This window comes from Benincasa hispida, chromosome 1, assembly GCF_009727055.1.
Source record: "Benincasa hispida cultivar B227 chromosome 1, ASM972705v1, whole genome shotgun sequence".
In the NCBI taxonomy this organism is placed as follows: Eukaryota; Viridiplantae; Streptophyta; class Magnoliopsida; order Cucurbitales; family Cucurbitaceae; genus Benincasa; species Benincasa hispida.
Window position 1 is genome coordinate 46,975,504 of NC_052349.1, and position 72,089 is coordinate 47,047,592.

Genomic DNA, 72,089 nt, shown 5'->3' on the forward strand with positions numbered 1-72,089 from the left:
TCGGCACGCTGAGCGATTGTTTAGACGTGGGGTGTGTGATCATTTAGGCGATAAGGCACTATCGTATAGACTCTCAGCTAAGCGATCGATACGTTTTCACACCTTTTGCAATTTTTTCGAACCCTTTGCAAAATGAAAGCCAATTTTCATTTTATTCTTCAGTTACAATAACTGAATAAAATTTTCCCACTAACGCACGATTGAGGAAAAGTTTTCGGCCAATTATCACATAATTAACTAATTAATTAATAAATAAATATAATCATATTATATTCTTACCCTATAGTTTGATATCATATATCTACTATAATAATTTCTCCTCCACTTGATATAAATCATATTTATATCTAATTTCCTCCAAAATAATGTATCTCATACATTTAGTCAATTATATCATATATAATTAACCAGCCCAATTATATCATATATAATTGAACTCCCTCTTGTCACTTTAAACATTTCAAACTGACCCAAAAACTGATTCTCCACTTTATCTAAGCTACCTAGGGGACCTTATGAACCTGTGGTTCGAAGCTCTAATGGTACGTGAATAGTTGACTAAACTCTTTAGCCACGAGATCCATCATCCGTTAACTGCCAGGCATTCCACTAAAGACCAACAGCTGAACTCTTCTTACCCCAGATATATTTTTGTGTCCATCGGATATAACCAATCATCAGTACGATGACCCTTCACAAATGTTCGTAAGTACAGTTGGGCCAATTTACCATTTTGCCCCTGTAGTTACATCTCACTCTTTAAGTACCACTGATTCATCTAATGAATAATACAACATAGTCCAACTATGTGTGAGCACCTCTCGGGTCAAGAGAAGGTGTGTGGCGCCACATCGTTCAAGCCCTGGAATCAGCCCTTAAGGGAGCCATCTATTTACTTGCCCCTACTTCGGGGAAGGAGTGAATTTCATCTTGTGTAGCTGAGTTCCCAGCTCCCATCAAACGAATCCCCAAAATGGTAGGTTTGAGTCGGCGACCTGGCCACTCGCACCCATACAAATCAAAGGACCACCCTCAATGGCAGGAGTTCCCAACTCACTCAGGATTTAGGTCATGTTACCTATGGTCATCTTTGTGAAGTGAAGTCTCTATCATGAATAGTGTTATATATTGAGACATAAACACTTTGTGGTTAGGTCTTATACAAACTCTTTATATAGGACGCCCCCGCTCGCATGTCCCCTACACAAATGATCAGGATCAAACCATCTGTGACAAATCATAACACTTGTGACCATTCCACAAAGTGGGCCGCATCCATAGCATTACCAGAATAAGGTTTCCCTCCTATATCCATATACTACAGACCATTTTGGTTATCACTTAAGACATGATCCACTTGTATGTCACCACATACATGCTTAAGTTACATACTGATAACCAGGGATTTATGTTTATTGGTTTGTGGTAAAGCAAGTAAAACAAACAACTGAGCAAAAACAAGATGTGAAGTAAAATATCATATATTATACAACACAAGCGTTCGTACAAACTATTTACAAACTACAGGACATGAGACTTTAAGGCATCAATCCCAAAACCATATGCATCTTTTGTTGGCAGTTTGATGTATGCGATGCTCTGTACTAGGTCAGACATCTACTACGCTGTGGGAATAGTCAGTAGGTATCAACCTAACCTAGGCCAGGGTCACTGGACCGCAGTTAAGAACATCCGCAAGTATATTCGGAGAACGAGGGACTACATGCTCATGTATGGAACTAGGGATTTGATCCTTACTGGATACATGTATTCTAACTTTCAGACTGATAAGGATTCTCGAAAGTCCACCCTAGGGTCAGTGTTTATTCTTAACAGAAGAGCTGTAGTGTGGCGAAGCACTAAGTAAGGGTGCATCGCCAACTCTACGATGGAGGCTGAGAACGTAGTGGCTTGTAAAGCTGCTAAGGAGGTCGTTTGGCTTCGGAAGTTCCTGATAAAGCTGGAAGTTGTTCCAGACATGTCTAGGCCCATCACCCTCTATTGTGACAATAGTGGTGCTTGGCAAACTCCAAGGAGCCTAGGAGTCACAGGCGTGGCAAACACATAAAGCGAAAGTATCATCTGATCCGCGAAATAGTGCATCAAGGGGATATGATCATCACAAAGATCACTTCAGAGCACAACATTGCTGACCCGTTTACGAAGGTTCTCACTGCTACAGTGTTTGAGGGTCACCTTCAGAGTATGGGTCTACGGGACCGCCCGTGGCTGGACTAGGCAAGTAGGAGATATTTTTATATTGGGCCTTAATGTTTTAGTTTATTGTTTTATACTAGTTGTATGTACACCTCACTCGCTTTAGAACAAGTGGGAGATTGTTGGGAATGATGCCCTAAACTCTCGTATCCTGTAGTTTGTGAACACAGTTTTTAAACAAATGCTTGTGATGTATACTATATGGTATTTTCTTCACTTATTGTCTATGAACATTAGATGTTTTATTTGCTTTACCAAAAACCAATAAACTAAAATCCCTAATTGTCGTTTGTAACTTAAGCATATATGTGGAGAACTACAAGTGGATCATGTCTTAAGTGATAACCAACATGGTCTGTAGTATATGGATATAGGAGGGAAACCTTATCCTAGTAACGCTATGGATGCGGCCCACTTTGTAGAATAGATATAAGTGTTTTGACTGACCACCAAGTGTTAACGTCTAATCCTGATCATTCATGTGGGGACATGCGAGCAAGGGCATCCTATACAAAGAGTTTGTATAAGACCGGACCACCAAGTGTTAACGTCTCATTATATAACGTTGTTCATGTCAGAGACTTCACTTCACTAGGATGACCATAGGTAACATGACCTCAATCCTCAGTGAGTTGGGAATTCATGCCTTTGGGGATTCATCTGATTTGGGAGTTGGTAACTCAGCTACACAAGATGGAATTCATTCCTTCCCCGAAGCTGGGGTAAGTAGATAAATTGTCCCTTAAAGGCTGATCCCAGGGCTTGAACAATGTGGCGCCACATACCTTCTTATGGTTCAAGAGGTGTCCACACATAGTAGAACTATGTTGTATTGTTCATTAGAGGGATCAGTGGTACTTAAGGAGTTAAATGTAACTACAGAGGCAAAACGGTAAATTGGCCCAATTGTACTTACGAGCATCTGTGAAGTGTTATCATACTGTTGATTGGTTATATTCAATAGACACAAAAATATATTTGTGGTAAGAAGAGTTCAGTTTTCGGTCTTTAGTGGAATGCTTGACAGTTAACGGATGGTGGATCTCGTGGCTAAAGAGTTTAGACAGCTATTCGCATATTGTTGGAGCTTCGAGCCATAGGTCAAGTTAAGAATAAGTTTTTGGGTCAGTTTGAAATGTTCAAATTGATAAGAGAGAGTTCGATTATATATGATATGATTGAACTGGTTAGTTATATTTGATATGATTGACTTTATTTATGAGATACATTAATTGGAGGAAAATGGATATAAATAAGATTTATATCTAGTGGAGGAGAAAACACTATGGTTTATATGTGATATTAAACTATAGGTTAATGAATATAATTTGATTATATATTTTTTTAATTAGACAATTATGGGATAATTATGCCGGTGTTTTCTCCATAACCGTGTGATAATGGGAGGTTAGATTAAGTTTTCGTAAAAAAAGAATAAAATGAAAATCATTTTCATTTTGCAAAGAGATCACATAATTCGCTCACGAGTTATATACAGCCTATTTCATAGCAAATCGAGAGACTACATGATAGCTCAACATTGCTACACGATCGTATACACGCGTAGCTCTTTCTAAATGATTGTATATGATTTTCTAAATGATCGTCTAGTGCCCGAGCATTTACTAAACGACCATCTATACGATCGCAACCTATTTCCTAAACGATTGTGTACCTTCTTCTAAACGATTAAGTATTGTCTATATGATAAACCTTGCCTTCTCCCACTTGCTTGGTCGTCATATACGATCTTTGTTTCCTCCTTCCCTCTACCAGATCCAACAGAGCCCACACCTCTTAGATTCTCACACTGAGAATACCGAGGGTTCTAAGTGGTAGTGTCATCCTCATTGTTGCTATGTTCGTGTGGAGGTCGTTGTGGGTAGACGACCGGTGATTTAGTGAACGATTGCTTGGAAATTCCAATAAGAGCGAGAGGAGCAGTTCCTTGGAGAGAACGAGTTTTTGCTGAAGAGGAGTTCTTCAACTGGTACGTATTTCTTGTTCTCTTATTGTTCATTGTTCAAAGCATGCCGGTAATTTGTAGTATAATGCATATATGTTGTGTTAGATTGTAAATGTGGTAATTTTGTCAGAATAAGTTTGGAACGATCCGCTTCCACTCATACTACTCTTGTATAAGAGTTCCTTCATCGGTGAGTCAGGACAAAAGCCACCATAGGGTGATCAAGTACCCTTCACTGAAATGAGACTATCTCAACCAATAGACAGAACAACTCCTTGTTACTGTAACTATGAGTCGCCATTGTTTGGTCTAGAAATTGTTAAAATCGCTTAACATTTCTTGTAAGTGTAAACCCTTATTTTAGATTATAGAGTTCTGACCCAATGAGTCAACCATAGGAAAAAATTGATTAGGGAAAAAACTAAAGTAATCTTATCCATTTCTGGAGTTTGGGGTAAAGAATCATGCAAATGCCATCCGTAGGAGGGTACAAGCAAAGATGCCTCAAGGTCAAGCATGAAACTTTACTACAAACTAATGAGAGAAGCCGTGGGATATGTTGACACATGCCCCGCTCCCACTCACTATAAACATTATCTCCACTCACCTTTCTATTGACCTATACAAACACCATCCGTAGGGGGACACAAGCAAAGGTGTCTCGAGGCCGAGTACAGATCTCATGGTGTGAACTTTTAGGGAGAAACATGAAAAGGTAAAATGAAGTATCATATATCCCATTTTCCTCCCACTGAGTGTTATACCTAGGGTTATTTAACTTAGGAAATCTGACTACTGATTTTTAACTAAGTGCAGCAATTTGTCCCACTTCCCTCCCCGGGTCTAAAAGTTTTTCAGCCAAGACTGGTCAGGGCTCTCCCAAGCTCCAGCTTTGCTTACGTTCTTCACCGACACTTGCCGAGGTGGATCGGTTCGGGAGCAAGTAAAATGAACTACATGTTTTGTTTAATTTGCCCAAAAGTAACACTTACTTTGGTTGGTTAAACAACTTTGATTAATGTTTATTAAACACTTTAATAAACTTCAATTATCTATTGCATACTTGTAACAAATTTATCTAACTCACCTTTTCAGGTATGTTCCTAGGTAGGGGTGTTACATTTTCGTCAACTTAAATACCCCAACCTAGACAGAACTAACCTTAAACAAAATGTCCCTTATAGATACATTTGTTACAAATTTAATCTTTTAATTAAGAATCAATTTAATCCTATTAAACTGATTAAAAGATTAAACTTAATTTCTAATCTTATTAGAAAAGTAATCTTAGGTCTATGTGAATCATATTTTAAAACTATTTTAAAAAAAGATTTTAACCTAAGGTTTACATGCAATTCTGAATTATTGATTTTAATTTCTAATTTCATTTAATTATAACTTTTATAAAATAAATGAAATAAATTAAAATCATACAATTGCATTCATTGACATACTTAGGAAACTATAACAATTATAAATTACCTAAAGTAGTGTCATGCTTTATGCAATTTTAATTTCATTATTAACCATATATAACACTTATATAACAAGGTAATGAAATAATTAATAACATCCATCCATACATACATTCAACTATATATTGTAACACTTATAATGTAAATGATGCATGACTATGTTATTAATGCATGCAAACATATACTATAATACTTATATTTTATGATGCATGAGCATGCTATAAAAAATAAATCATGCAACTATATATATTATAACATTTATACTATAAATAATGATACATGAATAATGTATAATCTATGGTGGGATTTTCACTATATGACATATATTATGACATATATAAAATTAAAAAAAAAATCATACATCAAATGCATAATGTAAAACAATTATTGGATCGGGATTGGACTTCTAAACAATTAATTAAATTAATATAACACTTATAGTAATTTTATTAATAAAAAAATAACTATATATTACATAAATATTGATCGATCGGTTCAAAACAAGCGAACGAGGCCTTGAACTGCACGAACCGAACCACCCAGCGCCCGAACCGGACAGGAACCAGTCGAGCCACNTTCGAGGTGTAAGGTTTGGAGACGCCACCAATCATTATGAGTGTGATTGATCACCTATTTTAAAATAGAAAAATGTGGTCTACTTAACCAAAGTTTGGTTTGGGGTCATTGATCATAGGAAAGGTATTAACACCCTACAACACCTGTCTCTTATACACATCTAGATGTGTATAAGAGACAGGCTAAGACCTAGCGTTGCAACGCTACAGATAGAATGCTCCGTTTGCCTAATCGTAGCATTGCAATGCTAGGGCACAACGTTACAACGTTACTGTACATAATGCACTGTACAGTTGCGATCTTCTTCAAAACTTCTTTGATTTTGGCCTTGTCTCCAGATTTTGATCATAACAGCCATGAACGATACAAAATAGACCAAATATAGACTCTTACAACAAAAATTATGCCCAAAACACGGGTCCTTACAAATCAAATTTGCAAAATAAGAGGCTGTAAAGACAAGAGATATTATCCAATAATGTAAACAATCAATCCATACATTCATAAACAAATAGAATGATCAAATCCCACCAAGAAACTGTAAAAAAACTTTTTGAAAATTTGAAAAAAAAAAGGGCAAAAAACCCCATTCTGGTAATAATTGAAGGAATCGTTTACAGTTCGGTGCGAAAGTGGGGTCGATCTCAAATCCTAATTTTTACAGAATCATATAAAAACATTATGCATTTAAATTAAAATTTTACAGCATGCTATTTATGAAAAAGAGAAAAAAGATGGGAGAAGAATTACTAACCTTTGAAGATTTGATCTTCACGTATATATTCCTCCTCCAAAATTGCAACGAACTCAAAACTCTAATTGGTCACCACCACGAAGGCTTCCCCTGTATTCTCTAGGATGAGAATCCAAGAAGTTGTGAGTTTTTGGTATTTTGGAAGTGAGAGAAAATTAAGAGGAAGAGAAGGAGAGAAAAACTTGAGAATTTTTCTCTTTTTTTTTTTTTTTTTGTAGAGATTGTTCTCTGTAAAATTCAAATGGGAAGAAAATGATGGTAATAACCTATCTGCACCACTTCCCACAAAAACATATAACTAAGCGAAAAAGGGGAGGGAGTTGCAAAAACATGTAATTTTCAAAAATAAAATAAAATTTATTTTAATAAAATAATACATATATATATAAAATAATTATTTTATCATATAATATATATTAAATTATATGTTATATCAAATATAACATATAACCTATAGTTTAATATTGTATCAAATACAATATAACTTATAGTTTTTATTCTCTCATTAATGCACGGTATTTAATATAAATCTCATTTATACTAGATTTAGTTATGTGAAACCAATTCATATAATTAATATTTGGATTATATTCAAATATTTATTTTTTTTCTAAAATAAACTTTATATTATAATGTATCATATACATTATAGTAGTTATATCATATATAATTAAATTAAATTAATTATATCAATATAATTAATTTCCTCAATTAATTTGAACAATTCAAATTAATCTAAAATTGATTCTTATTTAATCCCTGTTGAGCTACAGAGGGGACCTCATGGATCTGTAATTTGAAGCTCCAATGTTACTTGAGTAATTAATTAAACTCTTTTAATTATATTATTCAACATCCATCAACTGTCAGACACTCCACTAAAGACTGACAGCTGCACTCTTCGCACTACAAATATATTTCTGTGTCCATTGGATATAACTAGTCAATAGTGCAATGACCCTTCACAAATTGCTTGTAAGTACAACTAGGCCAAATTACCGTTTTGCCTCTGTAGTTACATCTAACTTCTTAAGTACCACTAATCCCTCTAATGAATAATAAGTCATAGACTAACTATGACTAAACCCCTCTTGGGCACTGAGAGGATGTGGCGCCACATTGTTCAAGCCCCGAAATCAGTTCTTAAGGAAGCAATTTATCTACTTTTCCTGACGTTGGGAAATGAGTGGATTTTGTCTTGTGTAGCTGTGTTCCCAACTCTTTAATAAGACGAATCCTCAAAATGGTAGGCTTGTTGAGTTGGCGATCTGCCACTCTCACACATACAAATCAAAGAACCACCTTTATAGGCATGAGTTCACAACTCACTCAGGATTCAGGTCATGTCACCTATAGTCATCCTGGTGAAATCTAAGTCTCTATTACGAACGGTGTTATATAATGAGAGTAGTCAATGGTCCTGTCTTATACAAACTCCTTTGTATAGAATACCCCCGCTCACATGTCTCCACATGAATCATCAAGATTAGATTATTTGTAGTACTTTACAACAATTGTAATATCTACAAAGTGGGCCATACTCGTAGTGTCGCCATGATAAGGTATCCAGCCTTATTCATCTACTACAGACCTTTTAGATTATCACTTAAACATGATCCACTTGTATGTCTCTACATACATGTTTAAGCTACAGAAGATAACCTTGGATGTTAGTTTATTGATTTGTGGTTTTAATGCTACTAAATGTCAAATAAAACATCTCATATTTTATTAAATAAATAAAACGTTTGTACAATACAATTACAAACTATATGACCATACGAGATTTAAGGCATCAAACCCAATAAAGGTACCCAGCCTTATCCCTATACTATAGACCTTTCTGGTTGTATCTTGAACATTGATCCCTGTATGTCTCTGCATACAGTTCAAGATTCATAAGGCAGCCTTTGATGTTAGTTTATTGGATTTAAGGTTATTAAGACAAAAATAGACAAATAACACAAACAATAACATTTATTGAATTAACATCTGTAACTCTTTATTGAATCAACATCTAAAAGAGGAAAACTCTTTTAGAAACACAAGAAGTCAAACACATGGTTTGACGTCACTTATTGTCTGCTCAATTCAAAGAAATCAACTCTATTAATAACAAAAAGAACAAGAAATCTACATGGCTCGCCTCCTTATTATCTCCAAATTTTGAATTCTCAAGATTTGCTCTTGTATTTGACTAATCTTTTCTAGCTCCATAATTTTGAATCTTCATAATTTTCTCCGGAATCTAATCAATGATATGTCAAATATATATATATATATTTCCACGATTTCACCTTTTACCTAATAAGAATAGGGACATGTGGTTATTGAACTATTTTCTTTAAAAAGAAAAGGCAAGGGAAACGTATATGTTTTTTTTTTTTTTTTTTGACAAATGGAAACATGTCAGTGATGTAAAATGATGAATGCAATAATCTTGAATTTTCCTAGTGCATGTATGATGGTATGATTAATATTTTTTGTTATGCAAAATGAGATGTTATATATAAGAAATTGATCTTCTCAAATTTTGTCTTAAATCAATCGTGGATAGACATGTAGATGTAATTCATGACTGAGAGATTTTGTTTGTGGATTTATAACTCTATATGAAATGAACATGGATCTAAATGCATGATCTTAAAAAAAAAAAAAAAAAAAAAAAAACTCCCATAATGAATGAACGAGAAAATTTGATGCCTACATGAGGATACTAATGGCAACATCTTATCTTAAAGTATTCTTAACATTAAATGTGCATGATAGGGAAAATGCTGCGAACAATTTGAGAAATTTTTATAAATTAAAAATTAATATGAAGATAAATCTCAATCTTAGTTAGAAAGACCAATGTTCTCAAATTAGTTAAAAAACAAAAGAATTAATTTGAGTGAAGATACTTCATATGTTTATACATGCACAATACTGCCCCTTAAAGGTTGACACTACAATACCGTCAAATTGTTACGTGTGTTCTAATCTAAATTAGAAGCCCAATATTAAAATGAAAGGAAGCAATCAAAATGCAAACACAATAAGAGATCTTTTTTTAAATATATAGGAAATTCTTCTTTTTCTAAAGATTCTTTGCTCGAGGAAAAAAAAGGTCCAAATTCAAAACTCTTTATGGAAATAAATTTTGAATTTTCTTTTTTTTTTTTTTTTTTTTAGCATTTTTAGACTTTTTCTTTTTAAGAAACATTTTACAAGACTCATTAAAAAAAAACTCTTTTTTTTGTTTGTTTTGTTTTCTTTCTTTTTAATTGATTATTGAATTTCTTTTTCTAAATATCCTCCAAATTTCTTTTTATTTTTTTTAAATCATACAAAATCCTTCTTTAGAATGATTTTTTTTTCTTTTGTTTTTTTCTTAGCGATAGAAAATGTTTTTTTTTCTAAAGATTTCTATCTTGAGAAAAAAAAAAAAAAAAATCGATTTTAAAAACCTTGATAAACAAAATATTTTTCTTCAGATTTTTGGCTTTTTTAGACATGTTTTAAGATTAGAAAAGATACTCTTTTGGAAAAAAGAAATTAATTTTGAAATATTTTTAAAACGTTCAAAGAAGAATTTTGGATTTTTTTAAGATTCTCCTTTTTTAAAAAAAAAAAAAAATTTTTTTAAGGGAAAGAAGTTTTTTTTTTTTTTTTTTTACCGTAAAAAAAATTCTTTTCTAAAGATCCTCTTTTAAGAAAAATATAATTAAGACCTCCTCTGATTTTTTTTCTATTTTTTTCCAAAAACCTAAAACAAAAATCATTCTTTTCTATAGACTTTATTTTTTAATAAAAAAAATTTACGTGATAACTTGTTTTTATTGTTTTTGCAATGCTTTTTTTGAGAAAATATTTTTGTTTTTTATTTTAAAAAGGTCATTGAATTTTCTTTTTCTAAAAAAGTTAAAATTCAAAATCCTTGTGAAAACTTTAGTTTTTTTTTTTTAAAGATTTTTTTAGACTTTTTCTGAGGGAAAAACCTTTTTTTTCAAAACAAAAATCCTTTTAGTTTTAGTTTTAGTTTTTGTCTTGTTTTATTTTTTGGAAACTATTGAAAACTTTTTTGAATTTTATTGGTCTTTCAAAAGTTTTTTTTTTTTTTTATTCCAAAGAGACCTCATTTTTCAGAGAAAAACTTTTAAGAATAGAAAATTCTTTTCGTAGAGGCGCTTATCGGGGACAAAAAGCTAGTTTTAAAACCTTTAATGGTTTTTTTTTTTTTCTTAAAAAAAATTCTCCCAAAAGATCTCCCCATTGTTTCTTAAGAAAACTATTTTCCTTTTTGAAAACCATGAAAGTTTTCTAATTTCTTAAAGACGTAAAGAAAATCCAAATTGAAAATTTTTTATGAAAATTTTCATTTTTTATTTTTTAAAATTATTTTTCTTAAAAAGACAATTGAAAAATATTTTTTTTTCCTAAAAGATCTTGAAGAAAAAAAATGCAATTAATAACCTCATAAATTTTGCTATTTTTTTTTAAAAAAAAAACTTTCTGAGTGACTTCTATCCTCTTTAATCATTGGTATAAACACACCACATTTTTAAAATGTAACTTTTGATAAGCGCTGGTTTGCTCCAAGATGCATGACAATATAAGTTTAAGTTTCTAACATTCCTAGTGGAAAACGGTCCCCAAGCCTTGCAACTGCTTTCACAGTATTGTTGACCTGGGTGGAGATTTTCATATGCCTGCATGGAAATCAGGTTCCATGAAGTTCACACTACTCAGCCCCTGAATCTAATCCTAAATGGTATAGTCCAGGTAAGAGACTCGTGAATGTGTGTGGAATGCATAACAATGCTAGAGTAAAATTAAATGTATTTTCACTACTTAGATAATTATAAAGACAAAGTATAAACATGGAACGATAACTAAGATAACATCATGAAAAATTTTACCAACAAAACAAGATCAAAAAATAAATCCATGCATGCATGACTGTGAGGTTTAAATTCTAATATATCCTAAAGGAAATATAGTCCCTTAAGCCTTCCAACTACTTTCAAGCAAGTTGACTTGGGTGGAGATTATCATGCGTCTGCACGGGAACCAAGTTCCATAAAGATACACTACTCAGCCTCTGAATCTAATCCTAAATAGTATAGCTCGGGTAGGAGGCTCGTGAAAGTGTGGATGATGCATGAAAATACATAGAATGAAAACAATAAATAAAATATTCACAAAATTATTTATAATTAAAAAATATAAATAATTAAATGACAAACAAAATAGATCAACAAAAATGTATGGATAATAAAAATAAAACATAACAGCTTTGACCCTCTATAATCCCCAGTGGAGTCGTTAAGTTGTCACAATGTCATCGTGACGCGACGCGGTTGACATTTGGGTCTCTTTCGAGGTGTAAGGTTTGGAGACGCCACCAATCATTATGAGTGTGATTGATCACCTATTTTAAAATAGAAAAATGTGGTCTACTTAACCAAAGTTAGGTTTAGAAGTTGTTGAGCGTAGGGAAGGTATTATCACCCTACAACACCCGTTTAAAAACATCTTATTTTTGTTATCCAATTTATAAAAAAAACGATCCTTATTAAATTTTTATTTTATTAAAAATGTTTATTCGAAAAAATGTTAATGAAGTTAAATAAAAACAATTAATAAATACTTCCTAGGTAGATGTTCCTTTACGGTCAACTTAAGTAGCTTAGCCTAGATAATTTTATATAAAAATTTATTGACAAACTTTGTATTATTTTATAATACAATTTACAAGATGAACATTTAACTAACATCTAAATATCAAAATAAATTTAGACAATGTCTCACTAAATCACACTCTAACTTTAAGAATAGAGTCGAGTTAACACTTTGTGAGTAGACAAATGTCTATTAATTTATTATCATATACCTTAAGAATTTGAGACATTTGACAATCTCAACTTGGTCATGGGGTTAACACGATAAATATAAAAAGAAAATGTCTCACATGTGGATCAAGTCACGTTTAGAAATAAAATATGAATAAATCCTTATAAGTGGGAGCCCTTCAAAGAAAGATTGAAACTCATTTTGTAAATCAAGATAAAAACTAAATTGAAATTTGTATTTAGAAAATTCAAACTTCAATGTAATTAAAATTCATTTGAAAATTTTGAATTAAAACCAAGTTAAAATCATTTACGAAAAATTCAAATTGAGAATAAACTTGTTTTTAGAAATTTTGAATCGAAATGATTGAAAATTCATTTAAATACAGTTAAATGTTATTTAGAGAATTCAAATTAAGACAAATTTGAAATATTTTAGAAATTAAACTAGAATAAAATTAAAATTCGATTAACAAACTTGAATTACAATAGATTTAAAATTCGTTTATGAAGACTGCGAACGAAATTTAAATGAAAATGTTTTTTTTTTAAAGAAATTTCAAGTTGAACAAATTCGAAAACAAAATAAGAGTTTGACACCATATTGATATTAGAATTCTTTTTTAGAGTTCCAAATTGGAAATTGAAATGAAATTTGAAAAACTTATATTAGAACTAAGAGGGTGTTTGACAGCCCAAAGAGAGTTGGGTTAAGTTAGTATTTTTTTTACCAACTCAATGTTTGACAACAACTTTAAATATTGATGGGGTTGAGTTGATTATTTCACCAACTCACCCCAACTCACCCTATTTTTTTTTTTTTTCCTTAAACTACCTTTTAAAAAATATTTTTAGTTTTTAACTTTATTTTTAAAGGGCAATCGAAAGAAAAGATATTTTTTCTATTTTGTTTTTATTTTTTTTAATTTCATTAAAAAGATGAAGAAAAAAAAAGCTTTAAAATTGACTCGGATCAAATATAATATCAACATTGATCTCTTTTCAGTTAATAGTGTTACAAAGAAAGATTAACTATTTTGCAGTCAGATTTTATATAAACTATTTGTATAGGATATATCACTCACATGTCTACACATAAACGACTTGAATCAAATCGTTTGTAACGTTTACAACATTTGTAGTACTTACAAAGTGAGCCACGTGCATGGTGTTATCAGAATAAGATACCAAAAAATATAAATTTAGCTAATTTTAAATATATATGTAAAATATATAGCTTTATTTTTACACTTCTAATGTTATACACCTCAGGGTTGGGTTGGCAACGGGACTGAGGTGGGGAGGGTCCCCCGTTCCCGACCCCTGGGGGAAATTCCCCCTCCCCCATCCCTGCCTTCGGCAGAGATTCCCGTCGGAGAAACGAGGTCCCCACGGGCTCCATTCCCCATGGGGAATCCCCTGCTAATTCTCTGCGGGAATCCTTTATTAGATCACTACGGGGATTTTCCATTTTTTTCTTTTAATTTTTTAAATTTGTACTTGACTTTTGGGCTTAAATTTAGAATTTATATATTCAATATTTGGCTCACAAAATTATAAGTCTATAGTAATAGATTTTATTTTATATATTATAAATATATATTTATAAAATATTAAAAATATAAATATATAAAATCAAGGTCAACATTAATCGGGGTTGGGGCGGGGACGCCCTGGACGGGACCCTGAAAAAAAATTTCACTTTGACCCATCTCCAATCAAACAAAAGATTCTCCACCCTGATTGGGGTGGGGCTCCGGGACCCAACCCTGGGAAATTTTACCAACCCTGAGTCAATATTGGAACGATCATGGAAAATTTTGTAATTTTTCTTATTTCTCTTGGAGCATGTCCTTCGCAAAAAACACCATACCCCTCACATAATTAAAAGAAATTACAATTCTTCCCCTGATATTTCCAGAATTAAGAAGTGGCCCTCACTGTCTTCGGAGTTTTTCAAGTTTCCACTTCAAATCGGTTGCGTTCAATTCCGCTCGACGCTCGTGGAGGTTCCATTTCATCGATGATGGGAAGGCGATCCGTATGGGTTGCACTTCTCGTCTTTTATCTTCTTCTTTCTTTGCGACCCCACACAGTTTCTTCCGTTCTTCCTCTTCAAGCATTGAATCAGGTGCTTATTTTTCGCTTATGAATTCAACTCCCTCTGTTAGATTCAAATTTTGCGAGATGGGTCTCCATTAATCCATCTTCAAGAAGCGTATTTTCATTGTTTGATTTCGTAAAAGAGCGATCGATTATTCTTTAAATACTCTAGAGTTTGATTTGGCTTCCTCACCACTTTGTCTATTTAACTAGATAATTTATTGTAGAGTGTTCCCAATGTTTTTTCATGAGGTCTCATGAAAATTTGTTGATGGGGTTCTGTAAATTCATCTGGGAATCGAACTATTTGAAGTTTTCTTAACCAATCGTTATATTTTCGATCTCTTTTTATGTTCTGTTCCACTGGAATTGTCTGTTAAAACTAAAAAAAAAGTGAGGCGAAATCAACTAATCACTTCTCTGCATAGTTCTGAGTTCATGTTTGTTTCATTTTCTTACTTTTTATGGTTGATTGCAATTTATTACTGGAGGAGCATCATTCTATGCATGACCTTCTTCTTTGTTGTCATTTTCCCTAGGGTTTCAAAGATTCTGCCAGTGAAAGGTAATTTTTTTGTTTCTTTACATAGGCAGCAACTGATTATCTCCACCCCCTCCCTCTTTCTAGTTTTTAGTACTGGTCTTAATGTGTTTAGACAGACCTAAAGTTCAGAACCTTACAGTCAACACAATAGCTTATTCCAAGTAGATGCTATCTCTTGTGTATTTTCCTTTCTGTTATGATGATAATAAATTTAAATTTTTGGGCTTTGGAGTTGATGTTCAGTACTCCGAAGCAGGATTGGAACAATGCTCATGAGGTTCATTGCTCGAGAGAAAGGAGTAGGGCGGCGTGGAAAATAATTGAGGAGGTATCCATTCAACACTCTGATGGAGTTTCTTTATAATTAATTAATTGTTGATTGCTTGACATGCTTGACATGCTTGACATGCTTGGTATGTATGATGTGATACTTTATTGAACTAAATTGGAATGTTTCTATCTCGATGCAGTATCTAATGCCCTTTGTGGAAAAAAAGAAATACAAGATTTCTTCTAAGTGTAGGCTTCACCCTGATAATGACATGTTCAGAGATCAAGAACAGCACAAGAGTCATCTAGATTTTAATGACTGGAAGTGTGGATATTGTAGAAAAAGATTCTACGAAGAAAAGTATCTCGACCAGCACTTTGACAATAGACACTATAATTTGCTAAATGTGGTAAGTTGCCGTTCATGATTCAATTTCCAACAGTAGTGACAATAGTTAGTTTGTTATATAAGATCATTATAGAACGTTCCTATTAAATTGTGGGCTTCCATTAGTTCAGTTATCTAGTCAATTATCTTGGAGAAGTGGATATAACACGAGACTCAAGCTACAATATGATTAGGCTTCTTGCGAACATAAACATATCTTAGTGGTTAAGTCATTTGCTCCTTCCCCTGAGGAAGGTTTAAATCCCCACCTCCACATTAGTTTAGGCTTCTTTTTAGATATCAGATGGCTTGCATGATCCTTTCTTCCTTGTACTTCAGGAGCATCTCTCTTAGACACTGGAAAAAGCATTGTTTGCCTCAGTTTTAGCTGATATAGCACTTTGATTATCTCGGTCATGTTTAATCCAGAGTCGAAGCAGGTGCTTGGCAGATCTTTGTGGTGCATTGCACTGTGACCATGTGATAGATACAGTATCCCAGAAAAGTAAATGCAATCCTGCTGCTGCTGCAAGAAATAAACATATGTGTGAGGTGACATCAGAAGATTTCCTGCAGATTTCTTCTTTATTTCCTCATAATTCACCACATGATTGTTAATTCATTGCAGGGCCTTGCTGACAGCTGTTTTCCTGTCGATGAGGGAGCTTCGGCTAGCCATCTTCACGGTAGCTTCAGGAATTTTCACTCCCCCCATTTGACAACTTTCACTACTTTTATCATTTATCTAATGAAACACTTATGGTGTTATTCAAATGGTAGAATTCTTCTTGCGCCAATTCTGTGATGCACACACATGTAGCGGAAAGCCAAAACCATTCTCCAGAGGTCGACAGGTAAGTCGTTTCATTGTAAATTTGCATACACATGTAAAGCTCCTTTTGATCTGTTTCTTATGGTACATGATGCAAGTATGTTGAGCAATATTCAAAATATGGGGTTGTTAACTCTGATTTTGACTGACCATTGATACATTTATATCATAATATCATCATGCCTTTATGTTGGCAATGAACGATATCACATAGAACGTATAGTAACTGTAATGCATTTTAAGTTCATCTAGTCGTTTTGTATTCTAACAGTCAGCAGGAAAACAGTTCAAACCATAATGCACGTTCTGGATGAACGTGTAATGCATATTTGTATTTCCTTTTTTCCCTCGTGTACTACTATAAACCTCTGATGAAATTTCATTTTGTCAAATGCATTCTTCACTGTGGTTGCAGGTTAGGAAGAATGTGTTCTACATTGTTATTTCGGTTTTGACTGTCCTTTTTGTGCTGTTTTTCTATGTCTTCATTTACTTGTATAAGAGGTATCTTTCCTTCAACTACCTTCATTCGTATGATCATAAAATCTTCAACTTCGATTTGACGGTCGCAATCATCTCCCAGGGGAATGAGAACTCGACCACAGGTGCTGAAGCGTCTCTCGCAAAGTGGAAGAAAGAAAAAACCTTCATAGATAGAACCTTTTGCCCTTTCAGTAATAACAATATGTTGATTTATTTTCAACTCATTTTTTAGAGGGAGTGAAAGGGCAAATCTTGTTCTTTTAATCAGTTTTCCTTCATCTGTACCTATAGAAGTCTTAATACAGATTCAACTCCTAGAGAGGAATGAGATTTTTTGTATCATAACATTTGTTCGAGAAATATAACCATTTCATGAAGGTTAACTTGTTACTGATGGTCCATCCATTATTTTGCATATCATCATTATTTCGTCTCTAAATAAATAATATTGACAAGCAAGATATTTTAGTGATTTAAAATAACCAAAACTGATACAATGATCTTATAATTGATCGTTGCTTTAACTTAATATCGTGTGTACATACCACTTAATCCACCTCAGCGTAACAAAGTAATTAGCCTTCGACTAATAAATAATCATGTAACATCATCAGTAATGAAAAATGCTAGTGATAGAGACAAGAAGATATCTCATGGGCATAATTAAACCATCTAAATATAAGTCCTAATTTGTAGTTTAACTTGATTCATAAGATAATCTTGCGAGGAGTTACAGCAACATGTCTATTTCCACGCTCAGGTTCAGCCTAAGAGGTCATTTGATGCATATAGCTTATAGGTAAGATTTGAAGCAGAAGACTTGGAAAATTCTTTCTGTTGCCTAGTACAACAATTGAATCTTTTTCATCAGCCAGTGCTGATGAGACGACTTGGTCTTCTTTTATCTTCCAGGTCCCTGCTAAATAGCAACAAATCCCATCTAATCATTACAAGATTCGCTAAGGAGCTTGTCGGTTGACTCAAACACTCATGATTATCTAATATACGATGCTCATGGCCGGAGACAGTTGATTTCTTCATCATTTTCTCTTTGGTGGATCTCGGCTCAGCCCATGCTTCTTTAGTGTTTTAACATAATTTCTCAAGAGTGTAAATTTGTTGCTCCCGAGGTGATAGAAATAATCCCACGAATAAATCCCAGTTCTATGCAAATCATCAAAAAGGATCCTAGCAAATTGCAGCAAATATGTTTAGATTCTTGAAAAGGCATACTATCCATACTTATACTTTGTGTTTGATCTAAGATTTCAATTCTTCCACAAGTCAATACCAAAAGATTGGTAGAATTCAGAAACAAATATGTTAGAGTGATTTCAAAGTACCTTACCCCATAGTTCCCAACTGGTTCGGCAGACATGATACAGACATGACGTCGTCCAGAAATTACCTGGTTTGAAACATGCATTTAGTAGTTGAATCTGATAAAAGAAAAGCAGTCAAAACTCTAGATGATATTGATAAATCAGTAGAAACATTGGGTTGTGAGAATGTGGCTAAACATTGAATCGTACAGATGATATCTCTATAAACCAATTGAGTCTGAATATCTTACACAGTGAAATTGTTTACAGTTAGTCCTAAACTGATGTAAAGTATGAGTGTTTGAACCAATTTACATATAAATCAACTTTATGAGATTAGTTTGACATTACAATATTTAATGCTATAAAAGTTGTATGACATATTGGTCGTAATATGGTATGACTTTAGAATGGTGAAAAGTTGATGTCTCATGGGTTGGCTTAGTATTCGTGACCAATGGAAAATGTAAAGGGCTCAAAGAGAATTAGTCGAAAACATAGTACAGTAGCCATGTATCTAGTTTTCTTAGAAACTAAATATAGTAGAATTAGACCATTGTCCAATAAATTTAGTCAAAGTGCAAGCCACAAATATTAAAAGGGAGTGTTTCATTTTAAAAGCCCTGCTCTTATAAATCATCCCACTACCCAATTTGGCTTATTTGATCATTTGATCAGCCAATGAGGAATTGGTCAAATTTTTAGATAGAGTGATAAATGAAACTATTGAAATAAAGGGTAGAAAAAAGAAGACAAGTTTACGTGAAAAATCCTAGATAAGGGAGAAAAAACCACGATAGAAGATTTTCTTATTTTTTACACATTGACTTACCACAGATACAATATATAAATAGACTTAAGGCAAACCCTAATACAGTAGAGAGATATAAAAAGACTAAAACGCCCTTAGGACAAATACAACATTTTCAACACTCCCCCTCAAGTTGGGGCGTATATGTCAATAAGACCCAACTTGCTAACACACGTATTGAAGTTTTGCCTTAGTAACCCTTTAGTGAGAATATCAACAACTTGTTGACTAAAAGGAATGTAGGGAATGCAAATATTGCTGCTATCCAACCTTTCTTTAATGAAGTGTCTATTGATCTCCACATATTTAGTTCTATCATGTTGCACAGGGTTGTTGGTTATACTTATAGTTGCCTTGTTATCACAATAGAGTTTCATCGGTGCGTCACTGTCTTGCTGAAGATCAGACAAGACCTTCAACCACATTTCTTCACATATTTCCAGACTCATAGCCTTGTATTCTGCTTCAACACTGCTTCTAGCAACCACTCCCTGTTTCTTACTCTGCCAAGTCACGAGATTACCCCACACAAAAGTACAATATCCTGAAGTTGATTTTCTGTCAGTAACAGACCCTGCCCAATCAGAATTAGTGTAAGCTTCAATGCATCTCCTGTCATGTTTCCTGAACATTAGACCCTTTCCTGGAGTAGATTTCAAATACCTTAGGATTCGAGCAACAACTTCCATATGTTTTTCGTAAGGTGCCTGCATAAACTGACTAACCATACTAACAACATAGGATATATCCAGTCCAGTATGAGACAAATAAATCAACTTTCCTAGCAAACGTTGATACCTTTCTTTATTGACAGGAATTCCATCGGCTGAGTCTCCTAGCTTAGCGTTGACTTCAACAGGGGTATCGGTAGGTAACCAATCATATCTGTTTCTCTCAACAAATCAAGGGTATACTTCTGTTGAGCCACAGATATTCCTTCTCTCGATCTTGTCACCTCCATTCCAAGAAAATATCTTAAACTCCTGAGATCTTTAATCTCAAATTCACTTGCCATTCTCTGTTTTAGTTTGCCACCTTCCCTGATGTAGACTTCTTTGTGAATAGGGTATGATCTGAGTGTCCTTGAATGAAACTTTGGGACTTAACAAAGGTGGTGAATTTGTCAAACCAAGCTCGCGGAGACTGTTTCAAACCATATAGGGATTTCCTAAGTTTGCAAAGTTGAGAACCAAATTGAGCTTCAAACCCAGGAGAAGGATTCAAACCTCTTCCTCTGATTCACCATTCAAGAATGCATTCTTCACATCAAGTTGGTGGAGAGGCCAATTTTTGTTAACAACCACGAGAGAAGAACCCGATCGTGTTCAGTTTTGCCACTAGAGAGAGTTTCTGAGTAATCAATCCCATACATCTGAGTAAATCCTTTAGCAACCAATCTCGCTTTGTATATATCAAGTGTTCCATCAGACTTATACTTAACAATGAATACCCATTTGCACCCAACAATTTTATGTCCTTTAGGGAGAGCCACAAGATCCCACATCTTATTCGTCTCAAGAGCTTTCATCTCATCCATAACTGCTGCCTTCCATTCCGAAATTTCCATGGCCATATGCACATTAGTTGGTATTGTTACAGTATCCAGGTTAGTAATGAAGGCTCTAAACCCAGAAGACAAGTTACTGTAAGACAAGAAACTATGCATGGAATACTTGGTACATGACTTGGTCCCTTTCTGCAACGCAATGGGCATATCAAGAGTGACATCATACTCTCTTGCTTTACCTAACTCATTAATATTAGGCCAGTGGTCACACCCGTTTATACGTAGCAAGTCCTCATCCTCCTGAATCTCTCCCGATGACCCATTACTATCAGTAGTCGTGGCATTACCTGGAACAACCTCAATAGTTTCACCGCTTTCAATTACATCACCCTCAACACACTTACCAGTATTATCAAGAACAGAGGTATCTTGAACTTGAGTCGGTGCTGGTTCTGATTCATGGATAGTATCTGGCGAAGCAACAGGAGGCGTTATTTCCTTTCTAAGATTCTTCCTGTAGTATATTATCTAGGGCACTTCTTTAGTAGGAAAAACAGTATTATTTGTATCGAGGATAGGTTCAGGAAGAAAACTCATACGAAGAGAATATGTGGACAAGTTAGTCTCTTCACTAATACTCTTCCCCTGAAGAAGACTAACGGGAAAGAAGGGCTTATCCTCAAGGAACGTTACATCCATAGAGACAAAATACTTCCTTGAGGCTGGGTGTAAATATTTATAGCCCCGCTGGTGAAGAGGATACCCGACAAAGACACATTTTTGAGCTCGAGGAGCAAACTTAGTTTGGTGAGGGCCGTGACTGTGGACAAAAGTGGTACAACCAAACACCTATAGAGGGACTTCAGAAATGAGATGTGTGGATAGGTAAGACTTCTTGAAACATTCAAAAGGTGTCTGAAATTTGAGAACTCGGGAGGGCGTTCGATTAATGAGGTGGGGTTGCAGTTAGAACAACATCTCCCCATAAATACGAGGGGAGAGATGCAGGGAGCACGAGGGACCGGGCAACTTCAATGAGGTGATGATTTTTCCGTTTAGCCACCCCATTCTGTAAAGGAGTATACGCACACGAGATTTGATGGACAATACCTTTCGAAGTCAGGAACTCGCATATGGTATTATTAATAAATTCATGGTCATTGTCACTCCGAAGAATAGCAATCTTGGTATTAAACTGCGTTTCTACAGTAGCATAAAATTGTTGAAAAACATACTACATTTTAGACTTATTAGTGATAAGGAACACTCATGTAAGACATGTGTGATCATCAATGAAAGTTACAAAACCACCGCTTTTCGGACAAGGTAGTGATGTTGGAAGGACCCCAGTCATCACTATGAACCAGATGAAATAAGTGGGAAGGTTTGTAGGGCTGAGAAGGGAAGGAAACCCGGGGCTGTTTTGCACGTATACACATCACAAGTTAAAGAGGAAACATCCACACTATGAAATAAATAGGGAAATAAATGTTTCATATATTGAAAGTTTGGATGATCTAAATAGAAATGTCATAACAAATAATCATTTTCAGAAGTTGAAAAAGAGGACAACGAACTAGTCATAGAAAAACTCCTAGAGGCAACATCATCAGAAAGGAAATAGAGGCCCCTGTTATGTCGGACAGTGCCAATCGTCGTCTCCGAGCTCAAGTCCTAAAACAAAGTAGCATTTGGTGAGAAAACAACCTGACAGTTTAAATCCCTGGTAATTTTATTGATAGATAGCAAGTTATAGGATATTTTTGAAACATGTAACACATTCCGTAAGATCAAACCCTGGAAAGGAGAGAAATGACCTTTCCTGCAACAGGAGCAAAGGATCCATCTGCAATCTGAATCCTCTCATTACCAGCACTTGGAAAATATGAGAGGAATCGATTAGATGAGCCAGTCAAATGATCTGCTGCTCTTGAATCCAATATCCAACGGGTCTTTTCCTTCAATAAGAAGACTAAAGGATTGAGGTGTACTTGACTGGACAATCATACCCGACCCCAACAGTACTTGGTCATTCTGGTGAGGCACTTGAGGCTGTGATGCTCCAACAGTAGATTTTCTCACAAGTGCTCGGCCAGATTTTAACTTATCGTTCGGAGGGCATCGTCTGCCATTTAGGGGTCGACCATGTAGCTTCCAGCATTGATCCTTAATGTGCCACGGTTTTTTGCAGTGCTCACATATTGGAGGAGACCTGCCATTCTATGTATTACTAACGGACCCAGACGATTTTGCACCAAAAGCTGCAGAGTCAAGAGAGTTAGCACTAGGGTTCATGGTGCTTGATCGATCTTCCTCCAACCGGACTTCCAAACACACTTCCATAAGAGAAGGAATCGGTCTCTGTCCCAGTATCCGACTACGAACTATATCAAACTTGGAGTTCAGACCGGCAAGAAAGTCATAAACACGATCAACCTCCTTAAGTTTTGAATGTTGTACCCCACCACATGGACGGTCCCAGACGATCTCTCAACACAGGTCCATCTCTTGCCATATTAGGGACAACTTGTTGAAATATGAAGTAACATCCATAGTCCCTTACTTGCACTTATGAACCTGTTTACGCAAGGTGTATAACCGTGACGCATTTTGCAATTTAGAGTACAACTTCTGGATGACATCCCAAATATCCCGAGCAGTCGCTGCATATAGTAGGGGTTTACCTATTTCTGGTTCCATACTGGATTAACACTAAGCGAAGTAAGAAGTCTTCTCCTTTCCAAACACACTCTTGAGGATCGCCGGGTCAAGGTCTCGATATCTCACCCATTATATATCCAAATTTGTGACGCCTTTCAAGAGCCATCTTCATAGACTGAGATCAAGAGAAATAATTCTGGCCATTCAACTTTTCCCCTATAATAAAACCTGTAGAATTTCCCATAGATCTAGACAGTATATTAGTTGTAGGTAAAGCAGGGAAAGAAGTTATCGGATTCTTTGAATACATCAGTAGGCCAGAACACAAAACTGAATTTACTGGGTCGGACTGAGGATGTACGGTCGTTCCAAGGGCTGCCCCAAGAGTCGCAATCTGTTGTTGAAGACTAATTAACTATTGTTGAACCGCCATTGGAGACAATCTAGTCGAATCCAAAGTCCCTTGACTAGCCGGTGCATATTGAGGAAGATGAGTGGCTATTGTATTCGGTTGCTGTCCACCCGGAAAATACGAGGATTCACCCATATACGACGTGTCAGATGGTTCCTGATTCGAGTGAAAAGACGTAGGCTGGGACGGAGAGGCTGGCGCAGAAGTACCTCGGCTGGACTGATGCGACTGAGATGCCGCAAAAGGAAGAAGCGCCAGTGCAAGCTGGGTCGATGATCGGGCTGGCGCAGGCTGCGGCTGGAGGAACGCCGACGCGATCTGGGTAGGCGGCGCCGATTGGGCTGGTGCGAGGTGCGGCTGGGTCGGTTGAAGGGACGTTGGCGCGATCTGGGTAGGCGCAATCGGCTGGGACAGCACGCTTGGATACAATGCGACCTACACGCTTGGATACGATGCGATTTGATCAGATGACACACTACTGCTTGGATCTTCCTACGACGGCTGCTGGAATATCGACTGAAGGTACCTGTCGACAGTAGCTTAAACGGCGGTGTCTACGGTGTCGGCTGTGCCTTCGTCAATGACGGCTAAGGTTTCGTCACCCTGCTCTGATATCATATTGAAATAAAGAAGGGTAGAAGAAAGAAGGCAAGTTTACATGGAAAATCCTAGATCAAGGAGAAAAAACCACGATAGTAGATTTTCTTATTTTTCACACACTGAACATACAACATATAAATAGACTAAGGCAAACCATAATACAATAGAGAATTATAAAAAGACTAAAACATCCTTAGGGCAAATACAACATTTTCAACCGAAACTAAATGTTGTTTCTATAGTACCTTTTCACCCCCCATTGACCGGACTTTAGCATCAGCAGCTGGACTATATACTCTCAAGAATTCGGCTGACAAGTTGAACACACTTCCATCTGCAAATTTAACCTCTACCTGAAAGTGAAACAAGTGAACTGCATCATAGTAAACAGTGTATGTGAAAAAGAAAAAACCATATTCACAAACTGAATACTAATAGCACATGACAACATTCAGCAAAATCAACTTCAAGTTATGCTTCTAACCAAATTGTGATGAAAGAACGTGGCAGAGCTTATCTACCCAAGTTTAAATAAGTGAAAAGTACCAAAGCTATGAAAATATAATGTATATTAATTTCCAACAAACTTTATGAGAGACAATCTTTTCAAAATTCCAAAGTATACAAGAGAACATATATGGTTCCGTCCTTGCAAGTTTCCACCTCCCATCGTCTTCTACTTCCCCCTTTGATAGTACAAATCAACCCATTTTTTGAAGCAGACCCTTTCATTGATTATATTGTTGGAATCCATGGCAAAATACCACAAATCTTGTCGGAGTTTGAACACATGGGCACGCCCAAAAGGGTGGCCTTACCTTTACCACTCGCCCAAACCCAAATAGCTATTCCTCCACGCAGCCACACACACCAGCTCCATCAAAACTGCACCATATAGCTATGCAACCATGAAAGGCAATTGAACCACCACCTAACACTCTTACCGAGCTATGTGTCCTTCCCCCCATTCCTAGCAAACATCCCCCTCTATGCCACATGCATTAATCTGTTTCCACATCTCTACAGGCTCTGCAAATCCCACTTTGCCCCCATGAACCCAATCTAATTCTTGGGACACTCACACATTTCTAAAGGGGGTCACATTGCCCTTATTCAAGCAACTTTGGCCAACCTACCTATTTATTATTTATCTCTTCTTCCCACACCCACAAAGATTTTGGCATCCATTGGGGGGATATTTCGAAATGTCTTGTGTGGAAGGGAAATAAATAGAAGGGAGATATACACAATCTTGAATGGGAAAAACCAAGCTCTAAAGGAAGGAGGAGTACAAATCTAGAACAGAAAAATATTTCCTTGTTGGCTAAGTGGATTTCATAAGGAAAAATGTGCCCTTTGGAGGAAGTAGATTGCCTTGAAATATGGCACCTGCCATTTTGACCAGTGGGGGAACAACCACATTAAGCACCTCAAAGGGACCATGGAAATACATTGAGAAGGTCAAAGAAACAGTCTACGACCACATCATCTGCAAGGTGATGAAAGGAGATGGCACCCGGATTTAGTCTGATATTTGGTTAGAAAATAGGGCCCTAAAAGACAATTTTGCCTCTAATTTGCTATCAAACAGAAGAAAGAAGCATTATTGGCTAATTTATGGAATAATCTATTGTTTCAGAAAAAAAGTCCATTAGCTTCTTGAAATTTTTGGTCTTGAAATTTACAAAAGGATGGGGTTTTGTCATCAAAATCCCTCTCCAAGTTATTATCCTCAGCTGGTGATCATGGTAAAAAAGACCTGTATTTTTCCATTTGGAAAGGAAAGTTTCTTAAAAAGGCGAATTTTTTCCTATGGGAACTCAACTACTCATGCCTTAATACTCATGACAAGCTGGAATGAAGGTCTCCATGGATTAATATCTCTCGTAGTTGCTACATTCTTTGCAAAAACGATGAGGAAATACAGTGACCTTTTCATATGGTGTAAACAGGCTAGATTTTTTTGGGAACACATCCTAGGGGCTTTTGGTTGGCAGACGGCCTTCTTCCTTAATGAAAATTGGGATCTTCTCTGTCATGTTCGTTGGGCATCCATTCAAGAAAGAAAACACGATCTTTTGTCTTAGCTTTATTCAGACTTGTGGTCTATATGGCTGGAAAGAAACTCTTGCATCGTCACTGCCAAAGAACAAGAACCTCAATCTCCTCTCGTCAATTACTTATGTATCATTAACTTGTGTAAATTGTGTAGGCCCCTTTTGTAATTATAACTTATCAACCCTTATTGCCCATCAGAATAATTTTCCTGTAATCCAGTGGATTGGATTTCATCATTTTGCAATTTCAATTTATCAATGAAGTGATGCTGTTTCCTAATTAAAAAAATTATAATAAGAAGAAGAAGTCTACAAGTAATTATAATGAAGAAAAATTGCACACCAACAGAACTTGTAACATTGGGGCCACCCAATTCGTGGCTCTGATTTCTTCATGAAATGGGGATATCCTAAATTCAAAACCCATTTGCAAAAGGAACAAATCGGGAAATCAATTCTCTAGTACATAAACTTATTAGAATAATGATCTGCCAAAAAGAAGGCCAGTTATCAATTCCATTTCCTTAACATGATGGAGCTTTCCAGTTTCCAGAAAAGTAAGCAGGAGGAATTGATATTAGCACCCAAAATTGCGATGGAGGATTGCAGAAAGACGAAATAAAATGGGTAGTTGTAATCCAAATCACAAACGAAAACCCAGAAACAAAAAGGCAAGAAGGTGTGCAGAATTGAAATGAGTTGGAAAATTGAAGGAAGATTAGTGGGGAGAAGGCTTACATATTTGGGGGCGCGAAGAGCGAAAGTGGTAATTTGAGGAGCATCGATGGTGGTATGGATCGTCCGGAAAACTCTTTGCAAAGCTAACATGGTTTCTCTGAATATGCACTCCTTCTCTTCCTCTAGCGTCACTGTTGCTTACGCCTCCGTTTTCTTTGGCCGCTCAATCCCCAATATAGTGTGTACCTTTCTTTTATTTAATTCTTATTGATTTACCTTTTCTATTCCCATTCTAATTAGTAATTCCTAATCAATGTCATGGAGATTTTGTAGGCTGTCCAATAAAGTACGAGTGATGTTAACATGGAATGACTCAATTCGAAAAAATAATTAAAATTACCATTATGTTTGTATCATAGAGCACTCCACCACTGTTTGAAATGCATAATTGTATTAGAGATGTCTCATCCATCACGAAATACTGACGCGATTTTCATTTTTAATCATAATATGATAACTATTTCGCAATGAAAGTGACATCCTTAACATAGTAGTGATGACATCAACTAAAGATTAGTTTTTATTGATTTTTTAAGATTAGGTCATTTCTTATTAATGTCTCAAAAAATGGATCATCTGTACAAAAACCTCAATGTCACTTCTAACTTTGCTAGGTTCCTATTCTATGATTATGTGAGATTAAACAATATGTGAAAACGATGTTATTATAAAACATGACTATTTTTCATATGAAATATGTATAACATATGATTGTAGTGATTATAAAGTTTCTAGATCATATAATATGATAAGCACTCGCAATGTTCGTTGGATGCAAAGCTAGAGGTCCTTCTAGGATCTTTGCAAAAACTCACAAAGAAAGCTAATTTAGATCAAACTTAGAATCTATGATGGTCACTCTTAGATTCTAAGATAAACCACTCCAGAATTAACTTGATCAAGACTAATCCAATGAATGGATTTAAACATCAAATCTAAAGCAACATTTGAAAGAAAAGAAACACCAAAGGGGTTGAATAAGTATAAACTTTTTAATATTAATAGTTTGAATTTTCAAGAGCATTACAAGTCATTTTAAAAGCCAAATGGTTGTAGATATGACCAAGAACTCAAAAGTCATTCAAACGCAATCAATTGCAAATTGCAGAAAATAAGACCTAGGAAGTTAAAACTTAATTGCATACTAATTAATAAGTCAAAATGCAAAACTAAAAATGTAGAAAATCACCAAATTGTCTTAAATATCTTCTCTAGAAGGTGGCAAGAATCTCACGTTTGTTAAGGTTTGACATCACGCTTTCCCATGCAGTGCATATTTGACGTCATTCCTTCTTCACAAAATTTGCACACTTTTTTTGACCTTTATGCCATCTTCCTGTCATTCTATTTTTGACTCATTGAACTAACATTATATAAAAATTTGGGCTCTAAATTATTTGTCGCTTCTTGTGAATTTGCTAACTTTTAAAGATGTAGTGTAAATGTCACACCCCACCCTGAGCCCGCCTCCTAGCTCGAGACAAGGCATGAAAGACTGCAGATACCACCTTTTTGTGATACCTACTGCCCAACAGAATCTCTATACTCTCAGAAACTTTAAGCCAAAGATGTAAACAACAACTGTTTGATTAAGTTCATTTTATTACAAACAATACAATGTTTATACAACTCTTAGCCTTAACTACAAAGTTTACATCAACAACTCTAAAACTCCGGAAGTGTGATTGTGGCTATGACAGACCTTGACCTTAGCAGCACCCTGGAACTTTTCACCTTTCTCTATCTGGGAAGAAAAACATGAAATAACAGAATGAGCTTCAAGAAGATCAGTGAGTGGTAAGCAACTTTTAGAGTCTATTTCAACTCATAATAATATAAGCATATCACAAATACGAGGTTAATACTCAAACCTCAGTCTCGAATGAGTCTGTTCTTAACTCTATCTACACACACGATAGATAGTTAAACTGACACTACTCATAATGAGTTGTTCAAATTTCACCTACACACACGGTAGATAGTTAAACTGTTACTAGTCATAAATGCTTACTCTCTTGCGTTCCCTTTGTTTTCTATGTGCACATAGATCCCCGCTTATAGGCTCAAAAGCTAGGCCTGCCGGCCTCTGACCATCCCACATGAAGGGTTCCTCCCACATGCTTAGGAACTAGACCTCTCGGTCCCCTAACAGTCCGTGGGTCTGCTCCCGGGCTCAGGAATTAGGTCTATTGACCCCCTGACCATCCCGATTACACATTCTCATTTTCATGTTAATTACTCATTCATAACATAAGCATATACATATACTCTAAAAGATATGCTTAAGACTTAAAGGAAATTACCACTCACCTTGGTAGGTAGAGAACCTCTCTCTTAGAAGTTCCTTGGTTTCTTCGGGCTCCCTTTTGAACCCTAAATTTCAGATTCAAATTTAAGCTCAGATTACTCATAATTCCAGACCTTATTTTGGGATACTTCCTTTTAGAAACATGTTCTAAAATGTCTCAGGAAGCTTAAAACTTAGCTAAGAACTTATCGTGGTTTGGCCGGAATCCTCAATCATCAAGACTAGCCCAAGCTTACCCAAGAGCTTGACCCTTCTGTCTTTTCTTCACTCTCAGCCTGATTCCTTGGAGCTTTTTCTCTAGAAGCCCTACTTTGAAAACTAGAGAATCCTCCTCTTAAGTTGATGCTACTTCCAGACCTCATTATCCAATAACATCTCCTCCTCTTGGAACTTCTTAATCAACGCATGGCTATTTCTGAAACTGCTCTCAAACATTTTTCCTAATGTTTTTCAGAAGGATTTCGGTTTATGAACTAAAGAGTCACCTTGTGGTGGTTTTATAGGCCAAAGGAATTGATCGCTTCTCATCTTACAAAGCCTTCAACACAAGACACCTCCTACTTTGGAGTGTTTGCACCATGCTTTGCCACCATCTTCTTCCTTGCCATTCACCTACTTCCATGCCACTCACCTACTTGCATGAAGTTTGAGTTTTCTTCCTCATGCATAAGTCCCCTTTGCATGAAACTCTATTTTTTCATCTCTTACTAACTCAAGCTCAACCTCCTCTCGGTTCAGCCACTTATCCGGGTGAATTCATTAGCCTTGCGTAACGCAAGCCTCAAAACCGCATAAACACTTGGCCCATTGTCTAGCCCATCGTGTAGCTCTTGCACTTCATCGTACAACTCCATCATTTAGTTAAATCTCTCGCTATCGCTCATCGTGTAGTGCTGACGTCTTTCGCATCATGCCCATTGTCTAGCGCGTCTGCTTATCATGTAGTGCCATCATATAACGTCTGCAACGCCCATCGTCTAGCGCTTTGCCTATCGTGTAGTGCTCACACTCATCGTGTAGCGCTTGCATCTATCACCCAGCACCCATGCCTAATGCATCGTCTAACGTCTACACTTATCGTCTAGTCTACGCTTATCGTCTAGCGCTTATGCTGATCGTGTAGTGCTATCGCCTATTGTGTAGTGCTATCGTCGAGCACAACACTTCACATTGTTTAGCGTCGCTCGTAGCTACACGATCGTCTAGCACATCGCTTAGCGCTGCACATAGCTAGATGATCGTCCACCCAATGCCTTGCACTCATTGTCTAGCTCTCTCACTCTCGCTCACGTAGCCTCAATGCATGAGCAACCTTTGGGCAATGCCTCTTTGTCAATACTTCGCCCAACATGCGTCCAAACCTCACAAGCTCAACGCATGGGTGTCCTTGGCTTCAATGCTTAACTCCTTTCAACCTCTATAAATTTAGCCTCATCTCACGCGTTAATGTTTCCTAACACCAAACGCATGGTTTCTTTTGACTTTACACTTAGCCAAATTTCACTAGTTAAGGCTCAACTCAAAGCTACTCAAGGAAAATCTATTCAACACTTAAAATTTTCCTTCTCTTCAACATAGGTTTTAACTTATACTTAGTTAATTTCCTTAATTACCTGCTTAAGTAGGGAAATTGAAATTCGGGTTTCAAAATTACTTCCTTCTTAAGAAAATTTTGTCCTCAAAATTTACTCGGACTTACTCTAGTTTAAGGTTTCACAACAAGATCTGTTGTAAACTCTTACAACTTTATCTATCACTACGCTTCCGCTGCGCTACTCTGATATTAATTTCCTTAGTTTGTCCAACAATACTTCTCCTAGCCATAAGCTAGTCATCGAACCAAACTATCTACAAATAACTTTTCTATCTCAAACTCTAAATGAGAATAATTTAATTCATTTTTACCTTCCTCGACAGATCTTCAGGTAGCATTGTGAGTTCCAGCTCTAGTTGTCTGCTAGGTCCTGCCACTTTTGCTATTCCTCTTAGTCTCACTTTGACTAATTCTTAGGTTTCTCTTTAAACCTATCCTCTACCACACTTCCCTCTGGTTTTACTGAACTCAAACCTCAGGTTTTTCTAAACTCAACCTTCCGGTTTCCAAGAACTTATGCTTTGATACCAAATTGGTATCAACTTAATCTCAACCTTTCCCCAGGTTTTACGTAAACCTTTGCTCTAATACCAAGTTATCACACCCCGCCCCGAGCTCACCTCTTGAGCTCGAGGTGAGGCGTGAAAGACCATAGATACCACCCTTTTATGATACTCACACTGCCCAACTGAACTTTATACTCTCAGAAACATTAAGCCAAAGATGTAGACAACAACTGTTTGATTAAACTCATTTTATTACAAACAGTACAATGTTTATACAACTCTTAGGTTTAACTACAAAGTTTACATTAACTCTAAAACCCCAAAAGTGTGACTGTGGCTGTAGTAGACCTTGACCTTAGCAGCACCATGAAACTCTTCACCTTTCACTACCTGGGAAGAAAAACAAGAAAGAACAGAATGAGCTTCAAGAAGCTCAGTAAGTGGTAAGCAAATTTTAGAGTCTATTTCAACTCATAATAATACAAGCATATCATAAATACGAGGTTAATACTCAAACCTCAATCTCGAATGAGTCTGTTCTTAACTCTATCTATACGCACGGTAGATAGTTAAACTGATACTACTCATAATGAGTTGTTAAATTCCACCTACACACACGATAGATAGTTAAACTATTACTAGTCATAAATGCTTACTCTCTTGCGTTCCCTTTGTTTCCTATGTGCATATAGATCCCTCCTTATGGGCTCAGAAGCTAGGCCTGCCAGCCCTCTGATCATCCCATACGAGGTTCCTCCCACAGGCTCAGGAATTAGACCTCTCGGTCCTTAGACCATCCCGTGGTCTGCTCTCGGGCTCAGGAACTAGGTTTATTGACCCCCTGACCATCCCGATTACACATTCTCATTTTCATGCTAATTACTCATTCATAACATAAGCATATACATATACTCTAAAATATATGCTTAAGACTTAAAGGAAATTACCACTCACCAAGGTAGGAACCTTTCTCTCTAGAAGTTCCTTGGTTTCCTCGGGCTCCCTTTTGAATCCTAAATTCAAGATTCAACTTTAAGCTCAGATTACTCATAGTTTTAGACTTATTTCGAGATACGTCCTTCTAAAAACATGTTCTAAAATGTCTTAGAAAGCATACCCTAAAATCTAAGCTCAGAATTCTTTTTGGTTTTGCCGGAATCCTCAAATCATCAAGACTGGCCCAAGCTTACTCGAGAGCTCGACCCTTCTGTCTTTTCTTCACTCTTCAGCCTGATTCCTTAAAGCTTCTTCTTTATTAGCCCTAGCTTGAAAACTAGACTCTCAGAGCTTTCAGGTGGCTTTAGAATCACTTAAAACACATGAGTATTCTTGGAGAACTTCTCGTCCCAATTTGATGCTATTTCCAGACCTCACTGTCCGACAGCATCTCCTCCTCTTGGAACTTTTTGATCAGTGCATGGCTATCTCTGAAATTGCTCTCAAACATTTTTCCTAATGTTTTTCAAGAGGATTTCGGTTTATGAACTAAAGAGTCACTTTGTGGTGGTGTTTATAGGCCAAAAGGAACTGATCCTTCTCATCTTACAAAGCCTTCAACGCAAGACACCTCCTACTTTGGAGTGTTTACACCATGCTTTGTCACCACCTTCTTCCTTGCCATTCACCTACTTCCATGCCACTTACCTGCTTGCATGAAGTTTGAGTTGTCTACCTCATGCATAAGTTCTTATTGCATGAAACTCTATTTTTTCACCTCCTACTAACTCAAGCTCAAGCTCCTCTCGGTTCGACCACTTATCCGGGTGAATTCATCAGCCTTGCGTAACGCAGTCCTCAGCACCGCATAAACACTTGGCCCATCGTCTAATCCATCATGTAGCTCTTGCACTCCATCGCACAACTCCATAGTTTAGTTAAATCTCTCGTTGTCGCTTAACATCCAACCCTCTTAATGTAACCATAATTAGTAAGTCAATCCTTTATAGGTTGTTCGTATGTATAGTCAGGTTAAAATTATTGTTTTACCCGTGTAATTACATCTTGTTCCTTAAGTCCCATTGATCCTCTTAATAAACAATTGGTTTGTTGTCCAACCACCAAATCGAATCCCTCTAGGGCCAATGAGAGGATGGGGCCCCTTGTTTAAGAATCGGAGTCAGCACTTAAGAGAACAACCTATCTACTATCCCTAAAATCGACTAGGAGAGAATTCCATCTTGCAAAACTATGTCCTTAGCTATCTACCCGGTCTTATCCCTAAAATGGTAGGCTTATTGAGTTGGCGAACTCGAGTCACTCTCACCCCATACAGATTAAAGGATAATCCCAAATGAATAGGAGTTCATAGTTAGCTCAGGATTAAGATCGAGTTACCTAGGTCATCTTATTGAAATAGTCAGCCTTAATAGTAAATAACGTTATAAAGTAAAAGTGACTATTTCTTAGTCCGGTCTTATGCAAACTCATTGCATAGGATGCCTCCACTCACATGTCTTCACATGAACGATTCAGGATCACATCGTTTGTATCAAATACAAAGTGGGTCACATCCATCATGTCCCCAGGATAAGGTATCCAGTCTTATCCTTATATTATAGACTGTTTTGGTTATTTACTCGTATTTGATCCATTTTTATATCTCCACATATAGTTCAAGTATTCATGCTATAGCTAGGGGTTCTTAGTTCATTGAATTTAGGGTTTTTAAATGCAATTCACATATTTAATAGCATTTTTACTGAATAAACCTCAAAACAACTTTATTGAAAAATAGAATTCGTTTATTATTTACAAACCACGAATTTTAGGATATACAACCCAACAAAATTTCATAGTCATAATATGTGGCAATGGACAAGAGAATTTGGATATATTTAAGCATGGTAATAGGTGAAAAAGTTTCTTCATAGTCCACCCTCTCAACTTGGGTATAATCCTTTGCCATTAATCCAGCCTTAAAGGTCTGCACCTTACCATCTACACCTCTTTTTCTCTTGTAGATCCATTTGTAACCTATGGGTTTTACTCCTTCAGGTTGATCTACAAGTGACCAGACTGAATTGAAGTACATAGGTTCCATTTTCTGATTCATGGCTTTAATCTATTCATCTTTCTCCATATCAACCAACGCCTACTTGTAGGTCAATGGATCATCGACATCATCATCTGGTATGATGATTTGAGTTTCCGTTAAACCCAAATATCGAGTAAGTTGGGTTATCACCCTTCCATTATATCAAGGCTCCTCAACTCTTGTGGAAGATGTGTGTGACTAGATGAAGCAACAACAACAACTCTCGTTGAAGTACTTGATTCTTCAACAACCCTCGGTGAAGATTCAGTAGATTCATTGGAAAGCTCATTTAATACAATTTTACTTCTTAGTTTATGCTCCCTAATGTATTCTTCCTCCACGAAAGTAGCATTTGTTGATACAAACACTTTATTCTCTTTTGGATCATAAAAGAGATCACCTCTCGTTTCTTTTGAGTAGCTTACAAAGACGCATAATTTTGAACGTGGTTCCAACTTCTTTGGGTTAGTCACTAACACATGAGTCGGACACCCTCAGTCCTGAGATGTCATTAACTACTTTTACGACCCCTCTATTGATGGGATTCGAATTTCGAGTGGAAGCGTGTGAACGCCTTGCATCTCGTAAATCGATTTTTACATAAACAAAATAAGTGTACTAAAACAGAATATGTGTAGAATAAACATGTGAAATGACATGCTTTAGAGAAAAGAAAGAAATCTCACCTTTGTAGATTCTCAAGCTCCTAGAACGATCCTCTAGATATTCTAACGAATGACTCCTCCATTCGATCTTGAACATGAACGTCTCCTCGAACAATCTTGAACATTACAATGAGAATAACCTTGTTATTCTCAAGGATTCCAATAGAAAGATAGGTGGTATCCAATTATTGGAAGAGGGTGAGGAGCAAAAACTTTTGGAAGAGTAGAAAGGATTTATTTTTATGGCTTAGGAAAATTTGCACAAATGAATGCTTGCCCCAAAAGAGCCATAAGGAAGACTTTATATATAGAGAAGGGTCAACCCCTTTCTCCAAATCCATTTCCAAATTTCCTTGTGCATAATTAATTAAATAACACTTATTTAATTAATAAAAAAATTAGTTAAATAACTATTTATACATTAAATCATATATATATTTTTTTAGAATAGGTGATAATATTATACAACAACAAGGTGGATCCCACAGCTCTGGATCAAGACATCAAAGCAACAAAGGACAAGCAAAGACAAGACAACATAACCAAAACAAAGCCAACAAGATAAGACTAGAACATAACCAAAACATAAAAGCAAATACCCCCAAACCACCAGAGAAAAAGCAGTGAAAAGAAACCAAAACTCCATAACTAGGGTCAATAGCAAAACAAAGAGCAACGACAAGTTCAAAAAGAAGAAAAACATTTGTAAACACACTAGATAAGACCAAGAAGATCAACCTATCAGGAAGCAGCTCGAGCACGAACCGTAGAGACCATAAGGTGAAACAGAGTAGACACCGTCCTCGATCGACCTCCATGCAGCCATCGATTACACTCCTGCCAGATGTAGTAGATTGGAAGCACACCAGAAGACACGAAACAACTTATTACGCACCCCCTTACCGAACCCCATCGACATAACTAACTCAACTTGACATCCCAAACCCGCCACTCGATGCGACGAACCCAACTAATGTAACACACCAGACCACACCTCTCTTCTAAACCCACACTTAAAAAAAATAGATGATTTTGTGACTCCACACCTCCCCCACACAAAAGAAACCCCCCCTGACATCACACCCCAGCTCCTCAACCATTCCCGCATACCCAACCTATCCCTCACAACTAACCACATACAGAAGGAGGGATGCAAAATACTACCCCCGTCACAAAATACCAGCCCAAGACACCCTAGGACGACGAGGACACAAACTCTCCTATGCACTAGCGATAGAAAACCGACCACTAAACACCCCGCAACCCAAACCCAATTATCCTCCTCCCTCACTCTAGGCCCCAATGCCTGAATAAGACCTTAGATCTCAAGCAACTCCCAAGACACTATAGGTCACCTCCAACCTCCCTCACCATCAATGAACTCCGCCAACCGAACCTCCAAACTACTCCCCGTATCATAAACCACCGTAGACCCATATGAATCCATAATCGCACCCCCCGACAGCCAAGGATCCCACCAAACAAAACATGACCGTCCATTGTCGACCATCAATTGAACCAAATGCTTGAAACTATCTCTACAACGCAAGATAGCCCCCAAGCACCAAGACCTCCGAACCTCACTCTGAATAGCCCACAAAAGACTGCCCATGCAAAACATACGCCTCCACTCACCCATAATGATCTCGATTTAATTAAGAGAAGCCAGAGCAGCTTCTTAATAGCAGCCTGGTTCCATGAAGCCATATGTTTCACACCCAACCTCCCTTCACCCAATGGAAAGCACACCTCATTCCATGCCACTTGCGCACCACCCCGACTCACCGCACCGCCTTTCCATAAATAACTACATAATAGACGATCAACCTCGTAAGTTACACACGCAGGCAACACGAATATGCTACACCAAAACACCTGAAAGGACTATAAAACAAACCTAACAGGCTGTAACCTCTTAGCAAAAGAGAGGGATTGCGTCGTCTAGCTTCTAATACGAGCTGTAATCCTCTATATCAAAGGCGCACAATCCACAACCCTCAACTGACCAGCCAATAAAGGTAACCCTAGATACCTAACAGGCAACAAACCAAGAGAGAATCCCATAAACAAAGCAAGCTCCTTCGCCTCACCAGACTTCACACCCGCAATAAACATGGAACTCTTCCCAACATTCGCAACTAACCTAGACAGCCCTGCAAACTTCACCAAAACCTTCCTTATAAACTCCAAAGAATCTCTCTCAGCTACACAGAAAATCATCAAATCGTCTGCAAAAACCAAATGAGTCAGGCCCACATGCTCACATCCATCATGGAAACTAAACCACACAGGAGCTTTATTCAATAACCTGGACAATACCTCCATCACCATCACAAACAAAAAAAGAGACAACGGATCCCCTTGCCTCAACCCCTTTCTACCAGAAAAAAAACCCCTCAAGGGAACCATTAATCATCATAGAGAACGTAAGCAAAGTAACACAAGCCCTCACCTAACTAACAAATTGAAGGGACATACCTATAGCCAGCAACACACCAAACAGAAAATCCCAATTGAGCGAGTCATATGCCTTCTGAATGTCTGCCTTCAACACACAATGCGACTTCCCCCTTCCCTCCTTATAGCCACCCACAAGCTCCTGACACAATAAAATGTTATCGAAAATCGACCTACCAGGAACAAATGTAGACTGGTTAGCACTAATGAAAGAAGGCAACCAAAACCACAATCTCTCAGCTAGGACCCTCGAGATACACTTATACACAACATTGCAACAAGAAATAGGACGAAACTCCTTCATACGTTCCGCTCCCCGCCTTTTTGAGATAAGAGTAATAGCAGTAGAATTAACTCCACCAAGCAGATAACATGACTAAAAAAAATTAAGAAAAACATCACAGAAATCATCCCCAACCACACTTTAAGTAGCTCTGTAAAAGTCCACCGAAAACCCATTAGGCTCAGGAGCCTTCCCAGACTTCATCGAGAATAAAGCCTTCTGTATCTCATCCCGACTCACTGGGCGACCAAGTGCCTCCACCCCCTTCTAGAACCAGTTGAACTGCACAATATCCCCAATCTGGGTAGTAAGATCCCTATACCCCACAAGTTGAGACCCCAAACTTCCCTAAAAGAACTCTACCGTCACCCTTGCCACCCTGTCATACACCGTCTGGCGAGTTCCTCCAGCATCCACAACCGTAAATAAACCACTGCAACTACGTCGAGGGTGAACACAACGATGAAAAAATGTCGTGTTCATATCACCTTACTCTAGCCACCCCACCTTGGCCTTCTATCGGAGCGACGCCTCCTCCAATCTAACCACTAACCAGAATACCTCAGTGGCCTGAGCCGCCTCCGCACACACCGACTCTGAGAAAGGATGCTTTTCCACCTCAGACTGAGCAACCTCCATAATCTTCCTAGCCACCCGCACCTCATTAGATAACACAGAGATATGCCTACCAAATGATGCAAGTAAAACCCGCTTCACTACCTTCAAATTTTGCACAAAGCTAACCATAGGAGACACATCCTCAGACCTTCTCCACACTAACCTGATACTATCAATAAAACCATCAGCCTTCGCTCAATGAAAAAAATAGCGAAACATAGGAGGCGACCTGCTCTTCGTCTCCCCTATAGAAACCAGAAGAGGGTTATGATAAAAAATCCCCCACTAACCAACCCTAACCTCTGAATACGGAAAAGTTACCTTCCACGTCTCATTAGACAAGCAGCGATCCAACCGGCACAAGATACCCTTCCCCTGAAGTTTACTAGTCCAAGTAAACCAGTTACCTGTCACGCCCATCTTAACCAGATCCACCTCCAATAACGCCCCATCAAAATCCTCCATCTTCCTGAAGTTAGGGCAACCACCAAAATCCTCCGAACTACTACGAATAGCATTAAAATCCACCAAAACAACTCCAGGAAGCTGCTACGAGTCGTATACATCAATCAACTAGGACCATAAGTGCCTCCATTCACTCACGTGACTAGAGGCATACACAACACCAATATGTACCCTAACACTAGATACAATATCCACCAAGCTTCCAGAAATGAACTGATCCCCACTAACATCCATAAAAAAATCATAGACACTCTTCCGCCACATCACCCATATCCTCCTAACTCCCTTCACACTATAGCTACTCACACAACTCCAAGTATTACCAAACCTACCCACCACCATACCAAAGTTCTCGTGATGAACCCTCGTCTCAAGCAAACAGCAGAAAGTAACAGAGGAGGAAGCCAGAAATTCTACCACCACCCTACACTTGACAAGGTCATTCAACCCTCTAAGATTCTAGGAACACTAAATCACGAACCTTGTAAGAAATCACACCTACCACCTCCCACTGGGCGTTTGCTCAAACTACCGAACATCCTATCCATAACAGACAACGGATCAGGATTTGCTTGCACTAATGCCAGTGTCAACGAGTCTCCCCTTTCATCACACAAAACGTCAAACTGATTATGTTCAACAACATGCTTTACAAACCCCGTAATTTTAGAGGAACCATAATCTATTCTACTTCTTAAGGCGCCGAACCCGGTGACTCACTGCCGCCCCTATGCCCTACACCTCCTCTATCACGCCGACGATGACTAACCATAGTAAACTCATCATCACTCCTCGCACCCCTATTCTCAACCACTAGGCTAACTCCCCTCCCATCAATACCCAAATCCTGCCCCTTCCTTACACTCTTAAGGCCCCCATTCTCCCCCAAACGCCCCTCATTAACTGCCACAATACTCATCTCCCGACCCTTTCCAACATCTTGTTTCTCACACACAGCCTCAGTATGCCTAAAGCAACAAGTACACTTACGAGGTTTCCACTCATACACTACTGGAATAATAAACTTCTAATAAGATGCACTTGCCACCCAAGTGCCACGGACCATTCTCTAGCACCATATCCCATGACTCTACCTTCTGAAATTTAAAGATAATCAAATCGTTCTCCAACAAGGTAATAGTTAGCATCTCTACGCGTCCCCAAATTCTCTGAATAAGGCGACAAATAACAGAATACGGGAGTTTAGCATCCATAAACTGACCGACCAAAGATTTCTCCCACAAACAAACACCCGCATCAATAATCTCCTCACAAGGTTCAACAATAACTTTATCACTTTCAACCAATGGGGGAATAAACTCTAAATTTCCCCTCAAATTAGATCCAAAAAGGGCCACCCATGAATTTTCCCCTTTCATGTCGGAACCAGAACCAACAGAACCAGAACGCTCCTCCAATCGGTCTAACTTTGAACCAAACCGCCTGGTTGAATCGATTTTGAGAACTGGCTCTTCCCGCTCACGAAAATCCCTCGCGTCCACCTAACGACCCTTGCTTCCAACAAAACCAGCCCGTGAAACCTCCTCACGGCCTAACTTTTGCCCCCCTAAGCCTCCCAACTTCGGCCCAACACCACGCGGCCCACCCACCAAAACTCCTACGCCTTTCGACCCTTTCCCTAGCTCTGTTTACACTAGTTCACTCCTTTCACTCAGCCTCAGCCCACTCCCAACAGGCCTGTTCACCCTAACTCCCTCAAGGCTCAACCTAACACCCTTCACAACCTGGTTTTCTTTCGGGCCCCTAACACCCTCAAGGCTCCCAGACACACCCCTCATATCTTGGGCCCCACCTCCACTAGAGCCCAAACTACCCTGACCATCAACTAACCCAAAACCTAGCCCACCCTGTTCATCCCTTACAACCGATTTTCTTCTGATTCTAGGTTATACGACAGAGGCTTCTTCAACCTTTCAAGCGCCACCGGATCACCCACCGTCAACCTCCCCAGCCCAACTTCGGCAACACTCCTCATACCAGACCCTTCACCCTCCTCAGAACGGCCGTTAGACATCCCAAAGTCCATCGCCTCCGAAGAACGAGCACCCAATCCCGATTCGATCTCTGGTCTAAACAAACGAAAGAGTTTTCGAGCAACTCGACCTCCATTCTTCTTCTTCAGTCTTAAAGGCGACCGCTTACGCACCATTGTCTCTAAAACTCACCGTGATTAAAACCACACCATAATATCTCAAATCTAACAATGCCCATACCTCAGATCTAATCGCAGATCGCAGACCTACCCAAGCCAGAACATCCTTCAGCTAAAAAACAGCCTTGGTACACTGGAACTAAGAGAAAAAGTATAGCATGGCTTCATACACAAGACAGTGATGACATTTACATGAACTGGTCATGAGGAGGAACAACTGAAAACACACGGCCAAACTCTTTGACAACTCTGATCTGACGTTGCTGATAGACCATGACGCACAACCAAACCGTTGAACCTGATCAGACAACAAGGCTACTTGTTGGCCTACAGAACCCAAAAGAGGAAAACCTGGTGCAGTGCTGGCTAGGGTTTGGTGCTTAATTTTGTCCTAGAGTCTTGAGAAGTTGAAGTTATATATTTAATTATAATAAACATCGTATGTCTATGTGCAACACCTTTCTATTTATTAATTGATTATTGGTAAATATAATTCACTTGAATTAATTATTTGAATCTCATTCAAGTGTTTCTTTCCAACTTAATTTGAATTATAGATCACATCCATAATCAATTACATATTAATCATATTAATATATAATTTCCTCAAATTTATTTGAACAATTCAAGTCATTCATTCCTCTTTAATATCCTTTAGTGAGCCAACAAGGGGACCTGGTAGACCTGTAGATCAGAAGCTCCAACGATATGAGATTAATTGGCTAAACTCATCAACCAAGTTAATCAATATTCTTTAACTGTGGGTATACTTTACTAAAGACCCACAACTGCACTTTTATTACTATAAATATATTTTTGTATCCACGGATAGATACCAATAACAGCAGCTTAGTCCTTCATGAGTGTTTGTAAATCCAACTGGGTCAAGTTACCATTTTATCCTCGTTACCTTTGACTTCTTAAGTACTAGTGCTCCTCTAATGAACAACTTGTTTATGGTCCAATCAAGAAATAGAAACCCCTCTCTGGCCAATGAGAGGGTAGGGCTCTTTGTTCAAGTTCTAAAGACACCACTTAAGGGAATACTTATCTACTTACCTTGAAGACAGGAAGGTGTGAATTCCATCTTGTATTATTATGTTCTCAACTCCCCACTCGGTCTTGATGGTAGGTTTATTGAGTCAGTGAATTGACCACTCTTACCCATACAAATCAAAAGATAATCCCTCGTAAACATGAGTTAATTATATACTTAGGATTAAGGCTAAGTTGCCTTGATCATCCTAGTGAAATAGAAATCTAACTAGTCAATGGTATTACATCTAGTGGTTACTATTTCGCGGTCCAGTCTTATGCAAACTCATTGCATAGGATACCCACACTTGCAAATCACCTACATGAACGCGTTGGATCTTTGTGTTTGTATCAAATACAAAGTGATTTGTATCCATAGTTTACCAGGATAAAGCATTTAGCCTTATCCTTATACTATAGACCCTTTAGGTTGTATCTTGAACATTGATCCCTGTATGTCTCCACATACATATCAAAACTCATAAGGCAACCTTGGATGTTAGTTTATTAGATTTAGGGTTATTAAGACAAAATAGAAAAAAACACAATAACATTTATTGAATTAACATTGATCCCTGTATGTCTCCACATACATATCAAAACTCATAAGGCTGCCTTGGATGTTAGTTTATTAGATTTAGGGTTATTAAGACAAAAAACACAATAACACAATAACTCTTTATTGATGACGGTCAATTAATAACACTTACTATTTACGAGTTTTAGGGTATAAATCCCAACAAACTCCCATTTGAACTAAACTTCAAGTCAGTGGGTTGTACATGATATCAGAATCCAAAAGGTGGGATAATGTTAAATAAATACAATAAACTAGGGCATCCATGTACCCATTACACATCTCCCACTTGCCCTAGATTATATAATGTACATGTCTCGTAGACCTACATTCTCTAGATGACCCTCAAACACTTTAGCCGAGAGAGTCTTCGTAAATGGATTGACAATGTTGTGCTCCGATGCGATCTTTGTGACAATCACATCTCCTCGTTGCACAATCTCCCGTATGAAGTGATACTTCCTCTCAATATATTTTCCTCATTTGTGACTACGAGGTTCTTTAGAGTTGGCTACTACCCCACTGTTGTCACAGTATAAGGTGATGGGTAAGTCTATATTTAGAACCACTACCAAATCGCTTAGGAACTTTTTGAGCTAAACTAATTTCTTTGTTGCTTCACAAGTAGCTACATACTCAGCTTCCAAAGTGGAATGTGCAATGCATCCTTACTTGATGCTATGAAATACTAAAACTCCCACGTTCGGAGTAAACATTGATACTGACGTGGATTTCCTAGAATCCTTGTTAGTTTGGAAATCAGAGTCAGTGTATCCTGTCAGGATCAAATCCTTAGCTCTATACACTAGCTTGTAGTCCCTCGTTCTATTAAGATACTTGAAGATGTTCTTAACTGTAGTCCAATAGTCTAATCCTGGATTTGACTGGTACCTACTGACTATTCCCACTGCACAACAAATGTGCAGAGCATAACATACATTAAGCTGCCCACAGCTGAGACATAGGGAATGCGTCTCATATCCTCAACTTTTTGAGGTGTCTTAGGACATTGTTCCTTAGACAAGTGAACTTCATGCCTAAAAGGTAATAAATCCTTTTTAGAGTTCTGCATCGAATATCGAGTCAAAATTTTTTTTTCGATATAAGTTGCTTAGACAGACACAACATTTTGTTCTTACGATCCTTAATGATTTTCATCCTAAGCGCACACTGCGCCTCTCTCAAATCTTTCATTTGGAATTGGGCTGCCAGCCATTTCTTAATGTTAGTAAGGTACTCTACATCATACTCAATGAGTAGGATACCGTCCATATAAAGTACTAAGAAAGCTACTTTATCATTGATGATTTTCTTGTAGATTCAATGTTCATCCATGTTTTGATCAAAACCAAAAGATTTGATCACTGCATCAAATCTAATGTTCCAAGATCTGGATGCATGTTTCAACCTATAAATGGATCGATTCAACTTGCAAACTTTTTACTTCTAACCTTGGGCTATGAACCCCTCGAGCTAAAATATAAAGTATTCTCTTCAAGATCTTCATTCAGAAAAGCAGTCTTGACATCCATTTGCCATAACTCATAGTCATAATACGTGGCTATGGACAAGAGAATTCTTATAATTTAAGCATAGCACCAGGGGAAAAAGTTTCTTCATAGTCAATCCCTTCCCTCTGGGTATAATTCTTTGCTACAAGTCTAGCTTTGAAGGTTTGTACCTTTCCAGCTACATCTCTCTTTCTTTTATAAATCCATTTACAACCTATGGGTTTGACCTCTTTAGGTGGATCTACAAGCTCCCATACTGAATTGGAGTACATAGACTCTATTTCCAGGTCCATGGCTTTGACCCATTGGTCCTTGTCTACGTCATTCATTGCCTGCTTATAGGTCAATGGATCATCAACACTATCATCTGGTATGACAACCTGAGTTTTAGTTAAACTCAAGTAACGGTCAGAATGTATCACAACCCTCCCACTGCGTCGAGGCACTTTCAACGATTGAGAAGGACAAGATTGACCTGAAGTGTTGGCTTCATCATTAATTCTTGATGAAGGACCAGCTGCATCAATAACTCTTGTTGATGCTTCAATAGCTTCACTTAATACTATTTTACTACGTGGTTTATGACCTCTCATGTGGTGTTCCTCTAGAAATGTAGCGTTTGTTGATACAAAAACATTATTTTCTTGAGGGTCATAGAACAAACCACCTCTTGTTTCCTTAGGGTAACCAACAAATTGGCATAATCTTGGACAAGGTTCCAACTTCTTAAGATTTCACACTAACACATGTATAGGACAACCCCAGATTTTGAAGTAACGTAAACTCGGTTTATGTCCCTCCATAACTCAAAATGTGTTTCAGAAACACTTTCTGAGGGAACATTGCTCAAAATGTGAATTGTAGTCTCTACGGCATACCATCAAAACGAGTTAGGCAATTGAGCATAGCTCATCATAGAAAGAACCATATCTAACAATATTCTATTTCTCCTCTCTAATACATCATTCTGCTGAGGTGCACCTTGTTGGGATTAAATTCCATGTTTTATCATATAGTCCTAGAATTCTAAATCCATGTACTCTCCACCTCAATCAGATTGAAGTGTTTTAATTGTTTTACCTAATAGGTTTTCAACTTCAACCTTATACTCTTTGAACTTTTCGAAAGCTTTAGACTTATGTTCCATTAGGTATAAGTAACCCTGCCTTGAATAATCATTTATGAAAAAAATGAAGTATTCGTACCCTTCTTTAGCCTTTACATTCATTGGACCACAAAGATCCAAATATATGAGCTCCAAGGGCTCTTTGGCTCTATAACCTTTTCCACTAAAAGGTATTTTAGTCATTTTTCATTCAAGACAGAATTCAATGGAGGTAATGAATCATCTTTTAACTTGCTTAGAAGTCCATTTTTTACCAATCTCTCAATCCTATCGAGATTTATGTGACCTAATCTCAAATGCCAAAGATACGTATCATTGTTACTTGAAGAAATTCTTTGCCTTTTTTTAGTATGCGCAGTTTTAAACACCTCATGATTTAAAAGTGCTTTTGATTCAGTTGATCTTAACACATATAAGTTGTCTTCTAGTTTAGCTAAACAGATAGTCACACCATTTTTCATAATGAATGCTTCATTGGAAGAAAAAGAAATAGAGTATGATTGTTCAATTAAACAGGAAATAAAAACAAGGTTCCTCCTCCTTTTGGGAACAATGTATAAGTTCTCTAAAAACATAAATCTACTTCCAAAAAACAACTTAGCAGCTTCCACTGCACGAGTTGCAATGGTGTCTCTCGTTCCAACCTTGAACGTCATTTCACCCTCCTCAAGTTACTGGAAGCAACTAATTCCCTGTATAGAAGAACAAACCTGATTAGTGGCTCCTGAATCAAGTATCCAAGCATCATGGTCATTTTTCACTAAATAAGTTTCCAGAACTAATAAATCATATTTACCTTTATTCTCCTTTTTCTTCTCAACAAGGTATTTGAGGCAATTGTGTTCCAAATGACCATCCACATTGAAGTGGAAACATTTTCCCTTGTCAACCTTAGCCTTGTCCTTGTCCTTCCCAACAACGGGAGCCTTCCCCTTCCCTCATTTCTTTTTCTAGATCTTCTTAGAACCAGAGGATGAAGGAACAGACTTAGTTCCTAAGGATGAACCCTTGTGGAACTTTCTGAAATGGGTAACATTTGCCTTTCCTTCCACTGACCCCTTACCTTTCATAAGGGACTCATAAGTCTGTAACTCATTAAGAATGGTAGTCAGAGTGTATAGTATTTTGTTCATAACCGCATTACTATGAAATTGAAGAAAACTCTTTGGAAGAGATTCGAAAATAAAGGACACCTGACTCTGCTCATCGATGATCACTCCATTCATTTCGACAACATTGAACTGGACCATCAAGTTGAGAACATGTTCTCTTATTGACTAGCCTTCCTTCATGCGCGCATTGTAAATGTACTTAAGGGCCTCATGTCAGATCTGAATGAATGGTTATCCAAACATCTCTTAGAGGGACTCTATGATCTAACATGCAGACATCATGGCCTCATGCTTCTTGGTAAGAACGTTAGACAGACTTGCCAAGATGTAGACTTAGGCCTTGTCATTGGTCTTCGTTCAACGGTTATATGCATCCTTCAACGCTTGGGATGAATTGCGAGCAGGGATTGGAGGACATTCCTCCGTCAAGACGAACCGCAGATCATCAATAACCAGAATCATATTCAGGTTAGATTTCCACATCGCATAGTTTTCACCAGTTAATTTTTCATTTTTAAGTAAGGAAATGATTGTGGAAGACATGCTGAAACAAATAACAATCAATTGACCGTATTAGTTATATTTGTCTTAACCCATTACATAATTATCCAATCAATTTAGGGAAAACACACGTAACCATAGAACCCTAATTAAACTATTTATTTTATTTTTTGCAATGATACTTCAGAGGTTTAGAAAAACAACCATCGAAGGGTAATCAGCTACTCCTCCTCTGAATTGAGACAATCTCAACCAACCACTAATACCAGATAACTCTTATTCCTATGGTTTTTTAGCTATCATTGTTTCAGTCAAGGATTCATTAACTAGCTTAATTCATCCCGCAAGTATGACTCTCTCATTTTCGGATCCCAGAGGCATGCTTCAACAGGCTACCAAAAGGAAAGACAATTGTTGAAGATTAACTTAAGAAACCCTATTCATCGCTAGAGTTTGCATTGTTTCGACTTTTATGATCAGGCCTTCCGAAGGGATGTCGTTCTAGGACGACACACAGGTGAACCATAAGAATCTCACAGTACCTAATGGAGGAGATCGTAGGATACGTTGACACGCATCTCTCTCCCACTTACTATGAACATTTTCCATATTCACCTTGTTATTAACCCATCCAAACACTTTTCGAAGAGAGGCTGCATCCAAGGCAACACGAAGTCGAGCATGGATCTCACAGTGTGAACTCTTAAGGACGTGAGAGCTAAAGTTTGATATATCATATATACCAATTTTCTCCCACTAAAGTATTCTAATATTTTTAGGGTTTTATTATACTTAGTTTAAAAACCAACTAATGAATTTTTCTAAGTCATTTTAATTTGCCCAATATAACATTTATATTGAATGATTTATCAATATTTGATTTTATTTATTAAACTATTTAATAAAATCAATCATTTATTGCATGCTTATAGAATTTTTACCCAATTCACCTTCCAGGTCGATTTCCAGGTGGAGGTGTTCCATTTCTGTCAGCTTAAATACCCCCGCTTAAGACAGAACGTTCCTTAAACAAAGGTCCCTTATAGGTAATTATTTTATAAATTTAATCTTTTGATTAAATTCATTTTAATCCTATTAAAACAAATTAAAAAGATTATCCTATTTCTAATCCCATTAGAAATAACTCCAAAATAAGTCTAGATTGATCAATTCTAAAGAATTTAAAAATTAATTTGGACTTGTGTTTGCATGCAACTCTTGATTATAGATTTTATACTATCTTATTAAAACTATAACACTTATATTTTAATGCTTTATTAAAACCTATAAATTTGCATCTAATGACATTGATTAAATACAACAATTATATTTATTTAAGTAATGTCTTGCTCAATGCGAATTCCATTTTCATTTGATAAATATGAAGGAAAATTTAAACAAGAGAACCATTGAGCGGAAGCAGATCGTTCCAAACCCATTGTGAAAGAACAAAGCATTTACAAACAATCAACAATAGTTATGCATCATCGAGTAAATTACAACATGCTTTCAAGTTAAATACAAAGGGAATCGAGTGACATACCTTTGAAGAACTCTTCTTCGAGTATTCCCTCGATCAACACTAGTCCAGTGTCTAAGAAAACTCGATCAAGTGCACGAACGCAACAAATAACCAGTGCAAGTCACGAGCTGTCAGATCCTCGAACACAATTGAGTAAGACTAGATCCTCGACCCTCGAACAACAAACTCGACACTACCAATGTCATACCTCGCACCAGATTACCCTCCTAACCTGGACGGAATGGTGACTGCAGTAGTTACCAACTCTTTTACTGGCACTTACTGCCTATCTTACCTGCCAAGTAATACTCAAACCCTGAATACATACATATTAACTTAGAACTTAACACATTTACATTACAGGGTTTCGCAGCATCGTTTATACATGAATATTACAACCTAGTGAGCCCCATCAAGAGTACTAGTCACTAGACAGACACATGTGTACTAACTAATATAGGTCTTCAATTATGCTTCCTTCAACCTATTTCTTTGAGTGGCAGAGCAGCAGTAGAATAGTCCTTTGGGAACTGACCGCTACCTGAAAAAGAAAAACATTAAAAAACGTGAGCTAGGAGCCCAGTGACTTAATAAAAATATAAATCTCATGCTTAAAATCGAAAGCTTGAGAACATAATACTGAAACTAGAGTATACCAAGCAAACGTGTACATAAAACCTTTAAAACCACCATTAACATCATTATTCCTCAGTTGAGAACGAGCATACATCGCTCTAGCTCCCAACGTCTGTTATCGGCTAAGAGACTCATACCTTGGCCTCTCATTCAGACCTGTCTACGTGCTCATGGAGTTTTCTATGTACCGTCAATACCTTAGGTAATTTATTTAGATTCCTTCCTTACCTTTGGTATCCGGCTCACTCAAGCTATCAAGTTCTAGAATAGTTCTCAAATATAGCATAGAAAACTCTTAGGATACCTTCCCTACCTTCAGTATCCCTTTCAGTATATTTAGAAATACTAACGTATGTACTTTGACAATCTTAGGTATTTAAAGCATAGTACATCAAGCTTCATACAACCTTAGCTTTAACCCTAACGTATGCTTCATACTTTGCAAAATAAGTTGGCTTAAATCATGTTGAACTAGCTTGTAAAACTATTAGCATGCGTTAGATATGGAAAACATACTTGGAAAACTCCTACATTAGTAACATCATGTGTTGATAAACATTCATAAGCATTAGCATTTCCAAATTATCCTTCTAGCCTAGAAGAAGATATGACTACCTTTATCCTTACTTGAGAGTGAACTATTAGATCTAACCCTCAATGCCAACCTTAGTCGGGGAGAACCCTTTTGCTCAATCCCTCGACATCGTATTACCTACATGCATGTGGTTATAACTGAGTACCGTCATACCTTAGGTACTTGACTAGGATACCTTCTCATTGTCCTTCAGTACCCTTAGGACACCTTCTCATTGTCCTTCAGTATCCTTAGGATACCTTCTCATTGTCCTTCAGTATCCTTAGGATACCTTCTCATTGTCCTTCAGTATCCATCATATAACTAGTCATAAACATTTAGTTGAAAGGATACCTTCTCATTTTCCTTTAGTATCCGTCATATAACTAGTCATAAATCTTTAGTTGAACACTAAGGCTTAGTGCTCAAATCATCATACTAGTTCATCCACCATACTGGTTCATCATAAAAAATGGAGTTACTTAAACATATTGATAGTATTTAGACAAGATAACATATCTAAATCATGTCAATTTCATGGAAAACATGCTTTACTTAGCATGAGAAACAATTTCCCAAATATGTTGCTTGGCACATCATTTAAACACTTAGCATGAGAAATATCTTCAAAGAGATCATAGTTTCTAAATCATTAAAACAGTAAGTCATCATATAGTCACTCACAGCTTGTTGGTCTCTTAACGGATTATACGCCTCTCCTAGCTCCTCTTGGCCTAAAAAGTCATAATTCCCGGTTAAACTACTTAGAATTCTTAGTAAAATACCTTAATTAATTCCTTTATTAAAGGAACTTTCATCAACAAAGACAGCTTTACTGGCGAGATCCCCATGAGCGAGGTCAACGAGATCTTCTAGAGCGATACCAGCGAAATCCTCTAGAGTGATACCAGCGAGATCCTCTAGAGCAAGATCAGCGAGATCCTTTAGAGCAAGATTAGCGATACCAGCGATACTCACCTTACCAGCGATACTTAACCCAATTTCTAGCGACATTCAGCCCAATTTCTAGCGAGATTCCCTTCTAGAGCGAGATCCTCATCACAAAATTAGCGAGGTTTCCTTTATTAGCGAGATCCTCATCACAAAATCTTGCTATAATCTCCACGGTGAGCTGTTTGCTTGTTCTTCTCAAGCAGCTGTCTGCTTATGCACAGATTCTCTGTTACAAATTTAAAAAATCATAACTCAAAATTCAGTCCTCTTTTGAAGAAACTTCCTTCTACAAATTTGTTTAGAATTGAGTTAGCAACATTACTTAAAATTTAAGCTCAAAATTTATCGTCATTTAATCTAGAGATTCAAAAATTCATCGTTGGCCCCAATTCAAGCAGCTGCCTACTTGTTCAATAATTTCCAATTCAAACTTCAAAATTATATAACTCGATTTCCAGGCCTCATCTTAAAAATTTCCATTCTAAAAGTTGTTCATAACTGAGTTAACAATATTACCTCAATTTTTTAGCTTAAAAAGCTTCGTAATTCGTCCTGGAGCTTCAATTCTTCACTGATGGCCTAGATTCACCCGAAAAACGAACCCTTTATCTTTATTTTGCCCCTCCGGCCTTATTCCGATGTGTTTTCCTATCAGCAACCCAACCACAGAAAATAGACACATAGAGCTTTTGAATGCCACTAGAATTACACAAATAGCCTAAGTAGTTTGTCCAAACCGACCCAATGAATTCGACCTTCTTGCTTATATTACCGCCCAAAATCCAGCATGAACCCTCCTTGTGCCACCTGGCCCACTATTGGTGATGAAGGCTAGGATTTAGTAAAACTCCTTTTTCTAACTTCACTCACAATATTACTTCAGCACTACACCTTATTAGATGGCATGGCTTCATTTGGCTCATTAGAAGCATCACATTACTTACTCTTTCTTGAAGTAATTAGGGTTTGGGTTTTACAACCAAGAGGCTACCTTGGTATTCTCGGTGTGAGAATCCAGGAGGTGTGGGCTTTGTGTGGATTTGGTAGAGGGAAGGAGGAATTGAATGATCGAGTAAGTGGGAGAATGGCTAAGTCTATTGTATAGACTAAGTACTCGATCGTCTAGCAAACTCGATGCTTGATTCTTGATTGTTCACTCACTCAATGGCTATCGTATAACTTTTCTTTTTACCCGATCGAATGTGTTGCACCCATGAAAAATGAGAACAATTTTCATTTTAATCCTTCAGTTATTAAAACTGATAATAACTTCCCACTTGATTAGTTAAAGGAGGAAAAATTAACTACCAAACAATTATCTCATAATTGCTTTATTATAAATAAATATAATAACTAATTTATCATATTATATTTATAATCTATAGTTTTAATATCACATTATATGTAATATTTAAACCATAGTTCTTTTTCTCCTTTATTGCATTTAATATAAATCATATTTATATTAGTTCCTTCAATTAATGTATCTAATACATCAAATCAATTATATCACATATAATTGAATCAATTTAATTATATCATATATAATCAAATTCTCTCTTGTCAATTTGAACACTTTAAACTTACCCAAAAAACTGATTCTCAACTTGAATCCATTGAGTTACCAAGGGGACCTTATGGACCTATAGCTTGAAGCTCCAACGGTCGTGAATAACTGACTAAACTCTTTAATCACGATATCCACCATCCGTTAACTATCAGGCACTCCATTAAAGACCGACAGTTGCACTCTTTGCACTACAAATATATCTGTCCATTGGATATAACCAATCAACAGTACGATGACTCTTCACAAATCATTTATACGTACAGCTGGGCCATTTTACCTTTTCTCCCCTGTAGTTACATCTAACTCCTTAAGTACTACTGATTCCTTTAATGAACAATACATCATAATCCTACTATGAGTAAACACTTCTCGGGCCATGAGAAGGTGTGGCACCACATTGTTCAAGCCTTGGAATCAACCCTTAAGGGAGCAATTTATCTATTTATCCCTGCTTCGGGGAAGAAGTGAATTCTGTCTTATGTAGCTGAGTTCCCAGCTCCCCAATCAGACGAATCCCCAAAGTGGTAGGTTTGAGTCGGCGATCTGACCACTCACACCCATGCAAATCAAAGGACCGCCCTCATAGGCAGAAGTTCCCAACTCACTTAGGATTAAGGTCATGTTATATATGGTCATCGTAGTGAAATGAAAGTCTTTTTCATGAATGACGTTATATAACGAGACTAAATATTTCGTGGTCCGGTCTTATACAAACTATTTGTATAGGATACCCCCGCTCGCATGTCTCCACATGAATGACAAGGATCAGGTCATTTGTAGCATTTTACAACACTTGTAACATCTACAAAGCAGACCGTATTCGTAGTGTCATCAGGATAAGGTTTCTCTCCTTTATCCATATACTACATACCATTTAGGTTATCACTTAAGGAACGATCTACTTGTATGTCTCCACATACATGCTTAAGTTACAAATATAACCAAGGATCTTAGTTTATTGGTTTGTAGTTAATGCAATTAAAATATCTCTTATTTCATAGACAATAGTGAATAAAATATCTCATATTATTACATCACAAATGTTTGTTCATACATGTGTTTACAAACTACAGGACCCTATGAGATTTAGGGCATCAACCCCAACAAAATATAACACTTATATAAATCATACATGAAAATCAAGCATTCACATACATCATTCCACTATGTATTATAACAATTTTAAAATAGCATGATGCATGGGCATGCTTAGTGTAATCATACATCATTGTAATATAAAACTTATATCATGATGCATGAGCATACTAATTTACTCATGCATCCATAAAATATAACCTTTTTATTTAATTATGATGCATGTACATGTTGATGGAACGAACATATGCGCAACAGAAGAAAAAACGGATCTAAAGTACTCTAATTAGGTTGATTATAAAGATAAGCATGCAAATAAATCAAATAAAAGGGGGAAAAGAATATAACCTTTGTAGACTTTAAATCTTCTCCAAATTAGCTTCAATCTTCTCACGAACGGTTCGTAGACCACCAGAGAGTCTTCCTGACTATTCTCCAGCCTTAGAACGGGATGGTGGGATCCAGTGAGTAACTAATTTGGAGAGAAAGAAGCTAAGACTTTGAGAGAAAATTGCAATGAGATTATCACATAATCTCATCCAATTCCACAATGTCCAAGAGTTCTAAACGAACAAGAAACTCTTCCTTTTAAAGTCCATTACATGAAAAAGATGCAACTTTGAGTTTGATGAGAATGTGACACTAAAAAATCCACTAATTCAAAGTGGAATTTAGTGGGACAAGTATCTTCAAATGAAGACAACACTTAGCCATGTAAAAGTTGGCATTTTTCACTCACAAATATTGGATCTTTCCATTAACTTGGTCAAAGTTTGACTCTCAAAGTCCAAAGTCAACAAATTTGACTTTTTGAATGTCAAAAATAAAAAATCAACAATTTGACTTTCATTGCATTTTTGACCTAGTCAACAATTTGACTTTTAATGCAATTTTGACCAATTCCATTCAATTTCAAAATTAATTCTAATAATCAATTTTAAAATTAAATTAATGTTAAAAATTAATTAAACAATTTAATTAATTTAATTTAATATTAAATCCAATAATAATCCCAATGAATATGAATCCCTATTCATAATATTGATATTCAAATATGATTTAATATCTCATATTTTCTCTCTCTTTATGTTTAATTCATAATTAAACATTAGGTTAAATATATCGTATATATTTACTGCTTTGCTCCAAAAACCGAATTCGAACACGTTTTGTCCAATTAGCGTAGTTTTCGTGTTTATGGTGTTTTTCCAACTAGTGTAGTTTTCGCCAGTTAATTTGTCGGCAGCAGGTAAACTTAGTGAAACGGTAGCCATATTAAATAAACCTTTTTTAGAAAACCAATCATGTTTTAGCAAAATAGTATAGTGTACCCTAAGTGATATCTATTTTGCAATGATGCTTCAGTGAGGCAGGACAAAAGTCACCGTAGAGTGATCAACTGCCACTTCACTGAAATGAGACATTCTCAACCATTAGATAAAAATAACTCCTTGTAACTATAACTAATAGTCATCATTGTTCGGTCCAGAATTTGTTAACATCCTTACCAATTCTGTATAAGTGTAACCCCTCATTTTAGGTTCTAGAGTCCCACTCTAATGAGCCAACCTTAGAGAAAAGCCGATTAGAACAAGAGACTAAAGCAAACCTATCCATTTATGGAGATCAAATAAAGCGTCATGTAAAACTGTCATCCTTTAGGGGGACACCCACGATGCCTCGAGGAAATGCAGGAACTTTATCCAACCTAATGAGAGAGACCGAGGGATATGTTGTCACACGTCCTGCTCCCACTTACTATGAACACTCTCTCCATTCACCTTGGTATTGACCTACCCAAACGCCACCCATAGGGGGACATCCATTGTGCCTCGAGGTCGAGAGTAGATCTCACGGTGTGAACTTTTAGGGAGAAATATGCAGAGGTTAAAGTGAAATATCATATACCCATTTTCCTCCCACTGAGTGTTCTACCTAGGGTTCATTAACTTAGAAAATCCTACTACTGATTTTATCTAATGTTTGTTTAATTTGCTCAAAAACAACTCTTGCTTTTGATGATTAAACAACTTTGATTCAAGTCCCATTAAACTCTTTTACAAACTTTCATCAAACTTGTATGCATGTAACAAATCTATCTAATTCACCTTTCTAGGTAGGTCCCAGATAGGGGTGCGACGTTGCCATCGACTTAAGTACCCCAGCCTAGCCAAAACCAACCTTAGACAAAAGGTTCCTTATAGATATATTTGTTACATATTTAATCTTTTATTAGGAATCAATTTAATCCTATTAAACTGATTTAAAAGATCAAACTGAGAATTTTAATCTCATTAGAAAGGTGATCTTAGATCTATCTCAATCAAATTTTAAAAATTTTTTAAAAAATGATTAAAGCCTAAGGTTTTCATGCAACTCTTTATTATTGATTTTAATTCTAATTTCATTTATTACAACACTTATAAGAAATGATACAATCAAAACCAACCCATTTCAAGCTAGACATACATAAGTCATTTATAACATTTATAAATTAACCTAAGGTAGTGTCATGCTTCATGCAATATTCATTCATTACAAATATATAACTTTTATATATCTAAGTAATGAACTATGCTATAAAATACATTCCATACAAACATTCAACCTTATATTAGAACATTTATAATATAAATGATGCATGGATATGCTATAATGCATGCATACATATATTATAACTCTTATATTATATGATGTATGAGCATGTTTTATGTAATTTAAATCATGCATACTAATATATTATAACACTTATAATATAAAATGATGCATGAAAATAAATGCATAACCTATGGTGGATTTTAAAACTATATGACATACATTATGACATATAAAATAAACATACATCACATGTATATTTAACAAAAGTTGATGAACCGTGATAGACAATCTCAAAAAACCAAAATTTAAAAGCTAACTTATTACAAAAATGAGTCCACCGGTTCAGAACAAGTAAACCGGATCTTGAACCGCTCGCCTCGAACCGCTCCACTAAGAACCCTTGTAGTTGATCATGTAGCAAACTCCTAGCTTTTGACTATCCAATGAGCATGAAGTCTACGCGATCGTGTAGCATGCATCGAGTATCATATACTATGCGATCGTGTAGCTAATGGCTATGCGATGAGCATGATAGTCTACACGATCATTTAGCACGCAAGCCTGTGTCGAGTATCATATACCGCACGATCGTCTACCCATCGGGCGCCTATGCGATCATGCAGCCAACGCAAGATCGTGTAGTATTAGCTATGCGATCGTGAAAATGCTATACGATCGTATAGTAAACTCTCACGATCACATAAAAAAATTTAAACGATTGTTTAGCTCCAACTACATGATGCGACAACCACCGTTTCATCTTCTCCATCGAAACGCACTGCAACCATTCTTCTGAAGCCTCATGAGCGATTCAAAACTAAATGAATATAGACTTGATTGCAATTTATTGCCCAAAAACGCAGGGACTGTTTCAAATTAACTTTGTAAATTTAAACAGAAAGCCATAAACAAAGACTTCTATCTCGAAACATCCATCAACAACCTCCACAAAGATTTATCATATAAACACAATGCAAAAATTAAAACCCACCATTACTGTAAACAAATTCAATACAGAAATGGAATTTGGAATCAGAACTATAACCTGGCTCTGATACCAATTGAAGGAACTCGCTTTACAAGGAGATCCTTGAGCAGAAGTGGATCGTCCAAATTCTATTTTTATTGAAAACTAAATTTACAATAAACATACAAGATATGTATTCATAAACAAATTACAACATGTTTTTTACAAGGAAAAAAGGATTCAAGAGATATCACCTTTGAAGTACCTTTCTTCGTGTAAATCCCTTGAACAGTCACGAACCTCGAACTCAGCAAAATCTTGAAGATCTTCTTCAAGAACTTCACGAACTAAATTGAGAGGACACTACCATAGTGACCTTTGGTATTCTCAAGGTGAGAACCCAGGAGTGGTCGACTTTGACTATTTTGGTTTGGAGGGTTTGTTTGAGTTTGGAGGAAGATGAAGATTGAAGAACACTCATAGAACGATTCTGTGAAAACTCTATTGTATAGACAATCTTCAATCGTGTAGTGTTAGCCATGTAGATGTCTGGAAGATAAAAGAAAACTAATTTTTCTTTTATTCCTTTTTGCCACAAAACCAAATAATCACCCACTAAGGTGATTGGAGAGAAAATAGGAATTTATTATTCAAAATAATAAAATAATAAAAATAAATATGATAACTAACTTACCATATCATATTTATATTAAACTATATGTTATATCAGATATAACACATAACCTACAGTTTTAATATTGTATCATATACAATATAAACTATAATTTATTTTCTCTATTTTATGGCATTTAATATAAATCATATTTATATTAAATTTAACAACTATGAAACACATTCATAGAAAATATATTTGAATCCCATTCAAATATTTATTTCCTCCAAATAAACTATAATGTTTCAAATAAATTATAATAATTATATCATATATAATTGAATCAATTTAATTATATCATATATAATTAAATTCATATATAATTGAATCAATTTAATTATATCATATATAACTAAAGTCCCTCTTATTAATTTGAACAATTCAAATTAACCCAAAAACTAATTCTCAACTAAATTCTTTTGAGCTACTAAGGGGACCTTATGGACCTGTAGCTTGAAGCTCCAACGATACGTGAATAAATTAATTAAACTCTTCAATTACATTATCCACTATCTGTTAACTGTCGAGCATTCCACTAAAGACTGACAGCTGCACTCTTCGCACTGCAGATATATTTCTGTGTCCATTGGATATAACCAATCAACAGTACGATGACCCTTCACAAATCACTCGTAAGTACAGCTAGGCCAAAATACCCTTTTCCCCCTGTAGTTACATCTAACTCCTTAAGTACCATTAATCCCTCTAATGAACAATATATCATAGTCCCACTATGATTAAACCCTTCTCGGGCTAGAAGAGGGTGTGGTGCCACATTGGTCAAGCCCCGGAATCAGCCCTTAAAGAAGCAATTTATCTACTTACCCTTGCTTCGGGGAAGAAGTGAATTCTATCTTGTGTAGCTGTGTTCCCAACTCCCCAATCAAACGAAACCCCAAAATGGTAGGCTTGTTGAGTCGGTGATCTGGCCACTCTCACCCATAAAAATCAAAGGACTGCCCTCATAGGCAGGAGTTCACAACTCACTCAGGATTCAGGTCATATTACCTATGGTCATCCTGTTGAAATGAAAATCTCTATTATGAATGGTCTTATATAATAAGACTAAACATTTTGTGGTCTAGTTTTATACAAACTTCTTTGTACAGAATATCCTCGCTGGCATGTCTAATACACGAATGATCAGGATCAGATCATTTGTAGTACTTTACAACAATTGTAACACCTACAAAGCGGGCCATACTCGTAGTGTCACCAGGATAAGGTACCCAGCCTTATCCATATACTACAAACCATTTAGATTATCACTTAAACTTGATCCACCTATATGTCTCCACATACATGTTTAAGTTACAATAATAACCTTAGATGTTAGTTTATTGGTTTATGGTTAATGTGACTAAAATATCACATATTTTATAGACAAAGTGAATAAAAATATCATATATTATTAATCACATAAGAGTTTGTTCATTCAAAGTTACAAACTATAGGAGCCTACACGGTTTAGGGCATTAACCTCAACAGGCATCGCCTTCGCCGTTCAGCCTTGCCCTCCTCCGGCCTGTGCTAGTGCTATCGCGTTCTTCATCACCTCACGATTGTCTGCAACCGTTGTTTCCAACACAGGAAATGCCAGACGAAGAGATGAGAGAGAAGTTTATGGAGTCATATTAAAAATCTTGAATCTGCTCGAATCCCTAGATGATGGGGTCTGAACCAGCCGAGCAAGAAGAAGGTTGGTGCTCAAATGTTGTCGTATGATTCCTTCCATGCGATGAGTGGAACCGAGACACTAGCCCAAGAATGAATGCAGACACTATTATTGGGATGAGCCAAATCTGTATAAAAGAGGTGCAGACCAAATCATTCGATTATACATACCAAATGCTGCTCAACAACGCCTATTGTCACAGTGCCATGATTCACCTTATGGAGGGAATTTTGGAGGACAACGCACTAAAGCCAAAGTTTTGCAAAATGGATTCTTTTGGCCTTCATTATTCAAGGATGCTGTTGACTATGCAATGAAATGTGATCGGCGTCAACGCACTGGCAACATTTCATGGAAGAACGCAATGTCGATGAATACTATCCTGGAGCTGGAATTATTCGACGTATGGGGGATTGATTTCATGGGATCATTCCCTCCTTCAAACGGTAAGCACTATATTTTATTAGCTGTTGACTATGTCTCCAAGTGGGTAGAGGCAATTGCATGTGCCGAAAGTGATGCGGTAGTAGTCTCCCAGTTCCTGAAGAAAAATATTTTCACGCATTTTGGCACTCCCCGTGCCATCATAAGTGATGAAGGATCATACTTTGTCAACCATAGTATTAAGGAGCTGCTGCACAAGTACAACATCCTCCACAAAGTGACCACCGCATACCATCCGCAAACAAATGGCCAGGCTGAAGTGTCCAACCGTGAAATTAAATTGATACTTGAAAAGGTCGTAAAAGCTTCGCGGAAGGATTGGGCAGTGAAGCTTGATGATGCATTGTTGGCATACCGAACCGCATTTAAAACACCAATAGGTATGTCCCCCTATGCGTTGGTATTCAGCAAAGCATGTCACTTGCCCTTGAAGCTGGAATATAAAGCATTGTGGGCGGTCAAGAAACTGAATTTAAATTTAAAGGAAACAGGGGAAGTGCGGAAAATGCAATTGGTCGAACTAGAAGAATGGAGGAACAACGCATATGAAAATTCGAAAATTTATAAGGAGCTCACCAAGCGTTGGCACAATCAACGCATATGTGGCAAGAACCTCCAACTCGGACAGAAAATCTTGCTTTTCAATTCACGTTTGTGACTCTTCTTGGGAAAGCTAAAGTCTCGTCGGTTCGGACCGTTCATAATTCGACAAGTACTTCCGCATGGCACGGTGGAATTATCAAATGACGATAGTACCACCATATTCAAAGTCAATGGGCAGAGAGTCAAGGTATACCATGGAGAAGACTGGCATCACCAAGTCGACTCCATGGAACTAAGAAACTTTGAATAAAGAAGGAAGTAGGTGATCCCTGCGTTGTTACATGATCGCAATTTCTCAGGGACGCAAGCTTGGGAAAACTTCAAGTCTTCAACTCTTTTCTCCACTAACTCAAAACCTTCACTATCTTTCAACTATCTTTAATTTGCGTTAACGATTTTTCTTTTGTTTAAAATAATTTGACCCTCTCTTTGTTTCCTTACAACGATCGAGGCGCTGGATTGCGGTGATGTCACGCCAAAAAGCATTCATCTTATTCCATTGCTGCAACCCACAGAAGAAAGATCGCCACAAGGATGGATGCGTCAATACAATACAGGCGACAGCGCAAAAATTGGGGTTGTACTCTTCTTTATCTTTATTTAAAATTTTGCGCTATCACATTGCATGTCGCTTTTCGAAGTTTTATCACCGCATCCTTCTTGATTACCGCAATCATTTAATAAGTAGATAAATTTAGTAGTTTACCGCATTCTGTTTCTTTACCAAGTAAGATCTCAATGATGGAAATTATGCTTTGATTTCTTTCGTATATATTAGAGTAAACTTAATCTTAAGATAGTCACCTCATAAATATTTCTAGAAGTTAGGAGTTTGCTAGCTTTCTTTCAAACTCTCTTTACAACGTATTCTAGAACATCACATAAGTTATTTTAATCTTTTGGCAATGGGGACATTGCCGTATTTTAAATTTGGGGGTGAGGTATTTATTTTTCGACCTTGCTATTTTCATTTCTTAAAAAAAAAAAAAACTTTTTTTGAGAATAACAACTCCACTGTTAACGCAAAAGGGAAACTTATGTTGATAAGAGTTAAGGTATGAAAGGCACTTACTTGTAGTTGGATGTCCACATGACACACATGGGGGCAAGCCAAAACGAAAGTAAGTTACCAAGATCAATGCATAAATCGATGACTGCAACTTCAATGCCAAATCGGTATGAGTTTAGCCTGAGAAAGAGTGCATTGCTCGTAGTTGGATGTCCGCATGACACCTGTGGGGGCAAGTGAAAATGAAGGCAAGGCACTCGGATCAGCGTAAGTTCAGAAAAAAAATGGCAATAAAGAAAATTTTTGTGCAAGGATAAATCTTTTGTCACCCCGGTAGAAAATTTTCTTTTTGAAATAAATCATGCGATGTTCCGAAATTTGGTAAAGTCCTTTTGAAAGTTAAACTTGCAGTCCCTAGGTTTTAGAAATATTTTAAGAGTAGACATGAATAAGACTTAAGAAAATTCTAGTATATAGGATTTCAATGAAGTATCCTTGAGAAATCTAGGAAAAGAACTTTGTGGTGGACTTGGTAAAGGAATCTTTAGGTTATACTTGATGACAAGCATTGTTTAAATTTGAGGGTGTGATAACGGGTAGAAATACACGTTATCATAGTGCTAAGTTATTAAACAATGTTGGATTGCGTTGATGAAAAATGATAAATTGCGTCCATTAAGCATAAAATCTATAATATTGTGGTCGCGTGCGTCAGCGCATTGGAACTATTGATTTTTGTATTTTTTGTGTAGAATATGCGTAATGCATTATAGAGATTGCGATCATAGGAATTCATTGGTCGAACACAACTTCACCGCAAGACTTTGCGTTGATCGCGTTCGCAAATACTCACCCAAGAAGAATCACCGCAACATGGTGGACGCATCCGGACGAAAGGACAATTAAGATCGATGGGGCAGAAAGCTGATACCAGTCGGATCCAAATTAAGTTGACAGCCGATAACGGTCACAAATTACATCCAGCTTTATTAGTGACAATTATCTGGCACATCAGTCAGGAATTAAAGTTGTCCCATCTGTACAACTAGAAAAGAGAAGCCGCCTTTCACCTTTTTTATGCCCTATAAATACCCAGTGCATTCTTCAGAGATGGGGTTAAGCAGTTGATTACTTTATCACCTTACAAGTTCACACTTTTGTTCACAGTTTTCTTTTCCATTTCACGGCGGAGCTAGAGAAGAGTGGTGACGCCGGAGATTTTCCAAGGCAGCTTGAGAGAGGACCTTGGGGCGTAAGAGCAGAGAGCGGGTTGACTCTCGCATCTTTAGAGCACAAGTAGAACAGTGAACACTTGGTGGCAAGAAATTGTCCCAGGCTCTTTACTATACTTGCATTGTTATTCTGTACTTCATCTTTTATCTATTCAATGGAAGTTATAATTCTACATCTGCTCACTCTCTTAATATGCATGAGTAGCTAAACTAGTTGAATGGGTTGAGAGGAACTAAGCTAACATGATCTAGGAAGTTCATTGCTTGCGATTGTCTGGTTTTATGCTGTGCGAAACATCCCTTTAGAGTTGCTCGAGAAAGAATCTAAAGAAAAAACCTAATGTATCGAGAGAGCAAGGTTAGAATCTAACTTGAAATAGCAAAATTAGGCCTGCATAAACAAGAAATAGGGACTTAGAGATAAGCTCTGTTTGTCAACTTGCATCGCATGCATCCTAGGAATAGAAATGATATTATGCGGTCGCATATTTGTGTGAATGTCATGTTTTCATTGTATAAATAGAAATAGAGGTTTATGTTTAAACCCTTTAGACTTATTGCATATTTATCGCATGCGTTCTAGCCTTAGAAGCTGTGGCATTCGTGCTGAGAGGTGGTTTACTATTATATGCATGTTGCATGATCGCAAGGCATGAACGCAACCTAAGGAGTGTTAGCCGAAACCCTTCTCAACCCGTTCACCGCATATTCATCATATTTCCCGTTGCCAACTCTTTTCGAACTTTACCGCATTTATTATTATTTTCATTAACGCAACAACAAACCACTACCTTATTTATTTTACCGGTTACCGCAAAGTTTCCATAAGAAAATTAACGCAACTATTTTCACAAGTCCCTATGATCGACCTTGGACTTACCATGAAACTTAGAGGAATTTACACTTGGATTCCGCTGAGGAAACTTGAGTGACAAATTCCATCAATGTCTATCATCCATTTCCAGATTTAATAAAATAGCGCATCAAGTTTTTGTCGCCGTTACTGGGGACTTCGGTAAAATAGTTTGTTAACGGTAGTTTTTTTTTATTTCTTTACAGGACTCTCAATCTCTGGCGAATTATGACCCGAAGATTGAGAGGACTTTTAGAAGGACACTGAGGAACAACCGTCAGCAACCACAATTCGATGAAGAAGAGGTGGTGGAGCAACCTAAGAATGAAGCACCAAACAACAACAATGTCATTGCAAATCTAATTCTGTTGGCCAACGATCGCAATAGGCCCATTAAGGACTATGCATCGCCAAACCTCTATGATTTCTCTCCAGAAATCATGAGGCCTGTCTTAGACGGAAGTGGATTTGAAATGAAACCGGTGATGCTGCAGATGATCCAAGCTGCAGGTCAATTTAGAGGAAGGTGTGGCGAGGATCTGAATGCCCATCTCCGAAGTTTTATTGAAATCTGCAATACTTTTGTGTTCCTGAATATCTCTGTTGAGGAGGTTCAACTAATGCTGTTTCCATTTTCTCTCTGTGATCAGGCTAGGAAATGGGCTTACTCACTCGAACCAGGAGAGATCACCTCTTGGGAGCAAGTGGTGGAGAAGTTTATGAAGAAGTATTTCCCACCTATAGAGAATGCGAGACGAAGAAAACTTATTACTAATTTTGAACAAGACATGGACGAATCGCTCAGCGATGCCTAGGCAAGGTTTAAAAGGTTTGTCCTAGATTCTTCATATAATGGGTTGCCAGACTGCCTTTAGATGGAAATTTTCTACCACGGTTTGAATCCTACTTCGCAGACCGCTACCAATGCGGCAGCAGCTGGTGGTCTGCTTGACATGAGGTGAAGAATATCCTGGATCGCATCTCCAAGAATCATGAAGACTGGAGGGAGAGCGACCAGAGATTAAGACTCAAAGATTCTGACGCAAATAACGATGCTATTGTTTCATTGCAAAACCAAATGACCGCAATGATGAATTTGATTCAAGGAATGACGATCAGCAGCCCAAAATTGCAAGTTGGGCAAATCAACGCAATAAGTCAAAACACCAAAAGGTGTGTGACTTGTGGTGATGGGCATGCGATGGAAGATTGTCCACAAAACCCACAGTCTGTATATTTTGTAAAGAACAACCCTTTTTTCAACACCTACAATTCCGGGTGGAAAAACCACCCAAACTTTGCTGGGAAAAATCAACAACAAAACTTTCAATCTGTGGCATAAAAAGAAGGGCCACTAGGGTTCTTTCAACACATCAACGGTTAACAGAGCAACCAAGCAAGTAGCTCACAACAACCCCCACAATCTTCTTTCCTAGAAGGCCTATTGAAGCAATATATAGAGAAAAATGAGACGGTGCTTCAAAGTCAGCCTACGTCCATCCGCAACTTTGAATTGCAAATGAGCTCAAAAGTAGACCACAAGGGGCACTGCCAAGTTCAACCGAGCTTCCACACAACCCAGGGGGTTCAGGTAAGGAGCAATGTCAGATTGTGACATTGCGCAGTGGAAAAACTGTGGAGGGAGAAAAGAAGAAGCAGAACAAATCAACCTCCATCGCAGTTGAACTTGCGATTGCGGCAACGCAAGAAGAAGAAAAAGAAAATGAAGCAGTAGAACCTGAGGTTGTGTCAACCTCAAAGTCAAATGAAACAGGAATCGTGAAAGTCCAGTTACCACCTTTCCCTCAGAGGCTAAAGAAGAAGAAAAACGAAGAGGTACAGTACCAACACTTCCTATCTATGTTAAAGCAATTACATGTTAATATTCCTTTCAGTGAAGCGATTGAGGAAATGCTTGCCTATGCCAAGTTTTTGAAGGACATGGTAACCAAGAAAAGAGGCACTGGAAAATTTTCCACGGTGGCATTAACGCAAAGTTCCAAATTTATTATCCCACGGAAGATGAGCGATCTTGGGAGCTTCACTATTCCTTGCTCCATAGGAGAACTCTATATTGGGCAAGCTTTGTGTGACTTGGGGGCCAACATAAATTTGATGTCGATGTCGATTTTTAGACAACTAAATGTGGGTCAACTTGTGCCCACCTCCATGACCCTCCAACTGGCCGACAGATCTTTGGTTCATCCAGAGGGTAAGATGAAGGACATGCTTATTACAATTGATAAATTTATTTTGCCAGCTGACTTCATCATCCCGGATTATGAGGCCGATAAAGATGTGTCTATCATTTTGGGGCGACCTTTCCTATCAATAGGTCGTGCTCAAATTGATGTGCACAAGGGCAAGATCACTTTGAGCATAAACGGACAAAAGCTCAAATTTAATATAATTCGTACCATGAAATTTCCTGATGAGAAAGATCTGCCAGATTCGGAAGATGACGTAAATTTGTTGAAGAAGAAAAATCTGATGAAAAGTATGAAGAAGAGGATGCTGATGCATCCGTAGCTGCCTGCAATATGATCATAGCAAAAACAAACAAAGAAGAAGGATCGATCGCAATGCGAGAAGCAGAGCCGAAGGAAGAAAGAAAAATAACGTAACCTTCTCTCGTGGAGCCACCAACCCTTTAACTAAAAACCCTACCAACACATCTGAAGTACTCATTTCTGGGGAAGAATGAGAAGCTGCCAGTAATAATTTCCTCCACACTTAACGCAGATAAAGAGAATGCGTTGATGAGCATTCTCAAAAAGCATGTGCGAGCAATCGGCTGGATGCTCGCTGATATCAGAGGAATTAGCCCCGCGTACGGCATGCACCATATTCGTCTTGAGGACGACCACAAAGTAACCATTGAAAATCAACGCAGACTTAACCCTACGATGAAAGAGGTTGTCGTATTTCATTCCTGGTAAACAAAGAACCTAAAGCCTGAAGGAAGGAGGTTGTGTCAGCCAATACCAATATTCTTTATCAGTACGGGAAGAAAGACCAAGCTTATCATATGCTATTTCATAGCCATAATGTCTCAAAACGAGGAGGCCATAAAGAAACTCTTTTTTATTCCTTTCTTTCGAACTTCGTGAAGAACCCCTTACCCCTAAACAAAAAGGTTTTTCATAAAGGTAGCTTGTCTAGCGTAAGACTTCTTCGTGAATCTCCGCTATTTGAATATGGAACATCATAACAACGAATAGGAATGAAACGGCTATAGCTCCGCCTGTCATACTATTCCACTTTAGCTAAGCTAATGATGAAACAGGATCTGGATTTGTCTGCAGATGATGATGATGTCCACTCCTAGCTAGATTATCAAGTGGCTGGATGCGGGCATTATCTATCACATTACAGATAGCATGTGGGTTAGCCCCGTGCAATGTGTGCCGAAGAAGGGCGGAATGACGGTATTCCCCAATGAGAACAATGAACTAATACCACATAGAACCATCACTAGATGGCACATCTGTATAGATTACCGCAAATTGAATGCGGCCACCAAGAAGGATCACTTCCCTCTACCATTCATCGATCAAATGCTAGATAGACTAGTAGGGAATGATTTTTACTGCTTCTTGTATGGATATATCGGGTACAATCAAATCATGATAGCTTCTGAAGACCAAGAAAAGACCACATTCACCTGCCCATATGGAACATTCGCTTTCCGCCGCATACTGTTTGGCCTCTGCAATGCGCCAAGCACGTTCTGGAGGTGCATGATGGCAATCTTTTCAGATTTTCTCGAGGACTCAGTAGAAATATTTATGGATGACTTCTCCGTTTATGGGAACACTTATGAAGTTTGCCTGGCCAATTTGGAGAAAATATTGAAAAGATGTGAAGAGACAAACCTGGTGCTTAATTGGGAAAAATGACACTTCATGGTGACAGAGGGTATAGTGTTAGGGCACAAGGTCTCTAGAGAAGAGTTGGACAAAGATTGACGCAATTGAAAAGCTTCCATCTCCAACCAACGTGAAGGCAGTACGAAGCTTCCTGGGGCATGCCGGATTCTACAGATGATTCGTTAAAGATTTTCTAAGATAGCAAGACCATTGAGTGCATTACTAGAGGTAGACAGAAAGTTTGAATTTGACAACAATTGCCTCAACGCATTTCAAATTTTAAAGAATGCGCTGATTACCGCACCCGTCTTAATTGCACCGGATTGGACAATATCGTTTGAAATCATGTGTGACGCAAGCGGGTATGCGATGGGAGCTGCATTAGTGCAAAAGAAGAAAACAATTTTGCACCCCATCGCATATGCGAGTAAAACCCTGAACCCTGCTCAACTTAATTACACCACCACTGAAAAAGAGCCCCTGGCTATGATTTTTGCGTTGGAAAAATTCCAGGCATACTTGTTGGGAACCAAGGTACTCATTCATACTGATCACTCGGCAATCAAATATTTGATGACAAAGAAGGACGCAAAGCCGAGATTGATCAGATGGGTTCACCTTCTTCAAGAATTTGATATCGAGATAATTGATCGTAAGGGGACAGAGAATCAAGTTGCGGATCACTTATCCAGACTGGAGAATCCTGAATTGACCTCAATGAATTTGAAGTAAGTGCCATGTTCCCGGATGAGCAGCTGTTTCGCATAGAAGAACTGCCATGGTATGCGAACATCGTTAACTATTTGGTCTGTGAAAAATTTCCTGAAGATTACACCTACCATCAACAGAAGAAGCTCAAGAATGAATGCAAACACTATTATTAGCTGTCTCTTATACACATCTAGATGTGTATAAGAGACAGGGTATGCGAACATCGTTAACTATTTAGTCTGTGAAAAATTTCCTGAAGATTACACCTACCATCAACAGAAGAAGCTCAAGAATGAATGCAAACACTATTATTAGAATGAGCCGAATCTGTATAAAAGAGGTGCAGACTAAATTATTCGATTATGCGTACCAGATGCTGCTCAACAACGCCTATTGTCACAGTGCCACGATTCACCTTATGGAGGGCACTTTGGAGGAAAACGCACTGCAACCAAAGTTTTGCAAAGTGGATTCTTTTGGCCTTTTTATTCAAGGATGCTGCTGACTACGCAATGAAATGTGATCGGTGTCAATGCACTGGCAACATTTCATGGAAGAATACAATGCCAATGAATACTATCCTGGAGCTGGAATTATTCGACGCATGGGGGATTGATTTCATGGGACCATTTCCTCCTTCAAACGGTAAGCACTATATATTATTAGCCGTTGACTATGTCTCCAAGTGGGTAGAGGCAATTACATGTGCCGCAAGTGATGCGACAATAGTCTCCCAGTTCCTGAAGAAAAATATTTTCACGCATTTTGGCACTTCCCGTGCCATCATAAGTGATGAAGGATCATACTTTGTCAACCATAGTATTAAGAAGCTGCTGCACAAGTACAACATCCTCCACAAAGTGGCCACCGCATACCATCCATAAACAAATGGTCAGGCTGAAGTGTCCAACTGTGAAATTAAATTGATACTTGAAAAGGTAGTAAAACCTTCGCGGAAGGATTGGGCAGTGAAGCTTGATGATGCATTGTGGGCATACCAGACCGCATTTAAAACAACAATAGGTATGTCCTCCTATGCGTTGGTATTCGGCAAAGCGTGTCACTTGCCCTTGAAGCTGGAATATAAAGCATTGTGGGCGGTCAAGAAATTGAATTTCGATTTAAATGAAGCAGGGGAAGTGTGGAAAATGCAATTGGTCGAGCTAGAAGAATGGAGGAACAACGCATATGAAAATGCGAAAATTTATAAGGAGCGCACCAAGCATTGGCACGATCAACGCATATGCGGCAAGAACCTCAAAGTCGGACAGAACGTCTTGCTTTTCAATCCATGTCTACGACTCTTCCCGGGAAAGCTAAAGTCTCGTTGGTCCGAACCGTTCATAATTCGACAAGTACTTCCGCATGGTGTGGTGGAATTATCAAATGACGATGGTACCAACATATTCAAAGTCAATGGGCAGAGAGTCAAGGTATACCATGGAGAAGACTGACATCGCCAAGTCGACTCCATGGAACTAAGAAACTTTGTATAAAAAAGGAAGTAGGTGGTCCCTGCGTTGTCACATGATCGAAATTTCTCAGGGACGCAAGCTTAGGAAAACTTCAAGTCTTCAACTCTTTTCTCCACTAACTCAGAATCTTCACTATCTTTCAGCTATCTTTTCATTTGTCATTTTTCTTTTCAAAAAAAAAATTAATTTGCGTTATCGATGTTTCTTTTGTTTAAAATAATTTGACCCTCTCTTTATTTCCTTACAATGATCGAGGCGCTGGAATGCGACGATATCACGCTAAGAAGCATTCATCTTATTCCATTGCTGCAACCCACAGAAGAAAGATCGCCGCAAGGATGGATTCATCAACACAATGCAGGCGATAGCACAAAATTTGGGGGGTACTCTTCCTTATCTTTATTTCAAATTTTGCGCTATCACATTGCATGTCGATTTTCGAAGTTTTATCACCGCATCCTTCTTGATTACCGCAATCATTTAACAAGTAGAAAAATTTAGTAGTTTACTGCATTCTGTTTCTTTACCAAGTAAGATTTCAATGATGAAAAATATGCTTCTATTTCTTTCATATAGATTAGAGTCAACTTAATCTTAAGATAGTCACCTCATAAAATATTTTTAGAAGTTAGGGGTTTGCCAGCTTTCTTTCAAACTCTTTTTACAACGTATTCTAGAACATCGCATAAGTTATTTTAATCTTTTGGCGATGGGGACATTGCCAAATTTTAAATTTGGGGGTGAGGAGTTTGAAAGAAAGCTGGCAAACCCCTAACTTCTAAAAATATTTTAGAACATCGCATAAGTTATTTTAATCTTTTGGCGATGGGGACATTGCCAAATTTTAAATTTGGGGGTGAGGTATTTATTTTTCAACCTTGCTATTTTTATTTCTTAAAAAAAAAAATTTTGAGAATAACAACTCCACTGTCAACACAAAGGGGAAACTCATGTTGATAAGAGTTAAGTTGTGAAAGGCACTTACCTGTAGTTGGATGTCCGCATGACACACGTGGGGGCAAGCCAAAACGAAAGTAAGTTACCAGGATCAACGCATAAATCGATGACCGCAACTTCAATGCCAAATCAGTATAAGTTTAGTTTGAGAAAGAGTGCACTACTCGTAGTTGGATGTCCGCATGACACCTTGGAGGAAAGCAAAAACGAAGGCAAGGCACTTGGATCAGCGCAAGGTCAGAAAAAAAATGGCAATAAAGAAAATTTTTGTGCAAGGATAAATCTTTTGTCACCCCGGTAGAAAATTTTCTTTTTGAAATAAATCATGCGATGTTCCAAAATTTGGTAAAGTTCTTTTGAAAGTTAAACTTGCAGTTTCTAGGTCTAAGAAATATTTTAAGAGTAGACTTGAATAAGACTTAAGAAAATTCTAGTATATAGGATTTGAATGAAGTATCCTTGAGAAATATAGGAAAAGAACTTTGCGGTGGACCTGCTAAAGGAGTCTTTAGCTTATGCTGAGGAAAAGCATTGTTTAAATTTGGGGGTGTGATAACAAGCAGAAATGCACATTATCATAGTGCTAAGTTATAAACAATGTTGAATTGTGTTGATGAAAAATGATAAATTGCATCCATTAAGCATAAAATCTATAATATTGCGGTCGCGTGCGTCAGCACATTGGAACTATTGATTTTTGTATTTTTTGTGCAGAATATGCATTAACGCATTACAGAGATTGCGATCATAGGAATTCATCGGTCAAGCGCAACTTCATCGCAAGACTTTGCGTTGATCGCACTTGCAAATACTCACCCAAGAAGAATCACCGCAACATGGTGGACACATCCGGACGAAAGGACAATTAAGATCGATGGGACAGAAAGCTGACAACAGTCGGATCCAAATTAAGTTGACAGCCGATAACGGTCACAAAGTACATCCAGCTTTGTCGGTGACAATTATCCGACGCATCAGTCAGGAATTAAAGTTGTCCCATCTGTACATCCAAGAAAGAGAAGCCGCCTTTCACCTTTTTGATGCCCTATAAATACCAAGTGCATTCTTCAAAGATGGGGTTAAGCAGTTGATTACTTCATCACCTTACAAGTTCACACTTTTATTCATAGTTTTCTTTTCCATTTCACGGAGGAGCT

General features: G+C 37.4%; 2 protein-coding genes and 1 long non-coding RNA gene across 4 annotated transcripts; 1 reads left to right on the plus strand and 2 right to left on the minus strand.

Moving 5' to 3' along the window:
• Positions 1-14,709: 14,709 nt before the first annotated feature.
• LOC120080934 lies at positions 14,710-17,832 on the plus strand. The gene is made up of 9 exons (XM_039035624.1): positions 14,710-14,953; positions 15,465-15,490; positions 15,713-15,797; positions 15,940-16,149; positions 16,557-16,679; positions 16,756-16,813; positions 16,908-16,981; positions 17,375-17,463; positions 17,543-17,832. Exons 1-9 carry the CDS (start codon positions 14,846-14,848, stop codon positions 17,610-17,612), a joined length of 843 nt encoding a protein of 280 aa, XP_038891552.1. The 5' UTR covers positions 14,710-14,845; the 3' UTR covers positions 17,613-17,832.
• A 174-nt stretch (positions 17,833-18,006) lies between these two features.
• Positions 18,007-27,741, minus strand: LOC120080945. Of its 2 annotated transcripts, none has more exons than XM_039035633.1 (4): positions 27,551-27,741; positions 25,001-25,108; positions 18,786-18,850; positions 18,007-18,630 (listed from the first exon to the last, which is right to left on the minus strand). In XM_039035633.1, exons 1-4 carry the CDS (start codon positions 27,638-27,640, stop codon positions 18,483-18,485), a joined length of 411 nt encoding a protein of 136 aa, XP_038891561.1. In that variant the 5' UTR covers positions 27,641-27,741; the 3' UTR covers positions 18,007-18,482. The 2 variants fall into 2 exon arrangements, with proteins under 2 accessions (XP_038891561.1, XP_038891563.1); XM_039035635.1 differs by having other exon boundaries at positions 18,475-18,630; positions 18,791-18,850.
• On the minus strand, positions 19,560-24,993 carry LOC120080953. The gene is made up of 2 exons (XR_005482687.1): positions 22,900-24,993; positions 19,560-22,756 (listed from the first exon to the last, which is right to left on the minus strand). It is a non-coding gene; the product is annotated as an uncharacterized LOC120080953 (long non-coding RNA).
• Positions 27,742-72,089: the final 44,348 nt, after the last annotated feature.

Coding starts and splice junctions, on each gene's coding strand:
- LOC120080934 (XM_039035624.1), top strand. CDS start 14,846: ATGATGGGAAGGCGATCCGTATGGGTTGCACTTCTCGTCTTTTATCTT. Junction 15,491..15,712: donor AAAGATTCTGCCAGTGAAAG/GTAATTTTTTTG, acceptor GTTGATGTTCAG/TACTCCGAAGCAGGATTGGA. Junction 16,680..16,755: donor GAAATAAACATATGTGTGAG/GTGACATCAGAA, acceptor AATTCATTGCAG/GGCCTTGCTGACAGCTGTTT.
- LOC120080945 (XM_039035633.1), bottom strand. CDS start 27,640: ATGTTAGCTTTGCAAAGAGTTTTCCGGACGATCCATACCACCATCGAT. Junction 25,109..27,550: donor CTCTTCGCGCCCCCAAATAT/GTAAGCCTTCTC, acceptor TTTCACTTTCAG/GTAGAGGTTAAATTTGCAGA. Junction 18,631..18,785: donor GTTGGGAACTATGGGGTAAG/GTACTTTGAAAT, acceptor GCAATTTGCTAG/GATCCTTTTTGATGATTTGC.